General features: G+C 41.6%; 1 protein-coding gene across 3 annotated transcripts; it reads right to left on the reverse strand.

The window, feature by feature from the left end:
* Positions 1-4,349: 4,349 nt before the first annotated feature.
* ABCG1 (ATP binding cassette subfamily G member 1) lies at positions 4,350-55,130 on the reverse strand (the record flags this gene model as incomplete). 3 transcript variants are annotated; one of them, XM_080352730.1, is made up of 16 exons in its annotated part: positions 4,350-4,578; positions 5,924-6,042; positions 7,468-7,626; positions 8,095-8,195; positions 8,964-9,132; positions 10,839-10,940; positions 11,124-11,272; positions 11,998-12,112; positions 13,158-13,281; positions 13,984-14,129; positions 17,940-17,990; positions 19,396-19,528; positions 20,276-20,393; positions 41,843-41,884; positions 51,763-52,006; positions 55,089-55,130. In XM_080352730.1, 16 exons carry the CDS (start codon positions 55,128-55,130, stop codon positions 4,350-4,352), a joined length of 2,043 nt encoding a protein of 680 aa, XP_080208856.1. The 3 variants fall into 3 exon arrangements, with proteins under 3 accessions (XP_080208856.1, XP_080208858.1, XP_080208857.1); XM_080352732.1 differs by lacking the exon at positions 41,843-41,884; XM_080352731.1 differs by lacking the exon at positions 41,843-41,884 and having other exon boundaries at positions 11,088-11,272.
* Between the last annotated feature and the right edge of the window lie 16,959 nt (positions 55,131-72,089).

Raw genomic sequence — 72,089 nt, forward strand, 5'->3', positions numbered from 1 at the left:
ATACATAAAAATATACACTCATCTCCATGCTTGATTTTCATTCTCCTCGTCCCCTCGAAAGAAGTATTTCGTGATTCAAAAAGATTAATTCAGGATCACTGTAAAGCTGTAATCTCCTAGAGACTAACCCAAAGCACACAGATTTTTCAGTATAGTCTCCGAGTCCATTTAGACAGCCAACATCTCAGTCTTCCTGTGCAATACAGCCCTCACCCCGCAAAGCATTTAAGCCTGGACTTCATCTTAAAGACATTAGTCTTTCCTTTTATTCACATGAGACAATGCAGATGTAAGAAGTTATTAAGATACTTTAGCACTTTGTTGGAATGGGGCTTCAGAGGATCCCATTAGAGTCAAACCCATCCATCTAGTGTTGAGTAAACAGGACAGAGAGGACCTCCTCTGTGAGGATCACGGGAGTGGTACATGTCAGTATGTACCACACTCCTTTCCAGAAAGAAAATGTTTAGTGAAACATTCACTTCTGTTGACAACATAGACCTTGACACAAGAGCAGATTGAAATGCCAGTCACCTGATATATCCAGCACTTGGACTCAAGTGTTCATTATCTCTCACTTACATAACCAGCTGTCCCTATTATGTGTATATATATTCCTCTCCTTTAACTAAAAAACATACCTTGGGTTCCAAATATTAAGAAGTGAACACGATTTCAGCACCAGGTATTCTTCTGTTACTCCCTTTGATCTATTAAGATGAAATTAGCTCAATTTCTTATGCAAGTAGAATCTGTTTTCTAAATATTTTATTTAATTGTAATAATAATAATAATTATAATGTTTTAAGTTATTAAAAAAAAAAACTTTCAGGATTTTTCAGATTATATGCAAGTTTCCACAAAGAAAAACAACAACAAAAAATTGAAGCACCTCAAGTCTTAACTGATGTACACAGTAACCAAAGCAATATGTCAAAAGAAGTCAAAATAAAACAAAGAGGCCCACAACACTAAAGTCTTTCTGAAACCCCAAGAGAAATCATACATTCAGTCTTCAAGAAACCTTTAGCTACATTTAGCCTCTTACACAACTTTTAGACAGATTGTGACCAGTTTGAATGGTAATAATGGCATGGATTTCAACCAGTTCATGGCTATTTATATATGGCTATATGAATTGAGGATCTGAAGTCTTTAGAACCTTGCTGGCCTCGTTATTCTTCTGCGTGAAGCCTTCAGAGCTTCACAATGTGCTTGCTTAACAACGCAGCACATGCATGCTCAGTCCATTAACCTGGGAATGCATTTTATACCAGCCTGTTAGAATTTATTTCCACATAAACAAGAAAAAGCCAAGCTGAGACTACGTTAAAAATCTTTGCAGTACATTATAACATAATTGGGATGGACTTTAAATACTTCTGTCCCACAGTAGTGACAAAAGAGCTATCATTAGTTAATTTTAGAACTAAGTGCTTTATGTACAGCACTGAGTTTCAAGAGAATTAATTTCTTTTTTTTACTGTGATATTACCGTCTGAAAGTGTTCCTTAGAATAGTAACTTTTAGCTAAATGCTACCAGCAGATGGCTGGGAAAAAGCGTATCTAACAAAAAAAGGAGAGACAAAAAGTAATATTTCAGAGCATGCATTTTCTCAGGAGCATCAGTGGAGAACCAGACTTTCGGCTACCATAACACCACAAAGTTACAGTACAGGACGACATGTTGCAGACTAAAAAGGTAAAATAATAAAGTCTACAGCAGAGGAATAGGCACAGATAACAAGACAGAATCCAAGGAACTCATACTGCTAAATTGGTCTAGAGTGGAGAAGACAGCATGCCCATCGTGTAAGCTAACAGCATTGAAATGTCAGCAAAGTCACTTCATTTGGTGCCCTGCAATGGATTTTCAATGTGGTATTTGGTAAATTTTGTTGGTAAACACAACAACCTGAAGGTATTTAATGCCATGGATGTCCGAGTCTTCCATACTTGGGTAGCCTACAGCGGAACCAGCAGTGTGCAACAAAAGAGCAATTCGGCAAACGTTGCCTTTTGTCTACTTGTAGACAGCATTTGAACCACCTGTAATCTTCACAAATATTCTGAGAGTTTTGAAATAATCAAGGCTTATTGCGCCAAGAGATTTCAGCTTGTGACTTATTTAAAAACTGCTCACAGTTATGACTATTATTTAGAATAACCAGCATTCTTAATTTTTCATATCTGACACATAGGTGCATACCTGCTTGTGTTTATGCCTGGAAGAACTGCAGAGCTGTATAAAAGCTTTTTGTGAAAAAACAGCAACAAAACTACGCAATGAGGTTGTGTGAGGAGTTTTGTTGTTGGTTTTGGTTTTTTTTTCTTATACAGTAAAGACTGGCCTTGCTTTCACAGGTCAATCTTATTTTCAGGGAACGTTCAGCTAAACTTCCTAAAACATCTGACTTGACTTAAATTCTTCCAGAACTTGGGCTTAATTAAAGAACCCTGAGCTTAACAGACACACCTGGTCTATGTCTGTATTGGTAAATTAAACAGAGCCTCGGCATGGGCCAAGAAAACTGGGAAAGAAATGTCTTCAGTGCTAAATGGCAGAGCTGCAGCCCAGCAGAGTTCTTCCAGACAACATCTGGGCTCCGTTTGGGAGTTAGGACAGCACAGGGACCACTCTTATCTGCCCCAGTTGTCTGAGGACGAAGAGAACCAGGCCTGGTACTATTTAATTTACTAATATAGGTGTAGCCATGGAGTCCTTGAGAACAGTCTGTGAACTGCGACTGCTGGTGACCAGCAGATGTGCAAGGTCTCTCTTCATCTACTGTCATGAGCTGCTGAGCTCCTGAAGGGTTTTTGCTGACATTGAGCTGCTTCCAGTCTACAAGACTTTAGCATCCTGACAGGAATAATGCATTTATAGAATCTGTCAGTCTGACTCAGAGGTAAATGTACAGTGATGGCAGAACGTAGTGGAATTTGCACAGAAGTTCACCATGGTGTCCATCATGACTATGTGCCCCACAGTTGCATTTTGGGTTGAAAATCCAAACACATGAGAATCAGTGACAAAATTCCCATCAGCTTGGAAAGAGAATGCCCCCTGACAAGTTTACAAAGGTGAGATATGCAAAACAAATGTATGCTTCTTTTAACTGTTTCATTGGTGTTTAGGTCAATCAGCAATTAATTCCCACGTTGTGCATGTAGAATTTGAGATGAGAACAAAGCTGCTTGGCATAATTAGACCTACAGTGTTACAAGGTCATTTGTATATTTTGAGCAGAGTCCTACATGTAGCATGTTGCAGATATAATGAACGCTGCCACGTGAGGCAGTCACAAGTATTTTAACACAATACCCCAAGCTTTGAGCTGTGGATAACTCTTGCATTCCACTGGGCTTTAACATTCGCTCAGGCTTTATGGATAGATTTTGCTTTCACAATTTAAGAAAAAAAATGAGCCTTGGAGTGCTTTCATTTTTTCATTCGCAGGAGGTAGATCAAACAGATAATGAGCAAAGTTAGTATTTTAAATATCACAAATATTGAGGATTTAAAAGATACTGCAAATGAATGTTTATTCAATCATTCAGCGACAGCTTGAACACGTCTGACAGCCTGTGCTATCTATTGTTGCTTCCAAATACGGACCACAGGTTTAGTGCAGACTCAGAATCTGCCTTGTCCTCTTATCATTACTGTTTCCAGATATGAGACCAGCTCAACAAGTAAAGCACCAGAATTCTAAATTTAGACAGAAACAAAAATAATTACTTGAATCACCTTAGGTATGTTTTAAAAAAGTATCCATATTAAAAAGATATCTTCACCTTATTAATTAATACATTACAGACTTTTGGCCAGAAGGGGTAATTCTGTTGGAAAGAATTGCAAAATAATACGTAGAAAATTGCAAAGATGAAACTCTGAATTTAAAAATATGAGAGAATACTATTTTCTTTGCATTTCCCATTTTGCATCTCACTACCTTGTCAACCGTAGATGACATTATACTATTCTGGCTACCAAAACTAGTATTACCTTATCACAAAATTGGTTTTCATAAGGAAAGTTCCTGCAGCCAGGTTTTTTTTTATTACAGTTACACTGCCTCGGTATTGATATTTTGCAGTGTAAAATTCCCTTCTATTTCTTCTTCCTAGTTAAAGCTAGAAAGTGTAATGAAAACATGACCCAACCCAACTGGACTGATTGGCTTAACACTATATGTCCACTATCCCATTGTGGTTCTCTATGGGCTAGGTCATACCAGCATCTAGCTGGGCACTGGAGACTGGCCTGCCACAGTGAGACAATGTCAAGTGCCCTCTACTGCATGACTAAAGATCTTCCTACGGCATCGTTTTAGATATTTTTCCTTTACCTCTCTGCTCGGATTTTGTATCTGAGAACAAAATAGGCGATTAGGCGCAGAGAGATGAAGAAAATTCCAAGAACAATGAAGTCCAGGTAAAGTTTGGCGTTTTCTACATCCAGTTCTCTCAGAATGGCCTCTGATTTTTGAAAGTGGCAAGTCTCATCTTTGTCACAATGCAGATCTTCTCGATCCAGTCCATAGATGGAAAGAATAACTCCTTCGAACCCATATCTGGAAAGAAGAAGGATGGTTACAAGGAAAAGTCCTGACAATCTGTTTAGAAGTACTTCACCAGCAATACGATCCCTATGAGACCTCAGCTGGAAACACTGAGGGGTTCAAAATCATTCTGACACATCTCAGGGCAAATTCTATCCTTGTTGCAAACAAGAAAATGACATGTCACTGGCATTTTACATAAGTTTGAACAACCACACAAGTTTTCCCTTTAACTGCTCCCAGTTAGTGCATTGTGCCATTTCCCCAAAGAAAAATTTTAAAATACAAAGCAGAGTACTTTCAGCTCACATTCAGAAATTCCCCTTTTAAAAGTGACATCATTAATTCTACATTTTGAAACCAAGCAATGGGGAAACAATTATGGTTTGAAGTCGGAAATATATTAAGACTGGAATCAGTCTAGAACATCTCTTTCCTTCCATGTCCCCTGGCACTGGGTGCACTTAGGATTTGACTTTGCAAGAAGATACACCATCATAGATCCCATGAATCTGATAGATCCCGCTGGCTCCGGGAGAACCCACCTGGGCTAGACAACGGTTTAAGGCCTCATCTTGAGTTCTAGCAACTAATTCAGGGGGTGCGGTCTCTTATCTTTGATAGATCTCAGGGTAAGACCTCATTTGTTAAATGAGAGTATATTTTAGCTTGGGTTTTCTCAGTAATAGTGCAGCTTGGGCAGGGAAAATGGAGATGGAAAAATTCACCTTCCATAATTTCAGCTATAAACATTTAAGTGTCTAGTCTGAACTATCCCTCCATGCTAGGCTCCAGAGGTTTCCTGATGGCAATCAACCTATCTTAAGATAGCTGTCTCAGATAGTGAGAGCAACAGATATAGGATATAAGGTGCCTTATGGTTCTTAAAATACTAGTTTAGATTACAAATGACACAAATCCCATGCCTCTTGTGGCAGTGCTGTGGCAAAACTTAAAAACAGGTCTTTATCCAACAAGTCTACCTAGGACAGAACAGTGATTTATAAATCATTTTCTTCCAAAATGAGGTGCTGGCATCAATTTCTCAGTTGGGCATACTGCCCCTCTTATTTCAGAAATTCTGTATTGCAAAATGCAAGGATATTTGCACACTGTACAATCCCACTGAATTCAAGGGGACCAACATGGACTTGCAGCTGATAATCTGTACTGAATGTTCCTACTTATTTCACATCACATACAACATAAAATGCAGTGAGGTAATGTGGTATACATCATACCCACACCTATAAAAGAGTGTGCTGTGAACATAGTCTCTTTGGCACCCAAAATAACCAAACAAGTGAAGGCAAACAGCATTTCCAAGATGGGAGGTTAATAGCCTCCCTAGCAGTACCTGACGTAGGAAATGTATGACATCCACTGGAGGTATGTTGGGATGGTGTCAAAGCTGACAAAAAACCCAGAGAACAGAAGCACTGGAATGGCAGTAACTGGACCCACAAAAGTGGCCACCTGTGAAGAGAAGAAATAGACAGTCTCTTGTCAGACAGCCAGGTAAAAAAATTAAAATTAGCTTGCTCTTTCATCTGGTGTCCTGACATCCAGTGAGGAAATTAGCCTATAAATAGCAGACTTATGGCAAATCATCTGTTCTGTGCCAAATCCTAATAGGCAATGAAAACTTACTCTTTTGGCAGTGGGGAGCAATGTCATTCAAGGCCTTCTTATAATGCTACTCCCCAAAATTATCACAGTCCCAAATACCAGGAAATTACTGAATTTATTGGACAAGGTTTCTTGGGGAACGAGGTGTTAGATGCTCTTAGTGAAGGAAAAGGAGTTCCTCTCCTCCTCTCCTCTCATATCCTCTCATCTCATCTCCTCTCCTCTTCCTAAACCCTTCTACTAGTTGACAATGCTGCTGTGCTGAGATTTGTTCTTTAAAGGACTTGAACCCACCAAGAAGTTCACAGAGCAAGATGGGCACTGTGATTCCCTTGCTTCTGTGGGTATGAGACCCCTCTTCCTAAATATTATCCTTTCTCACTCACTCCCCACTGAGGACACACAGACCTCCCTCCTCATTAATCCGACATGAACAGTAGCTTGAACTGTTCCTGAAATGTGGTAAAGAGGATAAAAAACATCTCTAGCTGGGTGGCTTTGGTGGAGAAGACAGATCTTGGCCCAGCTCCAGCCTGTCCTTTCTACATTCCTTCCAGGGCAAAGGGCCATACAGGTATCTCTGTGGAGAGCACAGGGATCACAGAACATGGCTATGCTGGTATCCACAAGGTGGCACAGAGAGGAAATTAAGTCTTCTACTGTAGAAATCTTGGTAGGATCAATGCATATTAATGTCAACATCATCCTTTATGATGTGCACCACAAAACAGTTCTGCTGTGGACTGGTCACCTCGGCAGACCTGCCTGGAAGCAGAATGGAGTTACACGGCCAGCTCCCAGTCTGACAGTCACGCCAACAGCTGCTTCAATCCTTTCCTCTGCAGAGGTTTAGTCTCTGGGTAAGCCTTTTCCTACCTTGCCTCCTGCAACATTTTGTATGTGTAAGGAAGAGCCCGCTCCTGAGCTACTGATCCTCATGACCTACCTCCACTTTGCACATGCATAGAAGTTGCTCAGTCCTGCTATTTCTAAGACCTGTGCAGCCTGGGATGAATAGTGACAACCCAATCAAGCAGGGCAGGCACAGCCCCATTCAGATGGGGAAGGAACTTCAGAGCCTCAGATCTGCTGCATGTACATGCTGTTTAAGTCGATGCTAGTGGGAAGCATAAAGTAGCTATATCTGACCAAGACAACTTTCTTCCCATCATCTCTCAACAAATGTCTTGGGGATGCAGCAGCAGTCACAGTAAAGTTGTCAGTGTTATGGGACAGCAGGGCTCCTGTGAGACCACAAAACACCATCAGTACCTGAAGGGATGTAGAGGCTGCACCTATGAGAAGACCCAGGGACTGAGCCACCAGAGATGTCATGGTTCCCAAGGCTGCGAAGAGGACAAATCTGAGTGCATCAGAGGGCTGTGAAGTCATCCAGTACACAATGCTGCAGTAAGCCACAGGAAACATGATCTGCAAGGAGATACACTTGGAGTTAGGCCAGTAAAGCCAAACATTCACTGTTACTCCGAATAAGACAAAAACACAGGGAGTCCTAGTTAGTCCACAGCTCTCAGCCTTTCCATGACATGACAGGCAAGGCTGAGGAGAATAAATACATCCGCTGCAGACTGTGGTATCTGTCTATTTGTGCTTTAGAAAACAGATCCTGCTCACTTACAGCCCTTTTCAATTCCCCTTCTGTACAAACCCAAAGATGGTGAACCGTTTATTCAAAAAATATTGTGTCAGGTCTCAGCTTTCGTAAAGTCCTGCTGTTTACTGTTAGGGTGGTCTGCTTTGGACCTGAAGCTTCAGCACACACATATATGCAGTTTTTCCACTATTCAGATGGATAAACCACCAGTACTGATCTTCTTGGCAAGTGGACTTGCCATTAACTTAAATGTTTCTTGTTTCATTGAAGAGTAGAGCATATACCTGAAAAGGAACATCAGCCATGGTTTTGGCGAGATAGTAGGCTTTCAGGCTGTACCAGTAGTTCAGATGTTCTCTAAGAAATACTCCCATCTCAAGAGGAACTGCAGAGAACACAAAGCAGTAAGTCAGGTTGTCAGTGTGCAATATTCTTGCACATAAAAACATAGTTTATGCATATCTAATCCTGAATTGCTGCAGTCCAATAGTGGAACTGGAATTCTGAAGCCTTTGATAGACCAACAACAGTTTGGACGATTTGCAATGACATGGTGGAGGTCAAGCCTGAGAGACAGTCACTCTCTAGGATATGTACCAGCCTACTCAGGCGATGTGAACCTCCTTTGAAGTGGCTTTTTGAAATAAAAATGGTGTTAGAACTTAAAGACTCTGGTTCTTCCTTTTGGTCCAACAGGGAAGCCAAAGAAACAGCGCTCCCAGAGGAAGTATAGAACCGTCCATACTGCAAGAGTTTGCTTCTGTCACCACATGAATACACTGATCTTATGCAGAATTCATGATTTAGAAGTCCTAGAGAAATTATTATAGCTTCCCTAAGACCAAATACAAGCTCCTGACACACTTGAGGTGCACTGGTGCCTTAGGAAAAGGGGAAATTCCAGCCCAGGACTGCAACAGTGAACTGTCAGGCTTGAGAAACACTTCCAAAACTGGGGAGAGAGAGGTGCCACTGGACAAGCCCGTCTCTGTTTGCCTGTACACAGCAGTTCAGTGAGTGCAAGATTAACACCAACACCTGTCTTATAAGTAGAAGCACCAGTCAAATGTTATCTTACACGAATCAGATACATTACAACACCCTCCCAGCTTACTGCAATCTCCATTGATTTAGCAGCGTGACTGGCACTTACATGTAAGGACAGTTGGCATGAGCGCAGCAAACATAAGAAACAACATGGAAAAGAAGAGGAAGCCGGAGTTGCTGAGGACTTTCTTAGCTTCATTGCCAATGCCTAAGTAGAGCAAGCCGATGAGCAGCCCAATACCAATGTGCGAGGTGATACGCAAATGTGTCAGGACCTAGAAACAAGGAACAAGTAGTATTTCTGATCAGAAAGTCTGAGCTCAAAAACGACAGCAATATGATTGAAATCAGATATACAGACTGCAGAAAAGGAGTATTTATGTCCAGAAGAACGTATATAGAAAAGTTCATTTCCTATTGGTAAACTGGTTTTCAGCTAAGGAAAACCTACAGTGATGAGCTTCCCAGCGTGAATCAGACACACGCCTATTACAGTACAGAAAATTTCTTCCTGTAAACCAGGACAGGAACTGCAAGTGCTGCAACCTAAAATCTTACTGTCTGACATGGTCATGGAGCCATTGGCCAACTTTCACCAGGATTAGCAGTCTCTCTCACTAAAAGATAAAATTCCCAGAGCAGAAGTGAGTATTTCAGGCTTGTATAGACCAAACTAACTCTATCAGGCATAAATTAGCCTTTTGTGCCCTCTCTACAACATGATATTCCTACAAGAGGTATGGAAGAATAAAGAAATAATAAAATGTGGAACAACTGCAAGCCTTTAGACTTGAGCCGGAAAAAAAAAAAAATCTTAAAAACACCACTGTTTTTCCATCCACACATCAGAAAAAAAGTTACCGTTTCCCATTGGTGGAGACAAGTTCAGGACCGTATGATCTGAGATGTGCCCTCCATGTGTACCAGAGACATTCTGATTAGCTAGCTGAGCAACACGGAGAAGGTGAGGCTGTATGTATGCTTTGGATTACAACAGCCCCCTCACATGAGGATGTCAGTTCATTTTTAACCAAATATTTGGTACTAGACCAGATGTGCAAACCATTCCAGATTGCAGGAAGGCAAAATTCAGCAATTAATTAATCCCTGAATGACAAATGCGCTGTAATCTAAAACAGCAAGGGACAAGAACAAGTTATGACAAATGGGCATAATATAGGTGGTCTGGAAATGAGAAGATGCTTCCTAACCATCAGAATAACATAGTTCTGACTTATCTTCCCAACCACAGCGCTAGGGATGACAGCTGACTGCTTTTACTATGGCACTCAAAACAGCGTTTCCCTTTTTGAAAGGGAAGAAATACTGTGGTTACCTGACAGGAGAGGCCTGGACACAATGGTCACCCAAAACATTTAATTGACTTACATGAAAACTGCAGGGTTTCGGATTTTTAAGGGGGTTGCTTATTTTTAAGAAAAAAGGTGAAAGATATGCTTTTTAGCATGGGAATGAAGAGTTTCATTATGACACTTACTTCATCTTGATATTAAATTTATAAAACTAAAAGTGTTCTGTTTTCATCAGAGGAGCAAAATTTTTATTTACTCATTTTCTATTTCACAAGGAAAAATAAAGTATTAACCTTACATCACACTGAAATGATTATCTCTGCCACCATGAATTCTCTGGAAAAACAAATTTTTTGACATACCAGTAAAACCTCCCGCTCATTTTTAAGTAGGATAAATAACTGTATAAGGGACCTGCCAGCACAGAGGGGATTTAGGCACTAGGTTTTTAGGCTGGATGCTTCTGAGTTCCTCTGAAGAAAACTGTTGTTCACAATGAAGATGGTATATTTAAAAGCAAGACTGATAGATCAGTCTCTTTCCTTTGAAATTCTGTGACTATCTTTATGCAGGGGCTGTTGGACAGGACCTTTAAGGCATCTTACACTTCCTCACAATCAACTGAATTGACCTTTTCGCTACTAAAGTTATTATAAAGGCAGCCTTACCGAATCCCTCATGATGGTGAGAAAAGTTCTTTTGAAGAGGATACAGAACTGAGTTAGGCAGCTGGCGGAGAAGCTGTGGCAGCCCTCTGTGGAAGAGGAATCCTGCGGAAACACATGAAAGAATAAACTTCTTTCTTTGCAGTATCTTGCTTAGTTTTCATTCACAAAACCCTGCTCTCATCAGCTGAACGTGCCCAGAAACCTCCTCCATTGACTGAGGATTTAAATTCTCTCCCTCCCCCTCCCAGCCCAAGCCATACCCAGTAGCTGTGATGTACAAAATACCTCTTCAGAGGGCCGGTGCCAGAGGAAGGGGTTCAACTCATTCTCCCCACCAACATCTCTCTTGTAGTCTGTGTCACAGATCCTCTCCCGTACCGCCCTCACCAGCCGGCTGTTTTGGTCTCCGTATTCACCAGATGCTACTTCCATAACTACATAAACCAGAAGGTAAGTTACTGGTTTACTCTACTGATTCGTTACAGGCCTTATTATTAGATCCCCTTGATTCTGTTGCACCAACAGAAACAGGAGTTCTGCCTAAAACAGGCTCTAAAACGCCACATGTAAATTCCTATGTATACACAAATAATTTAAATGTATCTTTCTATAAATCTTCAGAGAGTTCTCTTCATCCTGGAAGTTAAATGAACCATTTTAGAGGAAAGGGAGTGAATATGGGATTGTCTTAGAAACCAAAAATTACAAAAGTCTTATTTTGTGGTCCTTACTGCTTCTTTGGAACTAAGAAACAACAACAAAAAAATACTCAATGCTGTTAGCAGTACAATAACACACTGGTATTATTCAAGGTAAAAAAACCAAAAAACAAAAACCAAGAAACCCAACAGAATACTGGAGCCAATTTGAAAAGCCACTAAGATTAATTACTGTAAACCACTAAACAATATGTTTCATCTTTCATTTCCTGGACCTGGACTTCCACCACAGAGAAATATTCACTAAATTTTACCACTAGATGGCATTCAAATTACTTAGAAAAAAATCGAATAGTTTTAGTTTGAATTTTGGTACATATATGTACAGAAGCATACACATATACATGTACAAAAGTATAAAACACACCATGGCCCCCATTACACTGAAGGTGCTAATCAAATACAACATAAATTAAATCAACTACTCAAATGGATCTTACCAAAATCTGCTGGATTGTGGTAGGTTGGGCAATTCAAACCCAAATCTCTCAAGTAAGGGACCAGGTTTAATACCTTCCCACGGTAAATGCATTGACCTTGACTTAAAACGTAGAGCTGAAAAACAAGGCAAAGAAAAAGAAAGAAAAAAAAAAAAAGGAAAAAGAAAACTATGAAATAGTAGCAAAGTATTTGAACCTGCTAACCGTATGACAACAATCCATGAACCTAATGACCTCTTGTTGTCCTTGTAGGAAGAACAGCTTGGGAAGATTTGTCACCACTTGGAACTAGCTTTGCAAGGAATTATAACTAACGGGAAATGAAATACCTAAGGATTTGAATTCTGCAAACATTCTCACCAGGACTTAAAGCACATTAACATAGAAAGAGACTCATTCCAGTCTCAGACACATGCTGAAAATAGGAAATAAACTGTACAGTTGAGACATCTAATTTCCATATATTACAGATATTTTGGGCTGGGAGACGAGGCTGGTGAATGTAGGAACAGAATGAGAGGTGGAACACTCCAGCCATAGGTAACAGCTTGATTAGTCTTACTTTTAGCCACACTATTGACTTTAAATAAACCTCCTTGCCAGACTGGCAATCTGCAAGAGCTTGTTCACATAGGGTGTAGTAGGTTTTCTCTCAGCTCTCACAGGTCTAATTTAAATCTCCTAACAAGATTAAAGTAAATTTAAATCTAACCTAAACACACATGGTCTACATCTGTTGTTAGGTCAGGGAAGAGATCTCCAACTGACTTTATTTCAATTATGATTATTTCACATGAATAAACTCCTCTAAATTTACAACCGTGTAGCTAGGATGAGAATGTGTACTAGTAACAGTGAAGACATTGGCACTAAAGCTCTCTTGCTTTTAAACTACTTCAATTAATTTACTTTACTGATAGCCCTGCGCCCTGGAACAGGGGTAGGTAAAGGGGTAGGTAAAGGCATGAAAATCACAAGTGCAATAATCCTAATTTCACACAAACATACCAGCCAGATTATTTTAAAATGTTACATGTAAATTATTTTGTAATTTTATTTATGTAATTATTTAATTTCTATAATTAACTACAATTATTCCTGGTTTTACTTAAAATAGCATTACCTACCTAAAACACACATAAAGAGTTTGAGAATATTACCTGGTCAAACAACTCAAACAGTTTAGCACTGGGCTGGTGAATTGTGCAGATGACGGATCTGCCACCCTGCGCCAAAGCCTTCATGAGAGACACAACCTGAAAACATGATGCACTATCCAAGCCACTGAATAAAAAGAAAGAAATGGTTTGTTATCTACGGGTCCATAGGAATCACTCAAAACTAGCACATGTATTTGATACTTGGGTCTCTCACTATTATCCTGTTATGAATTTTTTCTGTAGCAGTTTAATTTTATCTTCTGCCAACCTTATGCTTGTATTTCTCCATCAGTCTTTTAATTAAGTTGGAAGACTGCCTCAGAATGAAAACTAAAGAGTATTCTCAAAGCTGCCTTAGGCGCCTTCTACGTTTTAGGACTGTAAATTTAAATGCTCCCAACTTTAATGAATAGATACATATTCATAGCTCTCCCAGTCTCCTCCTAGACGGATCACAGAATTTGACTCTAAATATGCTACACTCAGTATTAAAAGTCACACTTTAAAATGCTTATATTCAAGTTATCTTTTCTTGAAAAAGAAAACTCATGCCACCATCTGAAAATGATTTCCTCTCTCTCTCTGCCTTCCTGTTCCAGTTTGTATCTTCCTCAAAAACTATTTATAGTCCCATGGTCCATCAGTTACAGCAGTGACCCAAGGCACTAAGTACCTAAATCAAATTATTTCTTCTGGTCTTATTCAGTATTTACAGGCAACAAAAAACGAGCCTTTTCCAAGGACTTAGAGGTGACAAACCTTTCTGCAGCACTCTTCTACTATATAAAGCAATATTTGCTATCTTTAATTTTTGGCCTTGAAGTACCTGGTTGGTTCATCAAAGAACATGACAGGAGGATTGTTCACCAGCTCCAAAGCAATGGCAAGACGCTTTCTCTGGCCTCCAGAAAGACTCCCAGTCCTCGTATTGGCACATGTCAGCAAACCGAGGGCTGTCAATATTTCCTTTACCTAGAAAAAACACGATGCATCATTTAAATCTGTTAGCACAAAAGAAAACCCTCTTTACTGATTTTCCTGAAGAACGTAAACTACCTCATGACTTTGCTTCACAATTCCTACACCAAAGGCTTTTTCCATCTAATGTCCCCAAAGTGGGTCTTAAACATTTATTAGATTCAGTGGGGCTTAACAGCCTACCATTTCCTATTTTGACCCAAATTCTACTTGTTTGTCTGACATGACCTGTCTCTGTATGGAAGCCTTGCCTGTCAAAATGGAGTGGCAATCAGTTCTTCTATAGAACCCCTTGGAAACGGCACTGATACCAAAAGAGCTTTGCAGCACGTGAGGAGTTATTACAGAGTGCAACCAAGAAGCTGATTTCAGTTGAACTTCTAGACTTTATTTACAAGGGACTGAAGAACTGTGTAAGAAAAAATCAGTGGTTTCTATAGAGCCATGCTCTTCTCTCACTTGTTCCTCACAGCTTACTCTTTATAAAATGCAGCCATTCATTTTAAGTGTTTTCATTCTTCTCAGACCCAGTTCAGTTGTCACATGTACTTGCAGATATTTGGGATTTCCTCAGGGCACAGCCTCAGGAAGGGCACAGCTTGTCTCAGGGTCTGCAGCACAAGGCAGACAATCCCAGCTGCTATGAATTTTTCTGTTTCAGTGACTGTAGATCTGGCTAGGTAGCCCTATATGAGGAAAATAGTTCTTTGGCAACAGTGAAAACCTGGACATAAAAATGAGTGAATACAAGCTACATTGCTCAAACAATTAAAAAATCTACCACTTAAAAGGTAGAAAGAAAGCCCCCACACTGAATACTTCACTGAAGTATACGGAAAGGAGCCCGTCATTTTTTAAAGTAATAGTTACCTAGGTGGAGGGTAAAGGGTGGCTAATATGGTAAAAATTGGTTAGATCAACCAGAGCCTGACCCTTCACTTGTCCTGACTTTGTTTTCCAGGAGCTACCTCCCTCAGTGAGAGTGGGAGAAAAAAGAACAAAACCCACTAACCTTTGTTCTCAGAGAGAAGAGCCCAACTACCTCTGTCCCTTTATCTCTAGGAAGGATGCTACAGAACATGGGCAGCACACTGTAGGTCAACTAGAAACATAAACTATGGTTCACTGGATGATTTTTCACTTGTCCCTGTTTTAAACAAGCATCTGTAATCTTCCCAACACAAGTGCATAAATTCACAAAATTTATCTATGATAAACATTTCTCTTATAATTTACAATAAAATGCATGATCTAGTCCAGCACAGGCCAGTAACACTAGCCTGAAAATGATTGCCTTTCTAGTATGTGTTAAATAAATGCGTATAGCACAGCTTATTCCTCAAAGAGCTGTTTATAATTACACTGACAGTGTGAACCAGTAAATTAACTTGCTCAGCCTAACTTACTAAAGTGTAAATGAATTAAGACTTTCAAAGTATAAATAAAATTAACAGCTGTTTCTAAATAAATGCATCTTCTGATAAAAAAACAAAACAAAACAAAATCTGTGTTTAGCTCATTAAAAAGAAAAAAAAAAGTATGTGAGAGAATCAAAGCAATCTTAAGCTACCAAACATATGTTGATTCCCGTAAGTTTCCCTCTCTGGAGCTCTTTCTGATTTTCAAGGATTCTTAGAGACTGAAGAAATGCCGAATTTTCCAGTTTGGAAATACAGACAGAAGACAGCCAAAACAGTGGCTGCTCTACCTTTGAGGTTGCCATAGCTTTCAGATTTCAGGCATACTTTTCATCAGGCGGGTCAGAAGCAGTTTCGCCTTTTCCTTTATAAACCTCTGTTTCAGAATCACATGCCACCTACTGCCAGAGGTGCCTTTCACTAGAAAAGAGACTCCTCTGAACTGGTTAAGCCCAACAAATCACGTTCAGGCCTCCATCGGATTAAATAAAATGAACTGGCATCTGGGGAAAAGCAGGAAGCCTCTCACATTCCTGAGACTGCAGGCCACAACTTTCTCATGTCCACGTTCCACTACCACTCCTGTGTCTCCTCATCTCTTCCTTCCTCCTGCACAACTTGGTTTCAGTTGAGTCCTGCGAGGTGGCTTCTTCCAGTACCTGCAAGATCTCCTAATGTGCCTGCAAAGGGTCTCCTCAGTGCATGGTTTTGGGGACACAAAATGCATCAAAATGAAAATATCAACCTTCTTTCTATTTATAAAAAAGAACACTGAAAAATTATGGAAAGCATAAAACTTGAATTTTACAGAAGTATAGCAAAAACATTGGAAGCTTTCCATACCAATAGTAACTCCCTTTTCATCGGCAGGACAACCGAGGTACTAAGCCATTAGAAGACCCGTCTAGACTAACATACACGTTCCTAACAAAGGCTGAATGACCAGACAGCTTTCTTGGAAGGTGAATCCCAACATTAGCCATGGAGCTATGTTCTCATGTGAGCCCCACTGGCCCTCAGCACAATACCCACATGCCAGAAGCTTCCTCTTCAGGAGGCAGCATGTGAGAGACCACACTGTCTCCTTGTCAGTGCTGTCTTAAGCTAGACTGAAACACAGCCTGAGGCCAGTCAAAACACCTCCGAACTCTTTCTGAGCTATATTTTACTTTTCACAGCTCTCTAAACAACCTGAACCATATCTGCTTTCACCAGTGCTGTGACTTTTTGTTCATGTTTAGCTCCAGGCATTATCCTCTGAGGGTGTATGTGGTTCTGAAACACTCTGTGCAGCACCAAACTGTTCCTCTCCCAGGTTTCAGCATGCCCTGGTAACTCCACCCCAGCAGAGACAAGCGAGCTCTGAATGTCCTTAGGAATATGCAGGCATACACACTTCAAGTGCAGAATAAATGTGTAGAAAGTGCACATTTCCAGCCCTTCGAAGTATAACTGAGGTAACCAAAATTCAGCTGAGAATGCTGCTTCATGCACAAGTTAACATGTCAGAAGCCTTTTTATCTGGTCACACACCTTCAAGGTATTTTCTTCAAAAGCACAGCCCTGTGTCAGATCAAACAATGGGAAGGAATTGTGGTAATAAGATGGCTGAGAGGAAAACACTTCCTAGTGAAGGTCCAGCTGGGTTATATAGGTCTCCATGGGCAATAACACACCAAGACTTCTCTCCCGCTCAGGAAAGCCATGTCAGCCACAGGCAGAAGCAGGACAGTCCAGTAAATATGCAAGAGTAAGTTGTGAAACTCATTTCCAGTGTTTTAGAAAATACATATGAGTATTTCAGCCTGATCTCCCACTTGTCCAAACCTCAGTCATCCAACATAGCTTCAAAATACATTAGTCTGTATCTTAACTGTGACTGCATTGACTTGTCTAGTGCAACAATATGGCCACCAGCATAGCCATAAAGATCAACACTTTCAAACACAAGCAAAGAAATTTCTGCACCAGTTACAAGAACTGCTGAGTGTTTCACTAGTCCTTGGAAAAATTAAGGGCTATGCTCACCATTGCCAGACATGACTGACTTTTCTCACCACACATGAGATGCCTGACCCCTCACACGCGCATGTAAGAGAATCTAAGGTGCTACGGTACACTGAAAGGAATCCTACAAAACTTGTGGATTCATCTCAGTAGGTCTTTTACAATTATCTATTCAGTCTCATACTGAAAGCAATTTTTATATAGACTGTAGTAAACACTCCCTCATAATGATACCTGTCAACTTTGAGCTCAGGATTTTTTCTATCATTACAAGACCAACACAATTCAATGTTAGATAAAAATGTCTGCTTTACAGAGCTCACTTCATGGACCTCTCTGGCATTCCTGAAATTCTCAGTTTGATGGACAGTATACATACCATTTCTCTCCTGCCTTCATCTTTCTCCTGAAGTTTCAGATGAGCAGATACCTGGAATGTGACACAAAGGAATTTGATTTTGAACTGGTCTGAAGCACAACAACCAGCTAGAGTGGATGCCTCAGGCACAACATCCCAATGTACCACTTAAACCACTTCTTTCAACCCAGTCAGGAAAGTTTAAGTTAAGCTATAATGTTCAAATCACCAGCATCACAGATGCCTGTGCAGTAGGTAACTGAGTATAATCTGACCTAAGCAATCACTCCAGCATCTGACAAAAAGCATATTAAAAAGAAAGGCCATCCTGCAAGCCAAAGAGCTTTAGGGGAAGACAGGAATAACATTTTTTGCATAGCCACTAACTTCACAGGCAATGCTAGAATCACAGTTTATTTGTGCTTCATCCATATCATGAGGAAGACCAAAACACTGCTGTTCTCCAGGATGTGAACAAATGAGTACAGAAATAAACAATTTTGTTACAGATGTCATATGCTCTTCTAAGAGGCAGCTCTACAAAACATTATGATTAACCTTTATTAGAAGCAATTAAACTGGTAAGTAATTATTTTTGTCAGAGCCTTGATTGATTAATTTAGACAACAAGTATCATCTGGGCCCACTTCTACAAAAGCGGCCCTATAGGATTCTGACTACAATGTTCAAATAAACAAAAGAAAAGAAAAACTTTCTCACAGAGAAGAACATTTCCAGAAAACTAGCCACATAAGAACTACATTGATTTCTTCTGCCCTTAAAATTTGTGAATTGATGCTAGCATCCAGTATGCTAGCCTTATTTTCATAACATCCTCTGAGGAAAAAGTGGCTCTTTTTCTCAAACTGCGCAACAGGCACTTCTAGACTTGGTCAAGCTGGCAAGCAGAAAACTTCTTGATGCTATTAAAGACAGTAAGAATAATTTATGCTGCCTGTAGTCTTGTGATTATTCTGTTCCTGTTGTTTTCCTGTGAAGAACTGGAAGAGATTTTATACAATGCCTTTATTAAAGAAAAGGCAAAAAAAGAGTAGAAGGATCAGAGAGCAGAACTAGCAGAGAGACCGTGCTCAAGTCAAAACAGCACTTTGCAGTCAGAACATGGAAGATGGGGAGAAAGGGAGACAAGGTTACTTAACCAAGAAAAAAAAATGGTGCCTACAAAGACCCACTCTGTGCAGAATTGCAGGTTCCATTCTCTGGGAGGTCTAAGGAGCACAGCCTTAGATCTTCTTCCAAATCATAATGCTAGTAACAAACTGAAAATGATGAAGCTAAAGAAGCTCAGACAACTAGAAGGATGAGCCTGAAATGAAATTCAAGGCATTACTTAAGAGTACTTTCACTGAGTGGGATCAGATAGAGAAAATGGCTCGTGGCACTACAAGGAGTAAGAACATGTGCACAGTACCATCTTCTCCCATTCCAATAAATTAGAGCAAGAACTAAAGCTCACCATCATAGCTTCCTGAACAGTCAGATGAGGAAGGAGCATGTCATCTTGCATGATGTAGCAGGAGACTTTGCGAAAAGAGCGCAGGTCACGAGGTTGTCCATTGATGAGAATTTCTCCTTTCATTCCCGTCTCTCTGAAACGAGCCAAGAAAATAACCAGGGCTGACTCTTGCCTTCAGTTGTGCTGCCACAGGCCTCAGTATGTGGAAGTCTTAGGTAATTACTGCCCACGATGGAGTAAAACAGATATAGTGCATAGAAACTAATTTACTTCATGATTATACTTTCCTAAGAGGTATCATGCAGTGTCACAGAGAATTTTACCCAAAGTTAGTAGAAAGTGTGTGCTGTCTTATATGAATGTCTGAAAATAAATCAAGACATTTAAGTGACTTTTTTAGGTTTCTCTATTCTGTTCCTTATGTCCTAATAACAATAACACAGTATTTGGCTATATAATGGGGGACTCAGGAAGATGAACCACCGTCACTTCACACATTGCAGTTCAGCCAAGAGGACATCAACATTATTAAGTGGCAACTAAAAAGGTAATTTTTTTCAAGTGCTTATAAAATGTGATTTAAAAAGCATTACGAACAGAAGACACTGAGTCAGATTTGTTACACAGCTAGAAAGGAAAAAAATTGTGGTGTCTTGGACTTTAAATTGCTCCCTATTTTTGGATCTGACTTGCTAACAGATAAATCCTAAGCAACCAGAACAGGACAAAGAGAAAAAATATGAGCAATAAGAATCTAATTCAAAGTCTGTGAAAAATCTGTTTTCTAGAAACACTGGGGTAAGACTTCTGTTGCTGTTGTCTCCAAGAAGCCATGAGGCTAGGTGACCTTACCTTACTTAGGATTTTCATTGTTACTGACCTGTATCCTGCCAGAATGTTCATGAGCGTTGACTTCCCAGCTCCTGAAGGACCCATAATTGCAACAAGTTCTCCACTGCTGAACTTCCCTGAAATTCCTTTCAAAAGGGTCTTATAACCTGAAAGAAGAAAGAAAAGCTCACTGAACCCTTCATGATCACATCTGGTGGGCCATGAAAGTTTATTTTCTCTAAACAATTTTGACAAACAGGTGTAAGCAGGAACCTATTGAGAGGCTGATGCTAAGATCAGCACGCTGCAATAACTATCAAAAGCCAAATTCTGAATAGGAAGAGCAGCCTCCTCCCACTACACAAGTAGTATGGCAGGATTACAGGATCACACGCTCTTGATTCACTCTAGGTAAATTTTCAAACAGGGCAAAGAAGCCTTGCTGTCATTTGCTAAGCGTCTTCTCAGAGTATGGTACCAGGATGTCTGTGTCTCCTTTACCGTATCTAATACTCCACAGCTAACATAACACAAGAGCTATAAAGGCTTGTCTAGCCAGGGAGACTGACCACAATTACTCTGTAAAAATAATTCCTAGGGAAATGCTTATTCCAGATTAAGAACATACTTTTTTTTTTTTTTTTTTCTCATTTAGATTAATCCATTTCACAAGATCATGCCACAGTAAATACGTCCTCAGGCAAAGCTGTTCTAGAATAACCACACCACCAACTTCAAATATCTCACCTTATTCTTGAATAAGTTACCATTGCCAATAAACCTTCATTTAAAGCCCTAAACCCCATGTCACTCTAAGCGTAAGCAAACTGGACTCCACTGAGAATTCCAGATTTGGGCTTAGCTGTATCCATTTGCATGACTCCCATTTGAAGGCATAATGACTGTACCCTGACAGGCATTTAAACTTTCCAGGATGTCTTTAATTTTTTTGCTTCCTTACTTTAATGCAATTACCAGTGCTTTTCATTAAAACTTTTAACAGTAAGAAAGGTGTCAAAAAACAACCTCATATGTTGAAAATGTTTCTGTAATTAAACTAAAACCAAAACAGAAGGGTGGAAGATCTGTTTACATGCAGTGCTGAGATTGGGCAATTCATTTTGCCACACTGGTGTATATGCCAGCAGTATTTATATGCCACATGTAAACTATCCCAGTGCTGTGATTATCATTAGCATAAGTTGTAGCTGGAACATTGAAATGCTGTAAAAAAAATCACCTTATCTGCAAGCTCCTAGAAAATGAATGGCGGATAATGTTCTCTTTCTTCCTAACGCCACCATTTTTTGGTTTCCTTTTATCCCCGCTTAGAATTCTAGTTTTCTTTTTTTCTCTAGTCTCTGTTAACACCCTTTCAATGCCACAGAGAGCAAACTTTTGCACAAAAACACTAACATAATGCTGCCATGTGATCTCCCAGTTCCACAATCAATACTCCTCTCTGACCATTCCCTAGCCCAGGAGAAAAGCAGTAGCTGTGAAAAGTCTCTCTTGATATATTTGATCCTACTGTTTTCATGGCAAATGTCCTAGAAAATGATAACAGACCAAATGTATCAACATAACAGTTTGCTCAAGTGCCTTTTTTTAAATAGGCCAGTAATTTTTCACTCTAAACTCTTGTTCTCGTCCAAACAACTTGTTTGGAAGCTACAAAATATCATGGGTATTAAACCATTAGTGTACTTACATTGTCTGTTTGTGGAGCGAGTCCTAAGAACAAAAGCAAAGATAACCTATCAAAAGGAACAGTTATTTTGAATAGAGAAATCCACGGCACCCCAACAAGGTCTAACAAGTTTGTCCATCACACCAATGTCATTGCATTTCAGAAATCAGTATTCGAAAGAAAAGTACAAGGAAGAGATTAGAGCTTTCACATACGACAATATTCACTAAATGGGATCTATAGAGTGGAAGTCCTTCATACTATCCCTTAAGTGTCACGAGAACAAGCTGCCTCCCAAGCCTATAATCTAATAAGGACTCAAACACTGGACTTTACCACCAATGATTTGCATTATGCACACACTCATGACACACAGAAGGCATGTGGAGCTAGGAAACTCTTTCTCACGCTGGCCAAGTTGCCCTGTCATTAACTTCCACTGGGACAGGATTTCCTTCACCAGGTCCCACACGTAGTACACAAAGTAAAGTACTCACTGGTGTCTGTTTCTATTCCCTGTCCACCCTGCAAAGCAGTTTGACATGACAGAACATCACATAGCAACTCCATCCCAAAAAATTCTATTGTGTGGGCTCGCTATGACCTGATTTCTAGGGCAAAGGGCTCTTGTCAGAGTTTCATAATAGTCAGCTCATCATGAGTTTCAAGATCGAGACAGTGAATATTACACAAACTTATAGAGGAGCATGAAGAGTGTACACTGCCATGAATACTGAGGGAGGTACAACCCAAAACACACACCCATCATCTGAGAACAGGTATCAACACATATACCACTACCCAAAACTGAAGCCTTTCCTCTCACTACACATGACTGTGAGATTTAACATTACATCTGTTAAAGTCACTTTTCCAAACGATAATCACTTTACCTTTAATTGCAGTACCTTCCCCCTCATTATCTGTACTTGTTCCTGCCCCTCTGATGGAGATTTCCATTTTAAGTATCCTGCACACAATGTTAAATCACAGCGGGACACTCATTTGTGAAACAGTAGAGGAACATGATTTAAGAAGAAATAGAAAAAAAAATGAATTTTAGATCAGGATCCCAATCATTGGCATTTTAAGTTGTTAAAGACTCAAACCCATCTCTTCTTTTGACTGGAAGCAGAAAAGAAGCCTTTCTATTACAAAGGTTAATTTAGCATACCCACAAAAAGATTTGACACTGTAGCAGCAGTGCGGTGCCCAGTATAATCCTTTATAAGGAATTAGAGTCCATAAGTAACTCCAGTCTTCTTTTTCAGAATATCGAGGCTAATCTTTAACTGAATCAGTTGACCTAAAACTTCTATACTGGGCCACATGTCTTTCACGAGAAACAGATTATGCATTTGGAGGGGATTGTATTCTTACAGTACAGGGATTGTTTCATATCCATCTGCTGTATATTAGGAATTTTTGACCACCCTCAATCCAGGTTTACCTGGCCTCCCTCATTTTCCTCAGTTGACCAGTTCATGATCTGTGCAATAGGGAGTTTCAACACCCCAGAGTTTAATGAAAGGCTGAACCTCAAAGTGAACTCACCCCAAGATGGGTGCATATTACAGGCAATTCAGTTTGAGCACCACGGCAGCTGTCTCCTTTAGGACCGGACTTACACCAAGACCAAGTCTGGCATCGTGACTTTCAGTTATTTCTCTTTAAACCATTTTGATTTTCAATGGAAAATAGCTTGGATCCATTCGATTTTCCAGTGTCCCCTCCTGGAGTTACTGTGATCTCACCCTTAAAATACATATCTAGGGGCTGATGCCTATGAGAATGCAAATACCAGTTTTCAAGAACTACTTAATAATAAAATATAAATTTGTCAACAGGACATTAATGTACCACCACCAACCAGAGCAAGCATTCAGCAACTTTCTCAGTCCAACCCACTAAAAACAGAATACAAAAAGTATGAAATGAAAACTGAAACAGAAAATTCAGGTGATGTAAAAATTTTTGGTCTTGGTTTTACCTCACATTACATTCTAGAGTCCAATTACTTCTCCTGCTAAGCCAGTTGTATTTAATTTTCCCATGTAAGGAGTTCCCACTGAAACCAAACTCCAGACACTGTGATATTAGACCAAATTTGCAGTCAGAAACACATGACCGGCCCGAACAGATCCCCCATTCAAGAGGTAGATTTCCCTCACAAAGCCCACAGCAGCCCCTTGTTTCATGAGCTCATCGGGGGTGACCTCTGGTACTGATGAAGACACCAAGGGAGCTCTCATTACTCAAGTCACCAAAATCTTTGCTAATGAATTTAGCAAAGATAAATATGTTGATGGTTGTATCTGCTTCCTCATGGATTCTACAAAGATTTCTGAGGAGATTCAGTTTTATCATTCTTACAAAAATTTGCAATCCATCTGGAGAGAAGCAGGCCACCCTTTCCCCATACTGAGGCTAGGAGTGCATGCTTTAGAAAGTGTCTGAATCAGCAGAAAAAAAAAAACCCCATAACTAAAACTCCTACCCTTATAGTGAACTTCCTCAGGTAAATACGATCTCTAGGTTTCTGACTAAAATGCTTCATTCATTTGCATTTCATTGCCAATAGTATACTCATTTGTTACTCAGAGAAATGTCACACAGACTCCTAGAAGTTTCTAAGCATTGTAGCCTAATTCTGCATCCATCAATAGGCACCAAGAGCCCATCTTAGGTCCCAGGTGAGCACAGCAGCTGGCTTTCCCTGCTCGCTGAAATTAGAGCAGGATTTGCCCTTCCCAGTATATCTGAACCATTTCCCTTTCATCATAAGCTCTTCTGAAGGTAAGAAATAGCTGTTGGTACTCTGCAAGTACCACTGGCCTGAAATTGTTCAAAGGTTCCTCAGAAAATTCACTACACCAAATAGGGAACATAGAAAACCTATGAAATAACCCTCCCTGAAGCCAGGTAGAAGTGCACCATTTGTTTATTAAAAAGTACTATGTTTCTATGCCTTTTTGTGGTGCTTATTTAGATGGAATGTGATATATTCCTGCTGATAAACATCCAGCTGGAAATACAGAAGACATCTCTGGCAAGTGCTATATTACTAACCTGCCTTACTTTAATACCTTATATGAGAAACACACTCTTTAAACAGCAATTTAAGTTATAAACACATAAATTTGTTCATTTACAGTGCCATCAATCAAACTGTTCATTAAATCATGAGAAAAAACCACAGCGATTTCTTGGTGCTGTCTGCTGACCCCATCCCATTAATGAAACTTCATTGCATTTTCCTGTTCTAAAATTTATAGGCTTAGTCCTCATCTCACTTCCTCATTTCAATTTAAAAAATATGCGCAAGTCCAGGGAATTCTTCAACACAAAACCCAAATAACAGACATGGAAGCAAGATGCCACATCCACATCTTTACCCCTGAGACAAGAGTAGGAAGTCCTCCTATTATGGAAAAATGCTTCCAGGAAACACAGGACTTTGCTGCTGCTCCTAAGCTCTACCATATCCGCACTCCCATGGGTAAAGAGCACTCCCTGTTTTGCCTACTGTGCAACACCACAAGTAATGGAAAAACAGACATTTTTTTCCACAAGTAATGGAAAAACAGGTCACTTATCACATCAAACAGAAAGTTAGTGACTTTGACTTACGGATGAGAGAAAGAGCTTGCAGAAGTCCAACCAGATGTGGAAAACATCTTTATGATATCTGGCAGGCATTTCATTAGTAGGCTCTTTAGATTTATATCAGAAAACTGAACAGCTGGGGAATGCTGGCAGAACTCCACAGACAAGCACAAGATGATGAAACACACACAGACAGATAACATCCCAAGGCCAGATTTACACTAGAAACATTTGTAGATGTAATAAACATTAGTTAGGAAACATATTTCTTAATCATTTCTACACCAGCAAAAAGCTTTTTCCTTATACTTTGATGTAAATATACCAACAAGAAGTCCTCTTGTCCAGTCTTTCTCTATTACTGACTTCGTCCATCTCAGCCCTTGTCCTCAGGTCTTAGAAAAAGCCACTGTCAAAGCAAACCACCTCCATGATTACTGGGTAGAGACTATGCCAGCCCGCTTCATCCAACAGAGCTTTATCCCTGTGGGGCAGGGAGTGGCAGCACAGAGATTTGCATGAAGTTCCTGGAGAAAGTTACCCCATATTGCCGTCCCATGGAGTCTCTCTCAATCTCCTCATGCTTTACTCGCTCTGTCCCCCTGCTGCGCTGAGTGACCACCTTCCTAAACCCCAGAAGCAAGCATGCACCTACAGAAGACCAGCAGGTTGGTTCTGCAAAGCACTGAGGGCAGTGACAGAAAATACCTTGCATTTATTGTGCTACTTTTTGGAGATCAAAGTCACAAGCACATAGTCTATTTGCACATGTAATCAGGTGCAGGTTCCTCTTCTTTGCACATAAATAACATAATTGTGGAAGTAAATTAGCTCCTGATGATTAACAGTTCCATTTTACAACTTGGCAGCCACACAACCATCGATTTCTGCCTGTAAACATGACAGCTGTACACATAGCAGGAAATGTGTGGAGTGACTAGTAGGTACTGCGAGGTGGTGGCTCAGTTTGCGGGTTTGGGGCTATTTGGATCACACAGTTTCAGAAGCAGCTTACAGCTAGAGAAGATGAAGTTGTTACTGAAGAGGGTAGTGCCCTTCTGCCCTCTCTTCCCTGGACACCTTCCCATCACCTTCCATGAGCTGGTTTTCAAGTGCACCTGCACAACCAGTGAGGACATCAAGCCCATCCACCTGGAAACAGTTCCTTGGAAATTAAGAACAAAAAGGGTTTGTTTTCAGCTGCACAGGCTGCAGGGCTGTTACTGCTGGGACAAGACCTCACAGTTACAAGCAAGGTGGGGAGGTGGGACAGACCCGTCAGCAGGCGGGGACCTTCCAGCAGTTTGTGCCACTCAGGAATCCATCTCTTGAGATTCCTTTTCTTCTCCATTCTAAAACAAAAAGAGGACTTAAATAAAATTACCCTTTATGCACAATTCATGCTGGCCCATTCAAATAATTCCATGCCAAACTGGATTGTTTGTTTGCTTTATTTTAGTATAAAATAAAAATTAAATCAAATCACTTCCCAATAAGATGAAGATACTTTGGGCTTTTCATCTAAATTAAAGTTAGTTCAAAGCCAGGGTATTTCTGAAACAGGGAGATGTTTTCCATGTATGTCTGCTTCTGCTATTGACCACCCAGGGTACCATGTTGCCCTCCCGCTACATGAGTACAGAACATTTTCCTCTTGGTGGTATATACAGGGTTTGTTAATGTTGTAAGTAAGAGTATGTAGATTCTCAGGTGAGAGGGATTATCTGTATCAGTGGATAGTTATTCAAATAATTTGAATTTAAAAAAAAAAATACAAACCACAAAACTAGTGGTGGGGATTATTTAAATGGACACTTCTTTCCCAAGTTCCCCATTGAGTTTACACAGGCTTAAGTTAAAGTGAATTACAGGTACTGATACTTGGGAAGAAAAAGAGGTATCTTTTAGCTTCCCAAAAGAGTGTGCGATAGAAAGAGCTTTCCTGACAGAGTGAAAAAATACATTGCTTTAATAATAGGAACTTTGTTAATACTTTATGGCCTGAACTGTACTTCTGTAAAGTCCAAGGGGCAAAGTCACACTAGAAATAACAAGTATGTTTAAGGTAACTGTCTACCAAATAAAACCTATATGTAAATTCATAGATGATTTGTGTATCACAAGTGAATAAACCTATTTATGAATCATTTTTACACTGAAGCTTTAGAATCCACACATCCATATATTTCTGTTCTATTCACACGTCTCTCAGGGATGTAGAACAATAGGATTTTCCATTGTCTAAGCTCTGAGCCCTGCTTTAGGACAATTAAGGGAATTTACAATTGTAATGCATTCTTGTACCTTGCCTCAGATAAATGACCTTCGTTATATAAATGTCTATAAAACTGCATGCCAGGCACCAGACATCAGGACAAAGAGGGCAGAAAAGCTAAGCCAGTATTTGAAGGAAGTAAATCAAATTCCTTTGCCTCAAAGTCCTTTTTAAATAAGAAATGAGGAATCAATTCCTCTCAACCTAAAAATATAAGTCTTTCATGCTTTACATGAAAGGGGGGTAGAAGGGGGGGTAAAAGAAAAAGAAAGAAAAAAAGAAATCCCCCTGAGCAGCAAAGCTCTTTCTTTGTGGACTAAACTGTATTACTTAAGATAGCCCACAGCCAGGCCTTCTTAAACATATTGCTCTTGATCCACAGCCGATTTCCCACTTAGTGATCATGGGACAGATTATTCATAACTTGGATAGAGAGCTTAGCCCATGCTCACCGTGAGCCTTGTAGCATTCAATCTACCTAATCTTATACATCTAAAAATTCGACATTTAACCTAAATTCACTGTGTAGAACCTATTTATTACCAATAGAAATAAACAGGCACACCTAACAGGTAATTAATTCTGCCTGTTTTTCATTCCTATTCTGGGAAGGGATAAATAACCCTCTAGAAAGGCATCTTTTAACTATACTGGGAACTCAAGACAATTATCTTAGACTATATATCAAACCTCTAGATGCTGTGATAAGTCTCATCCTTTGCCAACAAAATCATCACTGATTTCAGTATCAGTCACAAATAAAATGGACAAAGACATTTCGATCACCGTCCCTCATTTGCTTGCACAAATGCAGTAATTAAGCACACAAATTACACACTCAAAATCTTCAAGCTGGATTGGCATTCCACATTCAAGATGCCTCCTATGAACTTACCAAGAAAAGCATCCTGTCCATGTTCAGGATGCACAAATGTATTAGACATTGTGTTTTTATTTTATTGTTAGTATTTAGCACTTACTTCACACTGGGGACAGTTCAAAACTTTACAAATTTTTGCTTCAAGCTATCTACTAGCTGAAGAACACCTCCATTGTATTGGTATCACTTGGTTCAAACTTAACCAGAAAATCTCAAAGTCTGAAAAATCCAAATGTGCTTTGGAAGATTAGATGTTAATTAAAAGCTATAAGAACAAAATTCAAAACAGTTTTTGAATTTTGTTTGTGTGGGTGCCCATGACTTGACTTCAATCAGCACTCTTCCTTTGTGCTAAAAGTATCAGCTAACTTCCTGCTGTGGCAATCCAGTAAAATGCACAGTAAATTAGAGCCTCAAGAGAGATTATAAGAGCCCAAACCAAGATTTATAACATGAAATTCCTTGTTACTGTAGGGCATGTTGTATAACAAAAGAGAGTACGATGATGAGAAGATGGCAATCTAGTTGAGAAAATAGTTCTAGCAGAGGGAGAGTCTTAAACAAAACTGTAGACTATAGAGAATCTGAAAAGACCCTTTAATGTCATTGTTCTCTGCGATCCTGGACTAGATATTCAACTTACACAAGACATTGGATATGACAGTCCACATTGTGCAGCCCAGGAAAAAAAAAAGCCCTAAGTAAAGATTTCACTCTTTTGAAACTTCAAAATAAGGATTCTGTACACCATGCTCTTTCTCTATTATACTGGCTACTCATTGCACTATTTTAGTATTTAGCTTTTCTTCAGCATAGCTAATTAGATACGACAGTCTACTGGGCTGCAGCCTCTGCAACCCTGTAATTTTGAGTTTGAAGGTTTAACAGACTATCCAACCTCACTCACTTTGTCTGCCTGTATCACATCTCCTGGTCAAGTAACATTTCTCTATAAACAAGATTAAGTTTATGTACACAGAACCTGTACCACCAAATACCAGGTGACTGAAGTGCTGGGAGGTGGACACAGGATTTGCAGACTTTCTTGAGACTTGCATCCCTCCAAGGGTAAGGGGGAGCAGAAGAGGAGTCAGTCACACTGGGGGTACACCTCCTCACTCCTGCAACTATTGATTACACCTCCGCACCGTGCTGTGAGACTAATGGGTTTTGTGCCGGCCATCTTTAAGTCTTTGCTCTTTATGGTTATGACCAGGCAGAGCTGAAGTACATAAGTAACCCATCAGTGCAACCAGAGCCAATTATAGGCCCAGGTAACTACTACATACCATTTTTGGTAAAAAATCATCTCATATTGGTTCATACTAGCCCCACTGGAACAGCTGCTTTGAGCCTTTCCTTGTATTCACCTTTTCTGTATAGCTCCCTTTAGCCAGTCCTACAGCAAGGTTACAGCCTTCTACTGAGGTTCACAGATGATTACGATTATATATAGGTCCTGCCTATTAACTTTAATCAGATATGTCCACAGCAAGATTTGGTTCTTGTCTGTTTCTCTGTTGAATGTTTCTGCCTGAGAGAGTTAACGCTGTTCATCTTCCATACGCATGCACATGAAGCCGTATGCCTGCAACAGAGGATAGAGAGTGACACTTAAATGGGTCAATGAACGATAGTAACCTTCAAACATGACTGCAAATAAATCTGTACTTGCAGCAAGACCTGATGCCTTCAGAAGCAGTATTTACATGTTGAAGCATTTGGAGATCTGGGGCATAGCTTGTACTTTGCCTGCACAGAAAATAGCTACCCTAATTTATCTTCAACATTTAGGAAACATGAAAGGGAAAAAAAACCCAAAAAACCAAACATGTATGAATGACGCACAGCTTCATCTTTTTTTCTGAATGTGGTGAAAATGTCTTTTCAAAGCAATATCCATAGCCTAATTCTTGTTTGATAATTGCTTTTTGCTGACTTATTTTTAATTGCCTTTGTTTCTGTTACTTAAAGCGCAAGAAAGGTCTTTCCTGACAAAAGAAGAGCCAACACAATTTGAAATGAAAGGCTGACACATTCTCTCAAATGACAAACTAAAGTCACGAGCCCGATACGTACATTTAGAGATGAAATCTGTTTATGTATGCCAGTCAGGCAGAAAGTAATTTCTCATAATTGCAGTACCTTTATACCTCAAAGTACAAATAGTGTTATTCAGAGTCTTACAAACGGATAAAACCAGAACCCTTCCCAACATCCTTTCTCTTTTGAAAAAAAATCTTCAAGTAGGAGATATTCCAAAATAGCCCGGCAGCTGTTATGGACTGAACTGCCCATCTGCCTTCATTTCAAAGTGCAGCTCCAGCTGGGTCACTCTGCCACAAGGGAAACACAAACCCTTCCTTCCTCAGAGAAGAACACTTTGGGTCTTCCGTGTTGATGTTCAGGGTCACCACATTTTTTACTGTTGCTCTCTCCCTTCCTTCTCCCAGCCTCTCCCACCCACATGCACACACACAGCAAGAAAGCAGGAAGGGAAAAAAAGCAAAAGTAAAACTTTGGCTCTCTCCCCCTACCTTCCCGTGCAAGGGCTAGAGAGGAATGCCCTGGGCCTTTCTAGAGTTACAGCAGAAGCAGCAGAAGTTGCATAGCACCTCCTTCCTCCAAGCTGGGCTTGATGGCATTATCCAGTCTGGAGAGCTTGGTGTGTAAAGGAAAGCTTCCTCTAATACTCCTGCATACAACCTTATCACAAACTCTAGGTTAAATTGGAATGTGATGAAATATCTCCTGCAAAGTGCATAGGAAAAAAACCCATATATTTTCCTGAACTATTAGCAACAAGAGTCATCATTTAAAACACACACTTCTGAGATGATTTACATACTCACAACACAACATTCTGTCCCTAGCCCTCACAAACATGGGGAGCCACTGGACTTTGAAAAATGCTTTCAGTCTTGGTCACTGCAATTTAAAAGCTGCCACAGTTTTTGACCTTTAAAAAAAAACCCAGTTCAGAAGTCAGCTTATAACTCAAATAATTATGTTTGACTCCAAACAAAAAGTAGTTTTTCAAAGCAGTCTTATTCAACTGCAATAGATATGACAGTTTGCTGCAGGAACTTCTGCTGAAGAACAGGCAACTGCTGAGCACCCCGGCCCTCCAACCTTCTGAACAACTCCTGCACATCCTTCTCCTGCCTCTTCCCATGCTCCCAAACCAATTCTGCACTGCAAACTGCAAGAAGTGCTTCCACCTCCTATCATCCCATCCTCTCCCACAAGCAGGCTGAGGAACACTTGGAACGAGGAGTGCCCTTTGAAGCACGCTCAGAGGCAAATCGCAGAGGTGAGACACTACATACAGTCAGGAGCTACCTGGGCAGAAACTTCAGAGATTGGTCTCCAAATGTGGAAGAACTCAGTGAATGAGAGCAGGAGTCACGTTCAGAAGAACCTCTGAGACTGAAGAAGCTCCTCCAGCAGCAGGACATCCCCTATGGCCAACCATATGAACAGCTGAGAGACTTCTGTTTTCAGAAATGGCCATACTGATTTTGCCCATTTCTCCTCAACACCCTCAGCTTTCATGAAACAGAAACACAGGATAATATGTTTACTTTATTCTAGCACTAATCTAGTAACAGATATAACCTATGATCCTAAATGAAAAAAACAAAGGAAAACTAGAAGTGTGTAAGGAAAAAGTGCTGGATTACCACCAATCTCCCCATTTTAGTCAGAACAACTGTGATTTTACCTCTCTTCTTGAATATTTACACTAATGAAGTTGCCCAAATTAAAATACTTTTCATTGTCTGCAAACTCAATATAAAATCCTCTAAACACCACTGAACTAATTATAATCTTCTGTAGTATGTCAGTGCTGAATATGTCACAAACAAAACCCAACTGCACAGGGCATTGCTGCTTCTGGAATGAAAATTATTTAGAATAAGTGGCTTTCAGCAGTCTGGTTTCTGCTTTTTTCATAATCTGAAACCGGAGAAGTTGGCAGCCACGTAGGGGATCTACATCCATCGAACTACCCTAAACTACCAAATTTCCATCTGTTTTAAAAAGCTCCAGCTGATCTACATTCTATGTTATGGATTAGCTCAAGTTTATAGAGTAGCACAAACAAAGCTCTTGCTGCTAACCATATATTCTAAGCAATTAAATGTTTTATCAATAATATGTCCCATGTAAAGACACAAATCACACACAAATGAGTAATAATCATTTGACAGACATACTCAGATTGCTGTATAAGTAACATCAAATTGATTAACTTTTATTTCACATACCAAGAAAATTCAAATGTACACATTAAAATTATCTGAAGTTCTAAAAAAGGCTAATGAACTTTAATTCACAATTTCAGGACATGCTAAAATAAGGCATCAGAAATACTCAGCATTTTGGAAATCCTGTCTTTTCTAAATTATCTACAAAATGATTAGTAAAGAAAGTTGGGAAGCAATAACTCATTTCACAAAGCATGATTTCCACCTGAAGTTTCCATTTTGTTCTTATTCTCAGGCAGAGAGAAAACTCAACTTTGCTGCCAGATTTTTGTTGGCTGTGTTTTTTACAAACCAGTAACAAATTACTCCAGAGGCCAGTGGAACACACTGAGGTGAGGGTGAACCAAGATTAAGTCCTTGAGTCAGATCAAGAACTCCAGCTTGGGTCTCCTACATTTTCAAGTGTCCTGGTTATCAGCTTGATTGAGTTTTCTCTCTTCCTAGAAAGTCCTTAACCTGAAAAATCGCCATGAAAATGTAGTCAGAAAAATGTAGTGAAGAAACATCATGTTTCTGTTCCGATACACTGCCATTTTCCAACAAAAAGAGGATACTGAAAATTTCCAGAGGGATTTTCATTATAAGCTCATCAGGACATCCTCTGTGTTAACAGTCCTTTCACTTACACTTTATGTCTGCATTGGTTAATTTCACAGTAACACCTGTAACTTCTTTTGACACTCTTCCTTCGTCTTTACAATTAGGTCATTCAACTTTTCAATGAAAAGGCAAGGGGTAAGCTATGGAAAGACTTAAGCTGGATTTTGGCTGATCCAACTGGTCTATTGAGACAGGAAAAATTCGGTAGTCAAAGCAGTTGCTTCCTCCACAAACCAGAAGTCCATCAAAAGAAATTAGCTATGTTAATGGCTTGAACACTTCTGTATATCAGTAGTAAGAGAGGCCCACATAAAGAGTGTTGATCTTTGCACAGCCTTCCAATTAGATGTCCCTGTAAACTATATTCCAAAACACATCCGTTTCCCAAAGTCAAAACAACATGCTTCTACCTTTTCTTGACCATCAACTAAACTGACAATGACATTTCAAAAAGTGCTGGTTGGATACATTAACAGAAAATTAAGCTGGACTTCTCTCTTGAGGTTTCTTTATTCTTTAATTGTATGACTTCTATATGACTGGTCTACCTATGCTTATCATACTTCTAGGTCATTTATCTATGCTACCTATTAACAAACCATTACACACAGGAAAGAAAAAGGATGTAAGAGTCCAGGCTGCTTACATGGTTTTCCTTGCAAATACTGTCACTTTAAATGAAATACTGAAGAGACAGAGAACAATATCCATGCCACCTCAAACCACCTGTTTTGATCCTAAAAACCACATGCACTCTCTGGACTCACCTTCCCATAAAACAAAATACCACCACTAAAATCAGTATAGCAGCACAGGTTTACACTAGTTCAGTAGCTGACATGGGCTGAAGGATGAAAAGCGAGGATTAATGACAATCTCGACACTTGGCAATATTGCAGGTTTCAAAAACTGGAAGGTGGAAACCTTCCATGTAGGAATACCGATACACCAGGAACTCAAAATCTCAAGGTGGGATTTATTTTAACTAGCTGCAAACATCTACAATGTAAACATTTGCGTGAGAGCTATTCTACCAGGTCTGGCTGGGATGGAGTTAACTTTCTGCAGAGCAGCTGATATGGTGCTGTGTTTTGGATCTGTGACTAAAACAATGTTGATAACACACCAGTGTTTTGGTTGAGCAGTGCTTGCATTAAGTCAAGGTTTTATTTTTTTAGAGTAGGCTGGGGTGCACAAGAAGCTGGAAGGGGACACAGCCGGGACAGGGGACCAAAGGGATATCTCATCCCATACCATGTCATGCTTGGCGAGAAAATCTGGGTGAAACGGGGAGGAAGAAAGGGCATTCGGGGTTACAGCATCTGTCTTCTCAAGTGACCCTTCCACATGCTGAGGCCCTGCTTCTCAGACAGTCGCTGAAGACCTGCCAGCCGATGGGAAGCTGCAAATAAATTCATTTTGCTTTGCTTGTGTGTGCAGCTTTGCTTCACTTATTAAACTGCCCTTATCTCATTCCACAAGTTTTGAGCTTTTGCTTTTCTGATCCTCTCCCCTGTTCCAGTGGTGGGGAGCGAGGGAGTAGCTGTGCCTTCCTCCTAGTAAATGTGGAGAGTCACTTGTTTGCCTCGTTTGGGATTAAATTAAGAGTAAGTTACGCTCCACTGACCATCAGTGAAATCTCTTCTGTCTACAAAGAGAGTCTATGTTGTGGTCTAGCTTGGACACAGCCTCTTAAACAGCGGAAACCTACGTGGACTCAGGAATCTGACTGTCAAGCCTGTCTCAACGCTCTGAGAGCCGAAGGGAAAATGTGGTCTACTGCCTATTAGACACTAACTGATCACGTAATCCATGTTTTTGAAAATCTCTGATATAGCTAAGTACAACTTAATATCTGATTGTGAGATGAGCAGCTTCATTACATGCAGCGACACAGCAGCTGCAGTACGCCGGGCCACAGTCAGGCCTTCTGAGGGCAGTGTGTTCATTGCCATAGGGGAGACGCACAAGGTCAAAGTTTTAGGCAAAATTTTCTGGATATAATGACAGTTGTAGGCTGTGTGCAAATGGAAAAATAAGCACACCTTTAATATTGTTAGTCTTCACTCCAGCGCCAGCTAAATGCTTTTGATCATTATGTGCAAGTGGTGAATGCACCACTGGTGTCTTTGTGACAACAGGTGAGATGACATTATGCTGACAGAGGCTGCAACAAACCAGAGTATCGTGCTGTCATCAGATCACAACATTTTGAAAATATTACTACTTTTAAAAATTTCTGTATGTACATGAGTCACCACTCCCTCCACTTCCAAAGAAGACCTGAGTGAAATCTAACCAATTGCTTTTAAGCTGTACTATCTGACCCTAGCAGATGAGTTTCCACTTCCGTATTTGTAATATTTGTAAGAGTTCTTCTGTATTTTAGAGTTGTTGTTACTGTTACCACAGTAGCCTCTACATGCCCTGGTCAGATTCATGGTCCCATGTTCTTCAGTCATCTGACATCAAATACTAAGATCTCGGAGGAGGGACAGAATCTGATCTATTCTATTCTTCTCTCCCACACTCTCCACTTATTTGCTGATGAAAAATTGTCCCAATACAATGAAAGGGTTTGCCACAGTATGCTTTCCTACTAGGATCCAAAGCAATGCTCTAAGATCTTTACACATCAATAAACCAAAGGTCACATAAGGATTAGTTTCACATAGAGTAGTAAATTCAAAACTTAATCAAATCCACAGTTTGGCTTTACCCACAAAAAAACCACCATCTGTTATGTTAGAAGAACACTTAGGGAAACTGCATAAAACACGCTCTTCTAGAGGGTTGTTTGCTGAACCTAAACCAGAATGACACATTGGAACTGACGCAGAACAAAAAAATCACAGCACCAGGCATGAGTCCCACTGTATATAAACCCCAAGTGTGGGACCTATGAATTGTGTGGCAACAGCCTCAGCTGCAGGACCTCCGTATATCTGAACTATCTTGGCCATAAGGCAAAGCAACTACCAGGTGAAAAGAGTCCTTGTTCAGGTAAAGGACCTCTTCTGGCACTGGGAAGAAATTCCTGCTCCTTCTTATTTCCTCTCCATCCATCTTATCAGCATTGCAGCTTCAGTTCACTGATACAGGCTACTTGTGCCTGTAATAAAATAGCATGAATGATTCCAAACCAGCAGACACTCTCCTCAGGATGTGACCCACTGAATTCCTGAGGAGATGTTCTGTCTCTGCGCTGGCAGCTCAGGGACAGCAAAGGCAAGGCTTACCCGCAGGGATCGTCCAAGAGTCTGTGGTTCAGAGGGGCAAAAGTCTCTTTAAAGGCAATACATGGAAGAAGAAGATGCAACTGCTTTTGGGGAGGTTTACATCTGTTGCTTTTTCCATTTTGCAAAGCCACAAAGAAAATGGTGTAGGTGGACGGCTGAAGACTGCTCTTCTCAAAGGCCTCCTCCTGAAATGGGTGCCTACGCTCTAATACTGACTAAGCCTCAGGGCTTTGCTTCTGATCTAATTAGATGATGATACTGCGATACAAAAGGAGAGGTTAATCTTGACTATATCTTCAATCTTCTTTCCTTGTGCGCAGTTGTAAACACCCTGGAAGCATTTGGAGTCACTTCTTCTTATATGTTGTAGTATCAGTACTTGCACAGAAAGGCTACAAATGCGGTTAATTAGGGGAGCTAAGAAAAAAACAGACAGGAGAAACAATCTTTTAAAACATACTGGGCGATTCATACAAATCCTGAGATGTATCAGTGCCAGTGTGGCCAGCAAAAAAAATGACGACAACGCAGCTTTTACCACTCCTATCCCGTTCCCCTCATCCCTGTCAAGAAAAGACCACAGAGCACCCCTGCTCCTACCTCTGAGATTTGTCCAGTGCCAAGGATGTGCTGCGTGGATCCTCTCAAGCCTGACCACAACCAGACACACCCACTGTGTGAGCAGAGCTGTTTCTGGGAAATGCCCTTGATTTGCAGATCTTGGGTGCTGTTATTTGCCCTTCCCGGTGCAGCCAAGTGACTTCTCTAGCCCCCAAGAAAACCAGCCAGAACAACATCACCAGATTCCTGTTCTTTGCACCACTCTCTTGGTGGCTCTTGCAAATCAAACCACATGTTCCCACTAGTTTACATAAAACCTTGGCATTTTCCTTCTGCTCCCCAAGATACGCACTCCTTCCAGTTTTCTGTCACCAGCAAACCACTATTCAAATGAACAGAAGTAGCACACATTTATCTGGCACATGAGCATACTCTCCTCTACATCCGGCAGGAAAGTGAGTTGCAATAACGCTCAGATTAATAAAAAGGAAATTCAGGCCACAATGGCAGCAGTTATAAACATGCAAAATTTACCAAACACATATGAATTGGACCCACCATTGATTTACATGAGAATTCCAAGCCATTCTTTCTTACAGCTTCTAAGGAAAACAAGAACAGAGCACAAGCAACCTGATTACAAGAGAAATGACTGAGAGCAGAAAATTACTCAACTTATGTAATGCAATAAGCCCCTTTTGAAAAGCATCAGCAGAATGCTATCTTTTTTTTATACCATTCTTTACACCACTGGCATTCAGGTGGATAAAACAGCTTCCATTTTACAGTCATTCTTCCTGCTATTTTAGCTTGTTATGCTGTTAATCCAGTAGCAACAGACTTGAACCACTTCTAAGCAACCGATATTGTTTTGCTTTTCATTAGAAAAAAAAAAATCAGGTTGTTGCTGCTCTTCTATAATTATATCATCTTGTCACTACAAAGGAGGAGGAATATATACCTCTATAAAAATGTTATCTTCAAAATATTTGTTATAGTGATACAAACCAGTTTTGGTACATAAATAAATACACCTGAGTGTATAGGTGTATGTGCATAGATACAAATATATGAAAACAGAGATAATATATACATCTACATATACTCACATCCTTATATCTACACATATCTATACAAATATATTAGTTGTATCTCTACATATACATTACATTAAACACATCTATAAATACGAAAATAAAGGCAATGCACATAAAATAGACTCATAGATTACTAAAAAGAAAATTTAGAAATCTTGGTAGGAAGCAATACATTACTCCTTGCACTCTGAAAGGGGGGCCTCTGATGCTCTGGGACATGCCTATATTGGATGATGATACTTCTTGCACTCTCTCATTCGTAACACTGAGTATCTACATGGAGAGGAATCACAGAATCACGGAATGTTAGGAATTGGAAGGGACCTCGAAAGATCATCCAGTCCAATCCCCCTGCCGGAGCAGGAACACCTAGATGAGGTTACATAGGAACACGTCCAGGCGGGTTTTGAATGTCTCCAGAGAAGGAGACTCCACAACCTCCCTGGACAGCCTGTTCCAGTGCTCTGGCACCCTCACTGAGAAGAAGTTTCTTCTCAAATTTAAGTGGGACCTGTTATGTTCCAGTTTGAAACCATTACCCCTTGTCCTACCGTTAGCTACCACCGAGAAGAGCCTGGCTCCGTCCTCATGACATTCACCCTTTACATATTTATAAACATTAATGAGATCACCCCTCAGTCTCCTCTTCTCCAAGCTAAAGAGACCCAGCTCCCTCAGCCTTTCCCCATAAGGGAGATGCTCCACTCCCTTAATCATCTTTGTTGCCCTACGCTGGACTCTCTCCAGCAGTTCCCTGTCCTTCTTGAACTGAGAGGCCAGAACTGGACACAATATTCCAGATGTGGTCTCACCAGGGCAGAGCAGAGGGGAAGAAGAACCTCTCTCAATCTACTAACTACCCCTCTTCTAATACACCCCCTGATGCCATTGTCCTTCTTGGCCACAAGGAGCTGGAATCCAAGTCAGGACAAGTTTTCTTAGGTTAAAACTGTGGGTGATGTGAGGAGTAGGAAGAAGGGCTTTGCTTTACCATGCTGGTAGTCAAAAGCCCTAATTTGGCCTGAAAAGCATATTGGTTCACATTCAACACTGACATTTCATATGAACTGCATTAGCTTCTCTGATTTTTAGAACACAGTTTTAGCATTAAACCATACTAATGACTGAAAAACTGTCATTTAGGTAGTAGGCTACACTCTTCCTTCAGCAAGCTTTACTCATTTCAGTTAATGTATCTCAGGGAGGAATTTGGCCCAAAATGTTCTATCGCATTCTATCACAGGCAACACTCCTGGCAGACTGTCAATACCTAATCCTTGGAGAAGCTCTATCCATTATGCCATAGTGGTTATTTCAAGGTTCACTTGGCCCTGTACTTTTAAAGTGGTATAGTACAAACATCTGAGATGGATCTCAGGTTGGCTTCAAAATTAATTTTATTTCTTGCAGAATGTGTGTCACTTTTTGCCCCAACTCCCTTTGCTTGGGGAGTTTATTTTTACTGCCTGTCAATAAGAACTTCGCGCTGAGTGTCAAAATGCCACAGCCATCCCCTGTATGGGAAAGCCTGCTTTATTTTTATCTACTTGTTTTGTTTTTATAATGCATAAATGGCATATTTAGAGTATATGGTATTCAGGAGGATGACGCTAGTGCTTCTGTTTGGAGGATAAAGAGTAAATATGTTAAGTGTTATGAATATTCTGGAGTTTCATCTTTCTTTTAGTATCCCTAGGTGTCATACTACTACTGGACAAGACAAAATAATTCTCTGTGAACACCTAGTCTTACAGTAATCCCAAACTTCATGGAATTGTGGCTACTTCAGGTAACGTATTTCTCCTTGAGGTTTACATCACCATTTTCCTGGACAAGAAATCAACTAGTCAACCGTCTTCAGTAACGTCTGTGAAGCTCCTCTGAATGTTTTTAATATATCTGCTCACACACACAGTCATAATTCAGACTTTAAGACAGCAGCACCTGATTTATTATAATCATAATTGACAGCAGCTCGATTCCCTGTTTGCAGTTACTCACAACTTGCCTGAAACTTTCACATGTGAGGGTAAAAATGTGCCAGTGTGAGTTCCACTTCAATGATGATTTACATCATAGGGAAACTTTCCATGGGCTTAAACAACAGACTGGCCAGGCACATTATTTCATTTATTTATAAACAGAAAGCTTAGAACAACCAAATCAGCCAAGAAAGTAAAAAAAATGGTCTTTGCTCAGTTACGTGATCAAAGGCCAGTCAAACTGAGTACAGAGACCGAGGCAAGGCTCAGAGGAACAACTCTACAAACCCACCCAGTGCAAACGCGGCCCCCTGATTTGGCCACTCTGAAGACACTCAAAGGAAAAGGACAGGACCAGTGTTCCTGGAGGAAAACCCACCAAGATGTGTCAGCAGGGAAACTCTCTCCCTGGAATGCCATGCAAGCAAGAGGGGGTGGTGGTCTGAAAGGGAATAGGACTTACCACGTCATTCAGGGAGAACAGAGGTTTGGGATGGTGTAAAACCAGCTGTGAGTGAGTATGGCAACTACAGAGAGTGAGACATAAATACTTATCTCCAGACGTTTAGGGGAATTGCCAAAGGCAGGGAAAGGGATGGATCAAGGACTGAGGAGGAACAAGCCTGAGAAAACAGATAGAAAAAACAGATTAAAGGGACCAGAAGCATGTGAACAGGCAGCTGGTCAGTACCGTCTATCTGACCAATCTCTGCCTCTGATCACCACAGTCCAACCTGTACTTCTGCCAAACACTATTCCCAACTACCCACCACGTGAATGCACCCCCAACTGTGCACCCAGTGTGTGAACGCCAGCAAGTATCACAATGACTCACCGCTGGAGTAAGAGGCTGCAGACCTGAGGGCTTATAGGTCCAGGTGCCAAAAACTGAAGAAGATCAGAGTCCGGGCCAGTGATGGGATTGACAGAGTGACCAAAACCCACTGGTGGAGAGACCTGCCTTGTGTGCCTGTGTGACCCTCAAGCAACTGCAGGAAGGGCTGTGAGCCATCGGTGGTGGCCAGGTTTGCACAAATGCCACCTGTGTTTAGGTGGGTGCTGTAAAGGCATTTCTGTGCTTGTGCACGTCCCTATGGCTGGTTGAGTGTATGGCACATATGGACATGCATGTGCCTATTGGAAATATGTGCCCTGCCTTATTACTTACTGGACTTCTAAATTCAGAACCAAAGCTGCCAAGTACCAACAGGGCTGGAGCAAGAGAAATTTGTGTGGGTCCTGAAGCCCCACCAGATTTGGCTACTGACAACAGTCTTGTTTTACAATCACCACAATTAGAAACTCTTGCAAGCTTCTTGTGAAGAACCTGCAGTTCTGATGACAAAACAGACCTGATCCAACCAGTTTTCAGAAAGGCCTCTGATGAAGCATCTGCATGCTTAATATTTATTTACTGTCAATTGGCTCCTCCGGGGCAATTTCTCCTTCAAATAATTCTCCAAGATTCAGGGTCAAAACCAAAACCCAAGTGAGTAACTTTTCATGGCCAGCTGTGCACAGATGCACCCCTCTGCATTCGTCCTTGTATTTCTAACTCTCACATTTCAATGGTGGCAGCATATGACCTTCGCCTCTCTGAGTGCAGAAGGAAGCTCAGTCCTGGACAGCCACCAACAGGCTTCACCTCCATGAGACTCAGAGAGTTATTTTAGATAGTCCGGCCTCAATATTCATATTCAATAAGCTGGCTGAAGTGTGTTGCTTTTTGACCCAGAAAAAATAACTCTAATAGTAAGTATTTACCTTCAAACCCCTTCCTTTTAATTTTGTACCCATTTACCAATTCTAGTCCTGCCATGCTGGTGCTATTAGAGTGCTTAATTTCCAAAGCCCTTCAGGTAATAAATGGATCATGACTAAAAAACTTTTACTAGCCATGTTCTGTGTGTGCAGCCTCATCATGTTGACTGCTTCCACAAGCACAAAATAGATGCAATAGGGCACAATTCAACTCCATTGCTTAACAAGAGTATTAAAACCTTCAGATTTTTTTTTTCTTCTTCAAACTTCCTATTAACTAGGTGCATCACTTCATTTGAAATTCCTTTCTTTTGTCTGGCATAAAAGCCTACTCTCTGAAGATCAGCAAGAGACAGAGCAGAGGTCTCCTTCTCATCTACCCAGGAACCTGACCACTGCATGTTCTGTCTTCTCCTCTCTCCTGCAGATGTACTGCAATTATTAACAATAATTGTTATTATTCTAAACATGCAAAGCAGGAAGAAATATTATTTGTATACAAAAGATGTAGTCTGTAGATACTAGATGAGAAGCAGATGGTAACGTATCTTGTAAAGCCAAGGTCCCTGCCATTTCTTTTTCTTTGGAACAGATACGTTGATGAAAAATGATCAAACAAACAAGTGGTTAACTCAGTTCAACTATTATGTAATTCCTCATAGTTCTTTCTGAAAAGAACGTGGAAGGTTTCATCCCTATCCTCTCTGAAGAGAATTAAGTCTTCAGAGTGCATCTGTGTCTCTCATTGAAATCAGAAAAGTCTAAATGAACTGTGAATGAGAATACAAGCCTAACAACAACAAAAAAGTCCCATCAGGAAATGCAGTTACGAAGTTTCCCACAGCGTGACTCAAGGCATATTGCAGCATGCGTCTCCAAACACACCAACTCCTAAACAGAATTATTTTGTCCTCTTTCCAGAGACACTTACATAGTTCCAGTCCTTCTGTATTTTATACTAACATTACATTCTGTATCAAATACTCATTCTAAAATCTTCTTTTCTAAGAGACAAAGTACCCAAAGGCCAAATTAAACTCCAAAGTCTGCACTAAAGGACACAATTCACAAGGGAGCCGTTTTCAAATATCTGAATCATCACCAATGGGCTATTTCAACAGGTCTCCTGATAATTCCTGGTTCAGGAAACCTCTGAGCTGCAAGCTGTGAGGTCCTAGGGAAACACTGCTACTACAAACCTGCCTGCCATTGAACCCTTCCCCAAGTATTCAGCTCTAGCTGCTGTCAGAGAAGAGACACGGGGCCAGGTGGACCTTCCCTGACTTCATATGATTGGCAAGCTGACCTAGACTCACAGCTTACTTTTGTCGAAAAGTCAGTTTTATGTTAGACATGTATCCTTATGCACCTCAAGAGTGTGCAAATCCCAGAGGTCCTGGGGCTAAGGCCTGGCCTTTTTGGATAATGTATTCATGCTCTGCCTCAAGCACATTCATCCTGAGACCCAGCACTGACCCCTCAGTCTGCAGTGCCTCAATATTAAATCTAAATCAGTTAAATCCTGTGTGCTAAACTATTATGTTAATTTTGCTGGGATTCTCCTTGAATTCTGTTTGGAGTAAGTCTTGAGATCTTAATTTTAATAGTAAGACCAAATACTGTTTTCTAATAGAGGATAAAGGTAGCCAGGTTGTGAATTACAATACAGTTGAGTACTCCTTGTGAGGATCTGCCACATTTTGAGTAGTATCATGTTCCCTGAACTCTCTCTTCCCAAAGCCAGCCAGTTTACCTACGAGAACAGTGCTACAGAGAAGTGTGAAGCAATGAATTTCTTAGAGGATACAGAGCTGAACTCTTAAGATACTAAATCCCCTGGGAACAAAACACCTGACTTAGTAAGCAGGTAAGTTTAGACCCTATGAGCCTCCAGAAGGCACCTTCCAAAATGACATGACACAAGCAAAAAATGGGCCCCCACAGCATTTTTACTCTTGAGCTAGCTTCTGTTCTCAGTTGCTTTTGTTGATTCCTGTTTCCTTTTACTGAGGGTATGCAGAACCCTGATCAACCATCTGACGGCTGAAGCCTCAAATTGCAAAACGACTCTTGCTTCATCTTCTTTCAGACTTCAGATGTTATCTTCAGACTATGGAACTAATTCTACTTCGAAATGTGAAAAAAGTACACCCATATGACGGTACATGCTGTCTCTACCTCCTCAACACCTCAAGCAAGAGATGACTGTGTATGGGCAGAGGACAGCAAAGCATTTCATCAAATCCCACTCAGTGTACAGAAAGTTGCAGTGGAGGGCTGTCAGGGTGAGTTACAGCCAGCCCTCAACACAGGCCTACTGCGAGATGGAAACAGCAGAGACCAGAGCTCAAGCTCCCGACAAGTCATCATCACCACTGCCATCACCACTTCCCTGGAATGTACATTCTGAAATGTTTTAATTGGTTACCACTCTCAAACATCCTTTCTCAGCCACAAGTTTTCATAACAGAAAAATATGTTCTACTCACACAAAGTCTCGGTGGCCAAAGCTCATTGAGTCAAACTCAGATATATTACCAAAAAAAGCTCCAGGTGCAAAAATAAATCAAACCCACAACAAGAACAACGAGTTCTGCATAGAGGAAAATAAGTAATGCTGAAGTAAGGTCATACTCAGCTGGGAAACAAGAGAAGAGTCAGACAAAGGGGCTGATCAAGACTTGTCCCAAATAACCTCCATTTTATACAATTCATGCAACAGGATGCTAAGGAAAGTTATCTATCACTTAATAAAATGCTGTGTACTATTCCAGTAACAGTGACTACTCGGTATATTTCTACCATCTGGAGGCAGAATAAGTGGTAAAACTGCATGGATTTAATCAAGATTGAAGTATGCATTTAGAAATCCTCCGTTAAAAATTACGTTTCATTTTCATGCATTTCACTAATATTTTAAGTCACTTAAAAAGAATCGACAAAATATTTGCTTAAAGAGCTTTTTCCTAGTGCCACAGTTCATTTCAACCAGCTTAACTTGTTTATTCTTTCTAACATATGGATCTCAATTTGCATACATCCTGCTCTCCAAGATGAAAACACTCTCTCAGACAAAGCAGGCAAAAACGGACAAAAACAATACAAGCCATCTGTCAGAGAAAGACAAAAAAAAAGAGAAGGAACAAAAAAAAAAAAAAACAAAAAACACCCCATACCACAAACACCCCGAACTCTTTCGCAAAGGAGGTTTTTGCTCTTTACTGTTCTGCATCTTTTCCTCCCGTCTTAGCAACAGCGCCTGGAGCAGCCAACCAGCGCCGGGGCGGCGAGGCGAGAGCATCCTCCCCGGGTTACCTCCGTGCATTGCCCGCTAGTAACCGCGCCGAGCCAGCCCCAGCCGAGCAGCCGCACCGCTACCGCAGTGCACCTGCTGGGGACCAGGACAGGCTTTTTTTTTCCCGACTCTTCCAGCAAGGATTAGCAAACAATTTAGGGCAAATCCTCGCCCCTCCCCGGCTCCCCCCTCCTCTTTTTCATTTGGGTCTTTGGATACCTCCCGGTGGGGGGCGGGGGTGGGGGGGGGTGAAATCTCTTAAATGAAGTCGCAGAAAGGATGCAGCAAAAAATGGCTAACTAAATTAAAAGAAACAGGTCTGTCCAAGTGCACATACCAGAACTAATTCGTAATAGAGCACCAAAGCAAATCAACAGAACCCAGCCTGTTAAAATCTCTGCTGACGATTTAACAGTGGGTTAAGTTTCCATCTTATGCAAAGATCAGTATTAACATAACATACAGACCTCCTAGCTGAAGTGTATTAATAGGTATCTAGCTGTTCCGATGACACTGTCTCGGACTGTGATGGACAATTTTCTCATTTCATGAATATCAGGCAACCTGCCAAAGACTCCGTGTTTCCCCATCGGACATGACGGAGCTATCCAGAATAAGCACAGTCCTTCATTCCTCTCCTTCCACTCCTGCCCTTTAATGTGCTGAATTTATTTATTTATTTATTAATGTGCTGAATCTCCGAGCCATGAAGCAACAACCTTGTGAGAAAAGACAGCACCTCTCTGGCTGGTTGTTTCCACAGAGTCTGAGCCACTAGAACAAACTCAAAATAACAGAAAAATCACATTTTCTATGGAGCACAGATTTCTGTATTACTACTAAACTGCTCCATAAAAATACCTGGACACATTTTGGCCGGGTGGAGACTGTTCCTCAGAGGTTACTAAAGACCAAATCCTATCAGAACTTAAACACAGCACAAATGAGTCATTAGAGTCCTAAAAATAACAACGGAGAAATTTCCAACTAAAAAGTTGCCTAATTAACCATGAATACTGACAAGTAAGAGGAAAAAAAGTAATCCCCGAGTTATTGTGGAGCTTTGATCCAATTTATTAATACTTCTTCCTGGATGCACTCAAGTTATGTGAGAACAATATTTCCGTTTCCCTCCTACATTATAACACAAACATCTAGAAACAACAGGACAAATGTCCTTTGGTGGCTATACAGAATGTAAATATCTTTTCAAAGTAAAGCTCAATGAATTTGACCCAGACAGAAGGCTCCAAAGTACTTTTTGTGCCCTCTTCATAGTTGGGGCTATCTACATTTTTATCCCCAAACCACTCTTCTATTCAGATTACTTTATGGTGCTTTCAACAAAAACTGTGGAAACCTAAGGCACTGACTTTTCTCCAAAATTCTCTTGCAAACAGTTTTCAGGCAGTCCTAGCATAAAAACCTACACATCTACAGCTCTTGTATAAACTGGTAAAACCAATATGTGTTTCCATCGTTTGTAATTCCAACTGCAGTTTAAACAGTCCAGAAGCCAAGATATGAGCCACTTCCAGATCTCTTTCTCAACACTTAGATAAATGGCTTTGTGACAATACACTGAATATTGGCCACGGTTTGTTCTGAGTTCTATGGATCTCACTTTTCCTCATTTAAGAAGCCCATACTGGATCTAATGGAGGACTCTCCTCTTCTTCCCCTTGAAGCCACCCAGCTCCCTCTTCCTATAAAAACAGAGAAGGTATTCTCAGACTAAACGGCCCCATTATTTCTTCGTGTGCTCAAGTTTCCTTTTTCTACAAAAGCTTTGCCAGTCCATCTTAATCTCACAACATGGTCTTTCCCCCAGCAGTCCTGCAGCTCTCTCACGCAAACCTGGAACCTTGCAGACCCTGGGCACGTGCTTGGACAAAGGCTGGGCTCACAGCTCAAGACACATTTTTGGTTCTGGAAGATCCTTACCCTCACAAGTTCCAAATTAAGTCACTTATCAGTCTCTTTCCTTCAAAACTGAAGAAACAGTTGATTCTACCAGTTGACAAATGCCCTAAAAGCTTTCTGAGGAAAATGCTAAAGTCATCTGAGATCTTCTGAAAATTTTACCTCTCTAACCTTTTACCAAATTCCCACACTGGTAAGAACTCCTATGGAACAGAGTGGGTTAGATGCAGCTGCCTTGATCAAGGATACAACTGCCAGATTCCTTCCTTGTTAATACCACTGACTTCAAGAAGAATGATACCATGAATCAATCGGGTCCAGACTCATGCCAATCTTTGCTATGAATTTGATAAAACCTCATTGAAATGAGTAGTACAGCATTTATCATATAAATCTGAGAATGAAAATAAATGCCCTTCCTTATTTTTAAAGAGAAAATGAGATTTAATAGATAAATTAGGCATTTTAAGGCTGACACAAATCAATGAAAAATTCTTATTTAAAGTCTAGAATGGTTTATTTAGCATCTTTGTTGTTGACAAGCAATGCAAATTGACATTTCTTTGTGCTTTTAATAACAAGTAAATGATGTTACATACCATGAGTTTCACTGTCTGAACAATACAGCTAAGTACAGAACACAATGGCAGCATTACTAATTATTCCTCCTTTTGTTAATTTAGAGCCTAACCTTAACATTACTTTGCAATACCATCTTTACTGAAGGTAGTACATTTTTTGTTGTTGCTCTTCAGTTGAATTTCTCTCCAACATGCTGGCACAAATTGTCTTTGCAAGGAAAATATACTTCTCCCTTGGTGATCTAACACTCATGAAAAGTTTTAACTAATTCATTACAGCCACAGAGAAAGATGTAGAAATAGTGGGTTTTTTTTCCAAGGTCCATTCTAGAATAGAAACACCATTAACTTAAAAGGCACATTTTCATACCAGCATCCCTTATTGCTTATTGCCATGACCAGCACCCAAGAAAAACGTGAATCAAGAGACATCTCCCACTTCATTATTTTTTTCAACTTGTGCATGCAAGTTTATTGGTTTTAAATCAGTTGCATTTCCTACACTGGACTTTGTACCTTCAGGAATATATTTTCTGCTATCTTCTCATAAAAACATAAATTTAAAAATTTCATATCACAGCAATGACAGATCCTTTGACCATAGGGAACCCACAAGGAGCACAGAGCTAAAATATCCACCAGTGTTTCAAGACACAATATTGCCCTTTGGTTGATCAGAAACAGATTAAAACCCATTGCAAAGTCCCCATTTGCCATTAGAGAAGAAACCAGTAAGAGGCATTCAGAATAGTCTTACATGTCATGTATTCATCTACAAGCCCATCAGTTTCAAATAGAGATATCCCAAATTGCCAACAAACAATTATATTGCAGAACCACTAAAACAATTCAAGGAATCTGGCAGTTCAGTCCTTACCTTTATTTGAGACAGTTTAGACAATTCACTTTTCTATTTCTCTAATGGAAAACCTTTTTTATTAAAGCAAATACATTGGGTCACTCCCTGGAGTAGGGAATATGGCTCCAAGGAAAGTTTGTTTACAGAAGGTTTCTATACCTGGCAAGCAATTCACTGAATCATAGAAGTGTTGCTGGGAAGGGACCTCTGGAGGTTGCCTTGCCCACCCTTCTGCTCAAAGCAAGATGATCACCAACACAAGATAAGGTCAGCTGTGGCTCCACCCAGCCAAATCTACACCTGCTGGCAGGGAGCAAGCACACTGTCTCTGTGTGACCTGGTCCCAGCACTGCACCAACCTCCTGGTGAACAGGTATTTCCTAATGTTCACCGTAAGCCACCTAAACTGCAATATGTAGCCATTGGCTCTTGTCTATCAGCTGGCACTACTGACAGAAGCTTGGCTCTGCTGCCTTTATACCTGCCCTCTAGGTAGTTATACACCAGAATAAGATCATCTCCCAGCTTCCCCGTCACTGGACCAAACAAGCCAGCTGCCTCAGCCTCTCTTTGTAGCTTCCCTGACCAATTTTCTACTCCTGACAGACCCTTCCCAGCTTCCCAATATCTCTGTTGATCTGGAAGGCCCAAACCTGGATACAGTATTCCAGTTGTGCTCTCACCAGCATCAAGGATAACTACTTGCCTCCATCTAGCCATGTCCTCCAAAGGTAGCTCATTATGTGGTTTACTGTACTTGCAGTGAGAACACACTTTGGCTCATATTCAGCTTGGCATTGACTGTAAACCCTCCCAAGTCTTCTTTAGATCCTTGGCTGGCGGAAGAGTGCCAAGACCTGCTGGTAGCCAGCATGCCCCACAGCCACTCACAGGCTGTCCTCAGTGGTCCCAGGAAAGACAGATGGTGCAAGACCAGGTGAGCAGGGAAGAATATGAACTCCTGCTCACAGATAGCCAGATAGCTCACCTCCTCTTCCAAATCTAAGCGTAGTGACACAGTCATAGTCAGCCATGCCCTAGAGCTAAATACCACAACCCGTCCTTTTCAGCAGAGGGACAGCTTGTCAGGATGTGTCATTTTGTTCAAGCTGAGTCACTCAGACATGTCAGCAAATGTGGACAGAGGTTTTTGGTCTAGAATCCCTTGATCGCTTTTGGCCAGTAAGAAAGAAATCCAGTTAGGAACTTCAAGTTTTTAAATCTTACATAAGACACTACGGCATAGTTCCATTTCTTGGGGAAAAAAAAAAAACAAAACAAACACATCTTCAACTTTTCAGTTTGTTCTGATAAGATAAAAAAACATTTTGAATGTAAGAAAGTTGCTGCCAAACTGAGTTGTTCTTCTATGGACAGTACAGATACATGCAATTTTAATAAAGAATTAAAAGAAGGGAGGTATGTGCCCATATAGTTTTGATGTTAAAAAAATCCTTTAAAGCCTTACGTTTCCACATTCTTCAACAAATTAATAACTGTATGCACAGGCTGCCCACATATAGTAGTGCTTCCATGGCCATAGCTCCAGTGTTTTTCATACCACACGTTTTTAGACTACTAAAGGCTTGGTGTTGTGATAATGACACAATTTCCAGACAGCGGCAATGTACTTTGTGAAACAATTTCAAGTGGAACCTTTAAACCAGTGGATTTATAGACTCAGAGCAAGTGCAAGTACCAAGTACGGCTCAGGTGAGTGGCGCATTGGCAGAGGCTTATCTATTAAAAAGAACTAAAGCACACAACCATACCAATTTACATTACTAAGGGAGAATTCCTTGAGGAAGAGCAGTTATATCATTCAGTACACAAAATTCTCCTGAAGATTTCAGTATTTTCTCTTGGGCTTACTTCTTTTCACTAGCCGGAATTTACTGCACGACCTAGTTTTTCTTTCAGAGATAACTAGTTACACACACAAAACAAAAACTCTCTAGGAAACACATGGCTACACAAAGCAGATGAAGGTATAAAAAGAACAAATGCAAAACAGATGAAAAAGGACAGAGCCACCTTACACCCACCTTTCAGAACTGGAATAGATCAAGAACATAAGAAGAGAGCTAAATGTGCCCTCCTTACTCTCAACAGTAAATCAGCACCAGAATTGTCTCAGAATCAGCTGTAAGTGTAACTGGATTGTGAGCGGAAAGCGGTAACTCTTCACTTGAGATTCATCCAGTATCTGTATCATTTTGGTGTGCCCTGTATTGTAGGTTGTGAACACTTTAATGTGTATTACTAGCAAAGTAGCTAGCAAAAGCATCCTGGTCATTGACTAAACCTCAGGATTCAGTCCTAGCAATAGCCAGTGGTTTCACCAGCTAAAAGAAACAGTAAGCTTGCAGAGACCCACCATGGAACACCAGGAGACACAGATGGACTGACATTCCTATGGCTCACAGCATTTATTTCCAAACACAGAATTTTAAGAGAATATTTTTTTATCCTGGTTTCAAACGCCTTCTGAAATTCTGAGATGCTGGCTGTTCCCCTCATCTCCATCTTTAAACTACTGCATGCTACCCACCCTCCACAATGAACTGTAGACGTGCAAGATCACAGGACAGATATTCAGCAGCACATAAATACTATATTTACTTCAGGTGCTTCAGTATTGGGAGGCAAAAATAAGCAGTTGTATGAACTACTGCAGCTACAGTTTCTTGGAGTGCAAAGGGGCCATACACTCTTGGGCATCAGGCTCCGTGAGAGTTCCATGGTGCCAGCTGGGGGCAGTGGGTATGCCAAGAAGCCAAGCAAAAAGTAACCGTGAAAACACGCTCCGTTTACTCATTTTGCTTTGCCATCCACAACAGACTCACTTTACCTATCATGACCACCCACATGGGCAATAACCTTTCTACGTTAGCCAAAAGATTGAGTCTTCCTCACCTTTCTTCCTCCACCATGGTCCTTCTTGGACAGAGTATGACAGTTCTTTAAACTCAATATTCACAGCTGGTCTGCGCGGTAGGTAGGAGAAACGATGAGCTTCTGTCAGAGTATTGTCCACCTTCTTTAAATGTCCATTCATCAGTCGAATGTCTTGGTTATCTGTGCCATTCGACACCACTTCATCCACCGAAACACACACTGACTTTGGCTCGGCCATGGTACAAGCAGAATTGCTGCCGTTCTAGAGGAAAAAAGTTGGAGAATAGATAAAGTTCACAGACTCTAGTTTACAAATATGTTTTAAAACCTTCTGCATTAGAATTATTATTTAAATAACACAAGAATTCTGCACAGTAATGCACTGAAAGGGGAAACAAATAGAACAATCTTTTGTTTGTTCTGCCTCATCTTGACAGAAGAGGTAAAAAAGCTCTTGCACTTGCAGCACACAAAGGGCAGTTCCTTTAGCACCAGTATCCCCTCAAAGGGTATATACACATCAGTATCTTCAGAACAGAGTTAGTTCTTGCACCAGACTAATAAAACATTTATAAGTTCAATTCCCATTGTATTTGACTTCTCACACACTCAAAGAATTTGTTTCTAGTCACTCTGATTCCAGAGCTTGTATTGAGACAGGGCTGAAGGGAGAAGGGAGCTAGCTGAACTATCATTTATGCAGACTTTTCAAAAGACAACCACTCAGAATGTCTAAGAGCTCTTATTCCTTTGGATTAGAATATACTCCTGCAAATGCGAAACTGCACAAGTTATACTTCTGTAAATTCTGAAATGTACTGCTTTGTGTCTTATTTGCTCCTGCACTAATAGTTCTTGAAACTCTGCACCCTGGAACAGTACAACTTCTTTCCTAGAGGTCTTTTAGGAAAGCACAGCACTTTCCAACCAAAAATCCTTGCACACTTTACTTGCTTGATGGTGATCCCTAATGGAAATCTTATCAGCTACATAAACATACTAAACCCTGGTCCACTACTTGCACTGTTGACACTGTAAGGTCACTGCTCTATGCTTACTCATACCTCTTACTACCCTTTGCCTATCGTAGCACTCAGTGCAATTCCACTCGGCATTTTTTTTGATTGAATCTCTTCCCCCTCTTCTCCTGGCCATGACAATGGCCTGCCACTTTGCTTTTTCTTCTTTTTTATTATGCACACAGAATCTGAATGTTTTCCCTTCCTTTTACCTGCATGGGCACCTTATACCAATATCAAAAGGACGTGTATAAGGCCAGAAGTAAAACAATTGTGAACTCTCTTCAGCTAAACAGAATTTTGAACAGTTCAGAAGCTGTTTGTTGTCATCTGTTGTTTGGAGCATGTCATAAGCAAGGCCCATCATCTGCACAGTTGTCCATTAGAAATTTTAGTATTTTTTAATGCAGATCAGTATTGGAAAATACTTTTATAGCTGGTTTATGAGCTAGGCCTTCCATGCTGTCACATCTGCCCAACAATCCACATGTTCCCAAAGGTATCTCTTGGGCAGCATACATGCTGTACTATTTTTCAAGGCATCGGTAGTGAACACCCCCCAAATGAAGAGCTATAGGTTATGCCACTGCCTTCCCCTACTTGTTGTTCAATGAGACCAAGAAGCTACATTGCCTCCTTTTCACTGTGCTATTTTTGCCTTCTCTGTCATGGTCAGTGGTCTTCCCATTTATGTTGTAAAAGCAGTGCTGCTCGGAACAGCCACTTGTCACAAATGCTGATGAAAAAAAACATTTAAAAAAAAAACAGTCTTACATAACCACTGATGAAAAATAGTAAAAATACAGTCCTACATAACCACTTTATAGCTAGCGTCTTCACATTGTTTATGCACAAGTCTCAAGTTCTTGATGTAAAAATCAGCTCTGCTTACCACATTTACTCAAGTAAGATATTTAATTGTGCACTCAACTTACTCAAAGGTCAGGTATCCAGTAACACTTACTCCCAACTTCTTAAATAGTTGACTGTAATGGCATGTAATTTGAACATAACAAGAGTAATGTGAAACGTCTTAGAACCGAACAATTCAAGTAGGGAAACCTCCCTCTTCCCTAAAAAATAAGAGAAGGTGAGTGAACAATAACCTTTCCTGAATGTTTTCAAGGCTTGCTTTAGCACTCATAAGCTGTTTGGTTCGGAGGAACCACTGAGAACCTTCACACATGAGAGGGAATGTCCAAAAACTAAGACTCAATGAGCAGGTCACCTTGAGTGTTCAAGAGAAAGCTGGAGCTTCTCTAGTTTAGAACAATTCAAAAAGAAACATCCTTTGGACCAGATCCTTGTCTCTGCCTACTTAATCATCTCTGAGTATGAAGCCAGACGCTTTTGTTCCTGGGTCATTAAGCACGCCACTTCAACCACACAGCAGACTGAAATGCCTGTTCTCAGCAGAGGGTGACAGAGTCTTGTGAGCTCTCCATCACACACCTGCCTCCTCCAGGTACCACCTGCTTGGGCAGGGATCCCCTCCCCTGAGCACTTGGGGTGGGGGAAACATCTCCCAGCTGTGTGGTGGGCAAGTCCTGTGGTTACGACTGGCACAGCTTTAGCCTGGGTAACCGCTCCTTGAACACATCTGAACTCTACATCCACCAACACCAACCCACTGCTCATTTCTCCACTGACACACCGATGTGCAGGTACCGCCCTGCACTCCCAACCCGTGCCCACCAGACACGAAGAGGGTATGTTCTCAAGGACCTCGCTCGCGTCTCACTTGTTTCCCTACAATTTCTCACATAGTTTTATCCCTCCCGTGAGGAGCAGGACCGCTTCCCGGCGCTCCCCGGACACGGCAGCAAACGCCCGGCCGTCCCCACCTGCAGGACGGTCCCACCGGCTCTGCCCGCTCCTTGCCCAGCCGCCTCCCGCCCCTCTGCCGCCCGCCCGGCTGTTATGCAAAGGTGACGGTCTCTCCGTAAATCTGTTTTGAAAAGGACGGGGCGCAGCAGCGCAGGGAGCATGCTCGGAGCCGCCGCTAATCCCCCGGCCTTAGCTACAGCCCAGAGGTAACCAGCGGTCAAACTCCGCCGTGCGCCGCCGGCCCCTCACACCCCCCGTCGGCCATGGGGGGCTGCCCCGTACCCGATACCCGGCACCCCTTGGCGGGACGCAGCCCTGAGCCAGTCGCCCGGCTCCGGGTTACCCCCGGGGAGAGCGGGAAGGAGCCCCCTGGATCCCTCGTTCCGTGTGTGCTCCCCCTCAGCCCCGCACTTCGCCCGCACCGGTCGCGCAGCGCCCCCCGCCCGCCCCTCGCCGCGGCCCCTCGGAGGGCGGCAGGGAGGGCAGAGCGCCCCTTACCAAAGCGGTGCCCAGGGAGAAAGCCGCCATCAGACATGCCATGTGCCCCGCTGCCTGCCCGGCTGCTGGCAACGCCTGCCGCCCCGCTCCGCCGGCACCGCGCCGAGCCCTCGAGTGCCGCCTCTCCGCACAGACTGGCTGCGGGCAGGCGGGGAGGGAGCGGCCTCCCGCCGCGCTGCGGCCGCCTCCGCCCCGGCCCGCTGCGGGAAGCACTGCCCCCGCCGTGGGGCTGGGGGGAGCCGGCCCGCAGGGGCATCCCTGCGCCGTGGCGAGGCGTGGGCAGAGTGTCACCGCTGTGGGCAGCAGGTCGTCCCGCGGGTGGCCGTGGCTTTGCTGAAACCTGCGGCAGACGCTTCTCCAGGGGACGGGGGACCGAGGGTCGCTGGCTGGGACATAGCTGGGGAGGGTTGCAGGGCATTGCCTCCTAATGAACTCCTGGAGGGGATGCAAGATGGCATTCCTTGAGGAAACAGGGAATCGAAGCACCATCTATTTTAGCACTAAAGTGCCATTCTACCCACAGGTGGAGATGGCTGTTCTGGCCCTGGGACTCGCATGCCACTGACTTACAAGCTAGACAAGCTCTTGTGGTTCAGAAATGGAGAGAAATGAAGGTTGTCACCAAGTTTCCATCTTTGTTATTTTTTCCTCTAATTGAAGACCTGCATTCAGTGAGATCCTGCAAAGATGGGGCCTGAACTACACACTTGCCCATGAAGTGCAATGAGTGGTGATCATGTGCCATTAGGGTTGTGTTGGTGCTGCTGACTTGAATCTAGATCCACGACTAGCTGCTGAGTTAGATTCATTAGCCGTGCTACCTGGTGGCAGAAGGTTCTTCCAGATCAGCTCACAAAGAAACCGAATACTGGAAGACTCACCAATTAATTAGCCATGCTACCTGGTGGCAGAAAGCTCTACCCAACCAATTCACCAAGAAGCCAGATACTGGAACACTCACTAACCATCTGAAGTGCCCCTGCAGTTATGTACTCACTGGGCCTGTTTAATGCGCTTGATGGGGCTCCATCTCTATTCCTCTGGAAGCAGGAACAAAAGGGAGGCTAAATTACGTCAGGGATCTGAGAATTAAATTCAAAGCATCTACCAATGTTATATGTATGAGTTTATAATCTGTGAGGGATCTTCTAACCAGGGAGCTTGCTATAACACTTGGTGCTCACGTAGCATTGTATAGCCATAGAGGTAATCTTCACAAAGCCCCTGGAAGGTAAGTAAGTATTTTATCCTTGCTGAGCTGTGAAGGGGTGTTTACCGCAGGCAGCACAGCCCTGCAGGGAGGGAACTGCTGCACAAAACATCTGTGCTGGGTGAGATGGGGGCTTGTCTCCTGCAGTACCCTCCCTCCCGATAGCAGCCAGGAGATGGATGCTCCAAGAAGAGCTTAAGCACAAGGCTAGCTTGTATCAAATCTCTTCCTGATACTTTCCCAGCCTACAGCTGTTTTTGGCTCAAGGACTTCCTGACGTAGTTGTCACCCCTGAATGTGCTGATAACCCTTGGTAGATATGTCTTCCATGAAAGAAGACTGCCCCTTGGAAATATGAACTTTTACCATCTACTGCATCCTATTGCAAAGGGACAGAGTGTAGAGACTCACTGAGCTTGGCCTTGGATTCAGTCTGTAGATGTTGCAGCAAATTTGCTTATAACTCCTGTGTTGAGAAAGAAATGCCTACTTGCTGTGGAATACCAGGCCAAATATGGATAGGCCCATCCGGTAGTCCTCATTGAAGGCTTCAACTGTGTTTGAGAAGAAATTTGAAATACAATTATTAGAAACAAGGAGAAATTATGAAGCATTCTTCCAGTGAGAGTCCAGGGGTTTAATTAACTTGATTTGGAGCATGTGTCTATCAGGGTAAAAGAAGCTGCATAGAGACATCATGTATTTAAGTGTGAGGAGGAGCAAAACACAGAGAGCGGGAGATACCCTGATCTTAGTGCGTGTGTGATACTGACCCAGCAGGGGGCTTATTCTCCTCTGTTTTACCTTCTTAAAGGTTCTGGAAGAAGCAAAGAAAACAACATAAAGACTGTAACAAAACTTAAATTTACAGTGCTGAAATCTGCTGCACAAACAGAAGTTTTAGTTCTGTCTATAAGCAGCTTACAGCACTAAGGGCTGGACCACACCTTTCAGGAACCAGTTCTTGCCAGGAAAGCCAAGCACCGCTCCTGTCAGTTTCTCCAGGAGTTTTTCCCAAGCTAGAGTACATTATTAGATGCCAAATAACTTTTTTTTTTCACGGTGGCTGCAGTATCAGTATCTAAGGGAGCTTCTTGTAGAAGACTGAGAGATAAAACAGGTTTCTCAGAAACCAAGTTCTATTTGGTATCTATTTTGATACCACACAGGGAAAAAAATTATTACATAAGATGAAGCATGCTAAAAATAGCAGTCTCCTGCATTCCTACATTCCCTCATTAACTCTTCCATTAACTTTACAGGTGATTCCCTGGTCCCTGCAGACAAAAGATCAATAATACAATGCTGTGGGGAAAGAAAAAAAAAAAAAGAAAAGAAAATTTTTTAAAAAGAGAGATACAAAACTGTGTTAAAAAAAAAATCCAGGACAAAATCCCTACAAATGAAGGTGAGGACAAGCAGGCAGGGACAGAACTCTGACTCCTAAAATAGATGAGGAAATAGTAGTCGCTTCCAGGCTTTGCAGCAGGGTAAGCATTACAGACTGGTGCAAGCCACAGGAAAGAAAAAGGACATTGCAAGCACAAATGCACTGGGAAGGGAAGGGCAAAGGGGAAACATGCCAACAGCAGGAGAGGGCAGATTTACAGCACAGCCACGGGAGGAACTTTAGTGTGTTACTGATAGCTCCGGTGTCTCTGTAGAAGAACTAGTTCATGTATAGAAGCACTATAGCCTGGGGAAATACAGAGGCCAGCATGGACTTAACTGCTGAGATACAACATGTAGGAGAAGTTAAACTGAGATGTGTGAAAGAGTCAGATGTGAAAAAGAAAGTCTAACTCTAAAAGGCAAAATGTTTTAGATGGAGTTTTAATTTTTAAAGTAACTTGAATTTAACTATTTGCGACTTGCTGTTAATTTAAACTGGTCTGGGCAGGAATTCTGTGCAAAAGTTTTAGGGAGTTTTTGAGAAAAACACCCCTTTTTAAAGAAAAAAAAAAGTTTCTAAAAAAACCCCAAACCATTTAGGATTTTTGTTTCAGAATTATGTTTCTAAATCCACCTAAAAAGTCAAAAGAGCTGAGAGCACAAAGAGATATATCCCACTGTGAAACACTCATGGAATTGTTGACCTAAATAAAAACCCAACAATAACAGCTTATCCTATATTTTCACTTTGCCATTTGAAAATATACACTGTTTTGGATGGTTTCTGAAGTAAGTTTTCTCTCATCTTATGCCCTACTCCAATTATTTCTGTAGGTTTAGTGAAATAAGACTGGAATATTGGTAGGTTTGGTAGGTTTGAACAGCCTAAAGATGAAGTTGAGAAAAATCTTATGGTCCAGTCCTTAGAAAGGCCAAGAGACTGGGTTTCTGGCAGCTAGTAGCCATGAGTCTTCATTCTAAAAAAAAAAATATGTATACGTATATATATGTGTATATATATATATAGAGAGAGAGAGAGGAAAGAAAAGCATAGTGGGGAAAAAAATATCAAAGTCTTAACTGGAATAAAATTATTTTAACCGAAGCAATATTGTTCTCTGTTTATGTTCCCATGTATTAGGCCTTGAAAGACATCAACATGTGTATTACTTTCAGGTGATACATCAACATTGACATATCAAACTTTCCTTTAGTACAAGGAAGTTACTAGCAGCTTTGCACCCAGTCTCCAACTAAAAAGACTATTGTAGTACTTTTTTGGCAGTGAGCTGGTAATTTGAGTAAGCATCTTACTAAAATACAATAAAACCCTGGCTTAGACCACATTTTTCTTCTCCCTTCGTGTTGCTCCCCTTCCCTGTTTATTGGAACAACCATCATAACCCCTCTCAATTTTGTCCTGTTTATATATGTGACATTAATACTTCCCTAACTGTACTAGAAATATTCACATAGTGCTATATGAGAACAGATCTGCCTTCAGATCTTTTTAATATTGAAGACCATAATCAGTCATTCCTTTCAGGTTAGGTATACTCTGTATAATGGGTGGGATTAATCTCTAATTTTAGCTGCTTAGAAAATTGGTATCTAAGCTAGTCATGCAGATGCTCTTTCAGTCAGTGGAGAGAAATGGGCATCCTGAAAAGAAAATTCAGTCTTTTTTTCTTAAATATGCACCTTGATTTGAGCTGGATTCTGGATCCATCTTGGCTTCCCTATCAACTGGAGAAGGCTCCAGAAACCGAACTAGAGACGGACACCACCTAAGTTGTGTTTTTACACCACTTTTGTCTTCAACTAACATTTTCAGGAATAACACAAGAGGTTTCACATGTTTACTTTACATGAGATGTTATCAGTATGTTTATGTCTCGGTACTCAAATGTTTCTCTTCTGAGATCCACAGGCAAGAAATTCAAGAGCAAAACATCAACCTATTTCTGACCAGTTTTAGCTGCAAATCGCTTCTATGGCTATTTCTGTTGTACTTATGGGAATCAGTAGGGTGTACAGTGCTCACTTTGATGCAAGGGGGTTATTTGAGTGTTTTGGCTCAAGCAAACTGAGGGGGAATAACACTGGAAGGAAGTAACAGTGGCTGCAATAGATTAGCTCAGCTCTGCAGGAGATGGTTGTCCATTAGTCTGTATCTAAGTAGCCCTCAGTTGCCATTGCCAGATGATCCGAAGACATGCGAGGGGAGAGCAAGAAAACACATCATTTTTCCTGCTTGAACAAATAGAGTTATTTTGTCAAAGACTGAGCATAATATATATGAACTCACTACTTTCATTTTATGTCAACATAGGATACTCACAGCAAATTTACTTTGCCTCCATTATCATGAGAGGAGAAATAGCAAATTTTTCTGTCATCCGTACATCATGCTGGAAGCAGAGAAGGGCTCTTGGGAAAAGATCCCCAGCACAGAGGCTATTACAGACATATCTCTGCATTCCTGCAGTGCATTCTTCTTCAAATCATACTGCCCTCATTATAACCAGACATGCAGACATGGTGTTCAGACTAATGGCTGGAAATCACCACTAAGAGCAGCTAGATTTTAGGCATCATGTCTCCCTTGACTGCACCTTCCCAGTGTGTAGCCTCAGGGTCTGGACACAAGGGAAAAAAATGACAGCACTCACACAGCGATAGCCAAGGGGCAAAACTTCAGCAACCCTGTCTGTGAGCAGATTAGGTGAAGAAAATATTCTCACAGTCTGATGAAAAGACTTTCAAGAGTCTACTTGAAAATTAGACGTGACGCCAGCCTTCTGAAGTCCTTTGCCACTGTAGGTTCCCTGTAAAATGCCGAAGGAGAGAGTCAAGTACCCGGTAAAGGAATATGCAGACATCAGCAGGAAAAGTTAGGCAGAAGGACATGCCAAGGAAAGGCTCATGCCTGGAGGACTTGGACGTGGTCCCTGAAAGCTGTTTCCGAAGGGGATTCTCAGCCATGACACCAACTCATGTGTTTCTTGCAGGAAGTTACAAACAGCACCTATCCCATCACAGCCAATAGTCCTGCCACAGAGCACTCATCCTGGTCCTGAAAAGTGAATTTCAAATGCAGCCTCTGCTTGTTTTAAGAAGGGTTTTGAACATGGCTGTTGGGGCAGGACAAGGTCTGAGCCACTGAAGTTTTCTGTAGGGAAAGTACTGGGTGTCTCTCCCCTCCCAGTTCTGCTTTGAAAATGCAGCTAAACACCGACTGGAGAAGGGATGTGAATGCCATCCTCCCCTTGTTTCTGTGTGAAGTGGAACAACTTCACCATAAAGTCCGGAGTTTCATCCCAGGATATATAGCTCTTCTACAAAGAACAGGAGACTCCAGAGAAAACCCCCTGCTCCAGGTTAGGTAGAGCAGTTCCTGTGCCTGCCAGAAAAGCACTCTAACTATCACATTGTAAGGAAAAACTGTCCTTTTCCCAACTCTGTCCACTCAGGTGGTTTTGTACATGACTGGCAGCAGAAGCAGAAGATTTGGGATTTTAAGGCTCTTTCTGAGAGATGCGAGGCTCAGGAGAGAAACTTTGATTATTCTGCACATCCATGCCATCTGGCACATCTCAAAGATAATTTTATAAGTGATGTGAACCCCTGAAGGCGTATATATTTATTTCCTGCAGCACTGAAATCCCTGGCAGATATTGACCATGATTCCCAGGCAGCAAAACCAGTCTGGTGGAGTCTCAGTCTCATAAAGTTGCATGTTCTGCTATAGCTCAGGATAGGAAAACTACAAATCCCCCCAAAACTGTATAGTTACCAACGAGGCATTGGAAAAGTTGTCCCACTTGCTCCTTCCAGTAGCCCACATGAGACTGACAGGGGAACAGATCACCAACACACTTACATCAGACACCTACTAGGACTCCACACAAAAAGGAGCATATCAGGAGCTGGTAGGCTTAGTACATGCTTGTTTGCATCTTGCATGTACTTGGTAATGCTTTTGTCCAAAATTACATCTAGAAACAAGAAATTAGTGTGATACATGCCGCAAAAGCTGCCTGGAAGCCTCCCAAGGAAGCAGAGCTGTCCTTACCCATGAGGGAGCCAAACTGCACGCCCTGAACTACACTCAAATTTGTCATGGTTATTGGAGTGACAGTCTGTCAGTTTGGAGGGATACGCTCCTTAGAGTCCCTGGCACAGCTAATAGAAGCTTGAGAGTGGTGCACTTACAACCCTGCAAATAGTCCAGCACCGTCACAAACCTCACAGCCATAGTATTCAGTAGCACCTGACTTCCTTGGTCGGCCCACATGCCTGATGTGAAAGCCTTTCCCAATAAGCCTTTCTTAATTTACCTGTATTTGCCCATTGAAAGACTGATGTATGTCACAGTAAGAGCCATGTTTGCTAGTCCAGTCCCTTGTATGTCACCGGTCCCTCAGTCATGCTCAGTTACCTTGTATGGGAGTTGGTAATGTTCAGCTCTTTTCTGAGCAAGTGTTCTGGCTTTATTTGAAGGTACCAAACCAAAGAAGGGCTTTGATAGTTTATTCCACCAGTTCGTCATTTGCTGTCAAATAATTCTGTAGAATATTTATATGTCTACCCCAGTTTTCCACTATTTGTTTACATGTGTAATTAAACAGTTTAAAATGCTCGTTACAGTTTGGTATTTTTCCCTCCACCAATCTCAAGGAAGTAGATACTTGGAAATAATAATCAAGTTGTATCCAGTCTTCTTTTTGATAAGCTAAACACACTGAACTCGAGTTTCTCCTGATGGCTAATCATTTGGGTCTCTTTTTTATACCTCGTCAGCCTCTCTTTAGAGCAGTTGGTTACAAAACTTGATGTAGCGTTCCAGCATTGATCCCACTAATGCCATGTTTAGAGTTAACATTACCCTTCTTCTGCCCTGCTTATGCACTTTTGATCCAAACACCCCATTAACCTTTTTTGGCCACAGCATAATTGTGGGAGCTCAAATAATTTTCTGAGTCCATTCCTGCTGGGATACAGCATCATATTCTGTAGGCATGACCTTCATTCCTTATTCCTAAAAGTCTATCTGTGCAGTCAACTACTTAAATACATTTCACTTAAGTGGGTCAAGCTTATCAAGAAGTCAAGATCTTTACATGCAACAGTTCTAACCTCTCTGTTTACCACTCTGCATAAGTCACACACCTTAATCAGCGGAAGACTTATATTTACTTCCAAATCATCTATGCAAATATTTAATCACTTCAGGCCTAACACTATCTCCAGCGGAATCTTAATACAAACATGCCCATTAGAAGCTTCCTCAGTGGTGACTGCCTTGAGGTATTTTAGTTTATCAGTTACTAAACTATTTATCTTACTTTATTGTATTATAAAGTATTGGACAGATTGTTGTAGGATACCAAGTCAGACCTCACAAGAATGTGGCTATATTATGTGTGAACACACGTGTATTTTCAATAAATCAGGCCATTACCTGCTCATCAAAAAGGGCTGATCTGGCTAGGGCAGACTCAGAAAAGGACAGTCTTCTCAGCACATGGCATTTTGCATGTTGTTTGATATTATAGTTCATTATTAAAGCCACTCCATTATTTTGCCTTGAGCTGGTGTCACAGAACCCAACCTAATCCAGCCATTGCTCTGGCCTTTTCTGAGTTCCAGTGCAACATTTTTAGGAATAATGATGTTTCCCCAAGACTCCAAATTTTATTCAACATGATAAAGGTTCTCTGTAGGGATATTTTTACGAATCATGACTGCAAACTATCCAGGGCAATGATTTACAAGTTTAGTGCCAGCAAGTGCTATGTAGCATCACCTTCCATCCTAAGGGCCTGAAAAGTACTTCTTTGTCTTGATTTACTCACACCATGCAGCTCCTTTCCAGATCTTATTAAATGAGTGCTATTTTCTGCAGTGCTGTGAGTCATGTGAGGTTCACAGTGGGTCTGTCCCACGTATAGAGCGCTACTGGGACTCCTCTGTTGCCTTGCTTGTAAATGGGCGGACTGGCATCAGTGCCCCCTCAGAAACCACTGGCTTCCAGTCCAGTGAGACAGAAAGTACCTAGCTCCTCTATGTTGGGTAAAACGCTTTTAATTGTTACCAGATCGGTACTTTTAAATAATTCCAGCATTGGTTCACTGCTGACAGCGGCAGAATACAGCATGCCTCCCATGTTATAATCTTTCTACTTTTATTTCCACCGAGGTACACTCTGTGTAGTGCATAGACAGCAAGCATCCCTCTGTTTCCTCTTGCTATTTTGAACCATTCAGATCTATTCTCCATGTCATCTGTGCATGCGCTGTAGACACCTGGAGTTTCCAGATGTAGCGCGCCCTCGGTGAGAAACTCCTGGCAACCACACGTGCATATGCTCATGGTGTAACGTGTGCTCAGTGGCAGCAGGCTGTGTCATTAAGGGCAAAACCACACACCTGGGCATCTCAAACTAACATAGCCATTCTTCAAACTCAGCTCAGATAACTTTTCTGAGTAGAAGAGGACAGCCCTGATGGACATGACAACATAACCCTACAGCAAATGGAAATGTCTTGGCATCATTTTATTCAAGATACACCTCCAGTTTTGTAGCAGCCTACTAGCTTTTTGTTGGGAATAGAAGGTGACGAGGAGAAGAGGGTCAGGGGAAGACGGAGCCTTTAGACAAATCATGGATGGTAGTTTTCACTGCCCGGCTCCCCGCCGGCTTAGCTGGCACGATGGATTGAAGGGCAGCACCTGCAGCCTCCCCAGCCAGGGTCTAAGCAAGCTGACAGGAAAACAAGAAGGATCCTGCAGAGCCATTTGACTTTGGCAGTTTTCCAGTGTAATGCCTTTAGGCTGAAAAAAAATGACAACCAGTTGTATGCTCTGGGTCTGTCAGAGGTAATTCTGAAACTAAATAGCCATTTCGCTCTCTTTTAAGGCCCTCAACTCCCCCAGCTCTTTTAAGAGCTGAGTAGTCAACTAGAAAATAAGTAAATCACAAAATGTGGTTCTTGTAACCTTAATGAAAGAATGACTAATTAAAGTCATCATGAAATAATTACAAACCGCATTGTACAATGTAGAGAATGAAAAGAGAAACTATTCCCAGCTACCCATGGAGAGATCATTTAATAAAAGAGAATGCGACAGAGACAATTGTAATACAAGCTGTAGGACAAAGCAGGAAACTTAATTTCCTCATATTTAAGATACCAATCACTTCTGACATTGCGCAAGCAAAATAAAATCGGATTACCCTTTATAGTGACCTGAGAGCTTCTTTTGCTAGTTTTTGGTTTTGGCAGTGACAACCTAGACCATATTTTCCTGCAAGTGATCTGTAAATACACCTTGCACACATTTGCACTGTCGTTTTGCCAAAGGCATTAAGGACAGCCCAGCAAATACCAAGTTGTCACAGCGAAGCAGGAACCAGTTACTAGCAGGAGACTAAACAACTCAAGGAGAATGGAGTTTTCAAGCATGGCATAAACTGCAAATTTTCTTAAGTATTTCAGCATTTTTTGCTAGAATTGAGGAAATCGTTCACAGAGCAGTGTGGCTGTACCCTGTATTAATAACAGTCCAACCACAAGGCTTTGTGCCCATAGGAAATATAAAAGAAGGGGAGGAGGGGCTTATGTGGTTTCCCTCATGCTATCAGATGAGACATCTGCTTGCTTATCTGAGGCAGGCAGGTTGCTGGCAGTGAGATGCAGAACAGGCATCTCCTGTCAGGCGTGCACAGTGATGGCATGTCCCTGCTTCCTGGCTGCTCTGAGGGCACCGTGCAGTGAGCACGACTTTGCAAGGCTGCAAAGTCTGCAAGGCAGATATCTGTTGTGAAGGAATAAAGCAGTCACAACTCTCCTTAACTTGTTTCCTTAGCTCTAGCAGTATGCACTGACAAGGTAGCATTAAAGGAATTTTCAGTTTGTCTGTGCTTTAAGACTTTTTTTCCTGTCTCTCTCACTTCTACATAATCTGCACACACACATACCTTTGCTGGGTCCTGGCTTGCCTAGTCTTTGCTGATACAGATGATTTGGTTGCAGCTCTATGTGCAGGCAACAGAGGATGGGAGGCTGCAATACTGCGATGGAGGCAAGGGCATGTGCAATAGTGCGCTGGTGATGCTGCACCTCTTCTCTAACGTGTGTTGGGTTCAAGATGCATCCTGATAGGCACAATAAGAGGGGTATGGGAGGGAAAGACATGAGAGATGCATGTCCTATCCCACACAACTTCCTCCAGGGCCAATGTTCTGTTAGTAAGACCTCCATCCTGGTTAAATTTGAAGCAGAAAGATGAGGAAAGACACTAGTCATGAAAAGCACTGTGGTAAGTAGACCCTATGGTCCAGAGCACTGGAACAGGCTGCCCAGAGAGGCTGTGGAGTCTCCTGCTCTGGAGACATTCAAAACCCACCTGGACACATTCCCATGCGATCTGCTCTAGGTGAACCTGCCCTAGCAAGTGGGTTGGACTAGATGATCTCCAGACATCCCTTCCAATCCCAACCATTCTGTGATTCTGTAATTATTGGCAAAATCCTGGAGAAGAAAGAAAAATTCTTAGGCCATCTGTGCCCCTGTAGAGCCATAGGCCCCCAGTTCAGTGCTCCTGCCGCTGAATTCTCCATGCTTGCAAAAATTGCTGCTCTTTCTCTGTGACCTGATATAGTGCCCTGCCCAGGCCTATAATGTTGCAGACCTGCTGACCCACTCCTCCAGGTGCTGGTGTGATGGGCAAAGCTGGTACCTTCTCCCAGGGCATGGAAGTTGGGAACAGGGTGTTTCATCTGAGCACCTGCAGCTGTCTTATAATGTAGGTGTTTATGAGCTAGTGTTAGTCTAGGTTCCCTTCAGAGTCAATGGAGAGAAACAAACATTACTGGGTGATTTCGTCTCATCTGAAGTAGATAGCTAAAACAGGGCAGATGAATCACATCCTGAAGGTGCTCATTTCTCTCCCTTGACAACAGAGGCCAGCCCAAGGCAAGACAAATGGCCTCATCCCTGTCACAACATCACATAGCGAATACAATTGCATCTCTGGGCAGGAAAAGGCTGTGGTTCCTGCACATAGGGCTCCTTCTTCCTGGACATTCCTGCTGGGTGACAGTTCCTGGTCCCCACCCCTGGCCAAGGGTGAGCTGTTCTTCCCTAATCTGCTTCTGGCAAGACAGAAAGGAGGTATGGGATTATACCACCCATCCCTTTGGCCCTGTAGGACAGCCCACAAACACATGGCTGTAGGGTTATAGCATATTACTTACCCTATACACTGAGTGACACAACAGTGACAAGCATATAGCCTCCTGTTGCCATGTGTTATCAATCACAAATTCTTATTTCCTTGTTCCAGGGGTGACTTCAATGAGTAGAAGTCATCTTCTCTTCAAACACTAATTAGGATTTAAAAACTAATGGTGCAATATTCAGATTCTTCCACGTGATACGAAAGAGCAAGCAAGCTCACTGATAGCTGACACCCTGCAGCTATCTGTTTCCTTAGACAAGAGGAATGATTAGACATGAAATGACCTTAGTGATAGTTAAGGAAAATGACAGTTGAAATATCACATTTTTTAATTAGCTGAGAGCTAATATTTAATTACATTTTTGATTCATAGGGTGTTTTTTGCACAGATAATTTGGCCATGCTTGTAAAATGTTATCTTTTTTAATATTAATTTACTTAAGTTGCTGATTCAATGAATCCAATGTAAAAATCTCCACGAGTAACAGCTGAAAAGATGAAGAGTTCATATGCTGCACAAGCCTTCTAAGTGTGCGAAGAGAAATCAGATTAAGATTTTTAATGTGCTTGATGTACAATTAACCTTTTAATCAGAAAAAAATAAAGAATGTTTATTTATGCAATGAGATGAATTAAAGTTTAGGAGCTGCTACCAATAGCGGACCACAGTGATGACCAGTTAGTGATTTGCATTGCCACAACAGCTGTGGCGAAGTCCAACAAACAAACACATCAGTCCCCTGCCTCAGGCTGCAAGTGACTGCTCCTTGCTCCCTGACGGCTGTGCTGGCTTCTAATGTTGATGACATGCTGTCCTGTCTTCTCACTTCACCTTGCACCAACCCAGAACAGAGAAAGCAAGCAAATGAAGAGAGTGCAGAACAAACAAATCAAAACCTTTTTATTTGAGTGTATTCGTGGAGTTCAGGGCTATGCTTTAAACTGGTATTTGGGTATTGAAAGAGACAGGTAGGATCACACTGAGATTTCCACAGACACCTTTATCTCTTTCCTTTTTTGACTGTAACTCCCCCCTGAGCTTAACTGGATGTGTAACTAGAGAGCTGCAAGGCTCTTCATGCCTGTGGCAGCATGGCCACCGAGTCTGCTGCCAGGGCACAGCCAAGGTGACCTGCAGGCAGCAGAAGCGCCCATCGCCTGTCCAGCATCTCTCTGTTCCATGTCACCTCTGCAGTGTGATGAAATTTATTTATTCCCCAACCTTTCCATGCTGGAAAAGAAGACACTTGGATGGCTTTGAGTCAGGACTCAAGTGCACTTAAGCATTGCAAAGGCCGCAGAAAGGGGACTAAGTTTCCAGCCTGCCCTGTCCTGCAGACTGAGCCAAAAATTCAAGAATTATTGACGAGTCCAGTGCAAACAGGTCTTGGAGCCGCTGATGGAGATACAGGGAGCACCATCTTGTGGCTACTACTGCACACTGCAGCACTTTCTTGCTCTTACACCTTCATGAATGGGTAGTTTTCCATCCATATCTTATCATTTACTAACAAGATTTTTAAAAGCCTATATGTAGTGTTATATACATCCAGTCTCATAATAAAAACAAACAAGCCAACCACCACCACCAAAAAACCTTTCTTTATGAAGTTGGAAGTGTTACCACTAAAGTAGTCTTTGAAATCTGTCCCCTCCCACACCCTTTTCTAACTAACCCCACAGATCTTTTTGCTTGATTGTGCACATCTGCTGTGGGATCACACAGCTGCACTGACTCACTGCAACAGCTTGAGCCAAACTGGAAGGGCACAGAACTGCAGAAAAGTAACCTGAACTTGTCTTCAGTGACTTGATTGGTCTTATGGGCAGCACCTTGAACCCATGGCAGAACCTAATCTTCCTAAAAGCATCTTGAGTTGCCTATAATCCTGCCTGACCTGCATTAATGTCGATGGCAGCACAGGATCACAGTGGGCTTAGAACAGGGTGTTTACAACACCAGCAACAGAAGTTTACGTTTATCTGAATGGAAACATCTATTATTGCTACATTTTCTAGTGCAATTCCACATATTATCCGACCATGAGATCAGATGTCCACTAAGCAGCATGAGTGACTGAAGAGAGATGTAACCCAGGCCCTACAACACAGAGGAGCTTCGGTTGCTCAGGACAAACTTTTAATTGGGGCCATGAGACGGCCAAGTGGATGTGAGCTGCCTAGTTCCAAGTTTCTCACTACAAGCTTTCTAACCACAAGTTGAACACAGCCCTAGATTTTTTGAATGTTTGGAAGCCAAGTCCTTAAAAGAACCAGTAAACACTGGAAAAAAACAGCAGATGGGCTGGTTTATACAGCAAATATGTTTAAACCCAACCCCTTTTCAGCGGCAGTGCTGCCAAGCTGTGCTTATAAAGTGGAAACTGGGTTTCCAGCAGGCAGATGCACCAGCTTGATCTGGTCAAGAGTAGCTAAACAAGTGTTTTATTGACTTGGGTCCCCTGAATGCAATGTCCTGGGATGATCCAGCTCCCATGAAGATGAGTAAAAATGACACAGGTCTGCTTAGATTACCAATGGTAATGTTTCCATTGCTGGATTATTTCCACACAGTTACACTTTAAAGCAGATGTCAGCAGGTTTTTTATTACAAAGTCAGTCGTAAGGACTAGCTGCAGTCTCTAGTCAAGCCAGGCAATACTGTGTGCAGGTACTGTGGGCCTGAGGGACTGGCAGTCTGGTGCCTCTGCAGCTTGTGTTGTGCTTCCTAGCACCAGCTGCCAAGGTCCTACCCGGTTCATTTTTCTAGGCCACGCTGAGTGCATGCATGCACTCCTCAGTCTATAGTTCTATATATGTCCTGAAGTCCTAAGGCATTTTCTTGCTGTTTGGGAAGAGATAAGAAAGCAGGTAAGCTTGGGTAAGGCACATCGCTAAGCTATTGTCTTGGATCATCTGCAGCTTTGACCCCTCTTCTTGATATTTTGTCTAACTTGAGTGTTTTTAGATCTTTTAGTGTCTCATTTTGTTGTCTATTTCAGCACACGGTAGAGCTAGCTCTCTGCAAAAGGAACTTCTAGCCTGGTGGCTTCCCTGTGTTCATCAGCCAGTTTCTTCTGTTCCTCTGGCAGTGGCTCACAGGGTGGAGGAGAATAGGAGAGAGATGACATTGCTGGTGTTTCCCAGGCCTCTCTTTTTCAGTCTGAGAGCCTGTCCTGTTGTTTTGCTCCTCCCTTTTAAAGAAGGTATATCTCCCACTCTCCATCATGACTGTACAACAAGGGCACTAAGGGAAATTCCTAGGGTAGCCCATGTAATCTCAATTGGATAGAAGATGGTGATGGCAAAACCCGCTCTTCCACAGTAACAGCTGAGTATGGTCCTGGTTTCATAGTACCATCGTTTTTGTCACAAGGTCTAATAACTTACTCACAAAGATGGAGCAAAGCTTTTGGTTATTTACAGCAAGCAGAATAATAAATTGTAGAAAAGTGAAAGTATTTAAAAATCAGCAGAAGACTTGAGTGTCATCTCATGAGTTCCAGGGCCATCACATGACATGACAGAGGCCAGAGGCAGATTGCTATTGGTTTCAACAAGCACAGAACACAATATTTCCTAAGACCTTGGCCTTGATCACAGCATGCATGAAGGGAATGGTAGCCTAAGTGGCTAGCACGTGGAAGCTGGCCAGAACACTGAGCAGCAGAGACTGATACTACCCACCATAGGCTGAGAGCCACAAAAGATAGGGGTTGCATGTCATCTGAAAGCTGTTGGAGCTGGAGTGCTGGGTTAGGTGGGTCTTCTGAGCCAATATAACAATTCTCTATATAGCAAGCTGAAATATTTCTCTAGTACTTATACTACTGGTGCTCATGGGAAAAATAGCATGTCATGGGCCTCTTCTGAGGCTAGAAGGCTAATGCTGCCAAGAAAGGGAATATCCAAATCTTGGAATTGTTGCAAAACAGGGTAGGAGTTCAACAGATGTGGAGAACCTTATCTGATGCTCTCATTTGAATGACAGCTTAAATACCAGAGGGCATATCTTGCAGAAGTTCACATGAGCAAAACATAATATCATTATCTGGCTGCATTCCTTCTGTCTCTACAAAAAAATGGGTGATAGACTAAACTATGGTTGGTATGCGCTGGTCAGCATTCTACTTTCAGACTAACACATATTTCATGGTGTCCTACAATATATGCCTTCTAAAATTTTTACATCTCCACTTACTGCTTAGTTTATTATCTTCCACATTTATGAACTTAAGCAATTTACCTCTAATTTTTAGCATTTTTTAGAGAATCCCCCTGGGCTGGAAATCTCATCAGTCCCACAGGTGACTTGTCCCAGAACCTTCCGCCCCTCTGCACCAGTATCTGCAGAATTTCTTCTATCTGAAAACACTTTTCTCTCCTCTTGTGTGATCAACAATATAACTGGTCAGAGACTCTGACCACCTATATCAAAGTGAAGTGGTAAAACATATATAGCGGGCTGAGGTTCTTACATCAGGCTTCTGTGAACCATGAGGCAGGAGAGCTCCAGGTTGCTTCTCAAATGGAAAACAACAATAGCAGCCAAGGGCCAAGTATGGTGCTACCTCCCAAAAGGCGATGGCCCCAGTAACCCTTGTTGGCTCAGTTCCTCTCACAGACAGGCTGTCCAGCAGGCGCCACAGCAGCCCTGCTGCCAATCACATCAAAGATCCCCAGCATGGGAGATACCTCCAAAGAGGGGCTCAGAGGTCTCAAGTATACTGAGATCACTGAAGTATGGTGAAAATCAGGGGCTTTTAATAGTGCTTGCACTAGTGGAAAGCTCAACCATTACCCAGACTATGCCACCTCTTGCACAGACAAACAGGCCTAGAGGATGAGAGGGAAGAGGCAAGATTGGAGCTGGCACAGTGAAGTGACCATGGGGGCATGGGGGCAGGGGAGGTCATGGAGGTGGGAAGGTGTGTTACTGCAGTGATGGGGTATAGAGCACACAGAGTGCCAGCCCCTAGGAATCCAGACTTGTGTGGTTTTGCTGCTAAGATACCAGCTCATCCCTGTCTCTTGAAGCCAGAGCAGCTCATGTTTTTCTGGGTAATAATGTCAGTCCAAGGGGGAAAAAAAAAAAGAGAGTCTGAAACAAGCAAAATGCCTTTCCTCAGTCATATAGACCCTGACCCACAAAG

Source organism: Nesoenas mayeri (assembly GCF_963082525.1).
Source record: "Nesoenas mayeri genome assembly, chromosome: 1".
In the NCBI taxonomy this organism is placed as follows: Eukaryota; Metazoa; Chordata; class Aves; order Columbiformes; family Columbidae; genus Nesoenas; species Nesoenas mayeri.